The 71,420-nt window shown below is 36.8% G+C and overlaps 5 protein-coding genes across 7 annotated transcripts in view; 3 read left to right on the forward strand and 2 right to left on the reverse strand.

Moving 5' to 3' along the window:
* Positions 1-6,643: 6,643 nt before the first annotated feature.
* Positions 6,644-8,286, forward strand: LOC112127735. Its single transcript, XM_024229118.1, has 4 exons — positions 6,644-7,026; positions 7,081-7,149; positions 7,218-7,307; positions 7,368-8,286. The coding sequence occupies exons 1-4, from the start codon at positions 6,787-6,789 to the stop codon at positions 7,419-7,421; spliced, it is 453 nt and encodes a 150-aa protein (XP_024084886.1). The 5' UTR covers positions 6,644-6,786; the 3' UTR covers positions 7,422-8,286.
* Positions 8,287-8,915: 629 nt separating this feature from the next.
* On the reverse strand, positions 8,916-12,543 carry LOC106663492 (zinc finger protein 501-like). Its single transcript, XM_014388361.2, has 3 exons — positions 11,871-12,543; positions 10,337-10,690; positions 8,916-9,565 (listed from the first exon to the last, which is right to left on the reverse strand). Exons 1-3 carry the CDS (start codon positions 12,152-12,154, stop codon positions 8,929-8,931), a joined length of 1,275 nt encoding a protein of 424 aa, XP_014243847.1. The 5' UTR covers positions 12,155-12,543; the 3' UTR covers positions 8,916-8,928.
* A 6,483-nt stretch (positions 12,544-19,026) lies between these two features.
* On the forward strand, positions 19,027-26,703 carry LOC106663527 (DNA replication factor Cdt1). Its single transcript, XM_014388417.2, has 8 exons — positions 19,027-19,530; positions 22,739-23,334; positions 25,295-25,387; positions 25,457-25,587; positions 25,658-25,909; positions 25,985-26,145; positions 26,202-26,403; positions 26,475-26,703. Exons 1-8 carry the CDS (start codon positions 19,162-19,164, stop codon positions 26,639-26,641), a joined length of 1,971 nt encoding a protein of 656 aa, XP_014243903.1. The 5' UTR covers positions 19,027-19,161; the 3' UTR covers positions 26,642-26,703.
* Positions 26,704-29,592: 2,889 nt separating this feature from the next.
* LOC106663542 (protein FAM69A) lies at positions 29,593-42,957 on the reverse strand. 3 transcript variants are annotated; one of them, XM_014388440.2, is made up of 8 exons: positions 42,743-42,957; positions 33,762-33,947; positions 33,618-33,706; positions 32,713-32,965; positions 32,501-32,650; positions 30,965-31,129; positions 30,460-30,612; positions 29,593-30,402 (listed from the first exon to the last, which is right to left on the reverse strand). In XM_014388440.2, the coding sequence occupies exons 1-8, from the start codon at positions 42,890-42,892 to the stop codon at positions 30,325-30,327; spliced, it is 1,224 nt and encodes a 407-aa protein (XP_014243926.1). In that variant the 5' UTR covers positions 42,893-42,957; the 3' UTR covers positions 29,593-30,324. The 3 variants fall into 3 exon arrangements, with proteins under 3 accessions (XP_014243926.1, XP_024084885.1, XP_024084884.1); XM_024229117.1 differs by lacking the exons at positions 29,593-30,402; positions 30,460-30,612 and adding an exon at positions 30,625-30,846; XM_024229116.1 differs by lacking the exons at positions 29,593-30,402; positions 30,460-30,612 and adding an exon at positions 30,625-30,882.
* A 2,323-nt stretch (positions 42,958-45,280) lies between these two features.
* LOC106663523 (glycogen-binding subunit 76A) overlaps positions 45,281-71,420 on the forward strand; it is a 36,455-nt gene continuing 10,315 nt past the window's right edge. Inside the window, exon 1 of the mRNA XM_014388409.2 lies at positions 45,281-45,420. The gene's annotated coding sequence lies outside the window, so the exon portion shown is untranslated. The remainder of the gene's footprint in view (positions 45,421-71,420) is intronic.

Here is a 71,420-nt window from a genome sequence, read left to right on the forward strand (position 1 = left end):
TTTGTAAAATCATTCTCAAAGATCTTTTGATGAAAGAAAATCTTATGTAACAGACCCACATCACTACCCAGGAATCCAATACCATCTACATGTGACATAAAATACTTTTGGGTGTTGAGACTGGTGTACAACTGACTTCAATCTCTTAAGACCAAAACACAGTCAGTTCACGCATCAGGAAAGATAGGTGACAATCAAAACGGAAGCTATAGTGAAGATTCTCATTATCCAGAATTAATCTTTTTATGTAAGGTTTTGGTTGAAATGAAAAATCCAGTGTCACGAGCGGGATTCGAACCCACGACCTTCGGCTCAATACGCCTCTGCTCGAACCACTTGAGCTATCGCGACTTCGATCCACTCGGACAACATCTCCCCATCTCAACCTACAACCTTTCGAATTTTTCCTCCTTTTTGTCATTTTTCAGTCGTGGGTTCGAATCCCGCTCGTGACACTAGCTTTTTCATTTCAACGAAAACCTTACATAAAAAGATTAATTAATTGAAAGAAATAATCTAGCCAATAGAGCACTAAATATAATGGATTATTCAGACTGTTCAATTGCAAATTCAAAATATTAAGACAAAAAGTGATTTCAATTACGCGAATCTTGTCCTGCTGAAGATTACACATGATGATTTAGAATTGAGAAAGAAAACCACTGGCTTACCCTATCAAATAGGCTTGCTAGACTTTGGTTGTGCACCCTTGAAAAAGAAAACGATTAGTTATTGAACGAGGGTAGAAACCATGTTTTTCAAGTGTTATGAAAAGATTTAGTTATGGACCGATAGTTTTTAAAAAATCAAAGAATCAAAAAGTTTAGCTACTTACTAAGAGCCAGCAATTTGTAACGACACATCGATTCCCACACTTATGCAAAAGTATTATAATTAAGCTAACATTCAGCAGGGTCGGGAAAGCACCTAATGACATCATAGTAAAAGGTTTTACATCTTCAAAGCCTAGACATATTAAATTAGTTACTTGTTTTTTAACAAATTACTTACCGACCATATGTGTGGTGATTAGTGACCGTTAATCGATATTTATTTAGAAATCATGAGATGCGGTCACACATACGGGTGTGATGTAGGTTTCAGAAAAACATTTTCTTTATCGTGCCAACGTTTCGATCTTTATTGAGATCATCTTCAGGGCTCAAAGTGTTTATCTTCTGTGTAATTGTGCCATTCTTGAGTGCCCGCACGACACGCAAGAATGGCACAATTACACAGAAGAGAAACACTTTGAGCCCTGAAGATGATCTCAATAAAGATCGAAACGTTGGCACGATAAAGAAAATGTTTTTCTGAAACCTACATCACATCACACCGCATCTCACGATTTCTAAATAAATTATCGACCCTACTTACCCTATCCTTCCTATCCTTACTGCGAGGGTGACAACACATTTCAAAAATTTTGGACATAACTGGTGTTATTCTTATTAGGCGAAAACAACCTATGCCATTTCTATCCTTAGTTTATAAATATTGATATTATTCTGGATGCTTTTAAACTTTTTGGGAATCTGCCTGGGCAAAAAGCCCGATTATTTGGCTGGTTCAAAAATAATGCAGATTTTGAAAAGGAGTTCAAAAGTATTTTAATTTTTATAAAATAAAGAAAATTGATTCGAAAAATTTTCCATCACAATTTATACATCTTTGCCAACATTCAATAAGCGCTTTTATTCCGCTTGCATAAAAATCTTTATTTCGACAATAAAGTCTTGACAGGTGTTTTCGGCTTCATCACGTTCTCTAAAAGTATATCCCACAAGAAGTGATCGAAATGCCTAAAAAAAGTGGAAGTTTGTAGGTGAGAGGTCTGGTGAATTTGGAGGGTGCGTTAAAGTTTCATATCTTAAGTCCTTAAGTTTCTGCAGGGTTGGCTTTGCGATATGTGGCCTGGCTTATCGTGAAGAAGAATCGGCCCCTTACCGTTTACCAATGCTGGACAAAGACATTGCAGTTTCCCGTGCATTTTGTCAATTTCTTTGCAAATATTTTGTATGCTGTGATAGCTTCACCATAATTCACGAAATTATAATGAACAACCCCAGGAGTACACCATCAAACCTTTATTGGGTGTAGATTTGGTTTCGGGAAGCGTTTTGGCACCCCATGCTTGTCCAACCACTGATCTGTACGTGCTATCGTACAGAATCCATTTCTTATCGCACGTGATGATTCGAACAGACGAGCAAATTTCAAAACGTCGATTTCTCGAGACTAGGAAGATACAATAAGCCATAAGGCTGCAGTGCCTGGGGAGTGCAAACCCCGCTTCCTAGTATCCTTTTTCACCATACCATCCGTTAAATTTACATTTGGCATGGATCTTGAGTCGTGAAGGGAGTTAACAACCATTGTAGTTTTCCCAGCTAAACGCGAGGACTAATCCTCGTTAAGTAGGTCGCGAGACCATCACCTCTTCAGTCGTATGGTGGGATTATAGGGGTGGTTTCCATTGGATAAAGATTGGGCAGCTCGGTCGGGGTGAGAAGAGAGTTTAGTGAGAAAAAATGTTTTGTATTTTATTTTATTTATTTATTTTTTTATGGAGTGTTGTAAGGAGCATCGACTGATTCTGAGGACTTTGGCTTGGAAGGACTGTATTCTTTGGATTTTGAAAGGTTTGGCGGTGCCCCAAAAATTCTAGTCTATACGTTCAGATTGGTTTTAGTATTGTCTTGTAGATTGTCAGTTTGTTTTGCGTTGAAACAGATTTACGTGACAGTCTGTAGAATAGACCGAAACGTTGGTTACTGCCTGTCGTTTTAGTCGTGTGTGTAGGTTCCAGGTTAATATTGAGTCTAGGTGGAACCCAAGGTAGCGGACGCAGTCTGTTTTGGGGATGGGAGTATTGTATGAGGATGAATGATACATGTCTGCTTTTATACGCCAGCGTTTTCTCCATTCGGTTGTTTTTAAGACATGTACCTGGAGCTCCTACGATGCAGTTGTGGGATCGGGATGAGAGGATAGCGCAGATTGCCGTCAGCAAAGGATGCAAGGATGGTGGAGGGTGAAGTTGTGATATCTGCGGTGTAGAGGAGGTAAAGGATCGGTCCAAGTATACTGCCCTGGCGTACTCCCACTCACAGAGTTTATAAGTGTCAATGTGTTTATCTGACCAAGGCAACCTTTTAAGTGGAGTAGGGCTTTCATAATTGGGGGTATTGTCACAAAACATGGAAAACACTATAGGCTGATGATCTGAATATGTCTCCCCTAAAACCAAAAAATCCTCAAGGTGCATAAATGAACTGGTACACATACCAGGACACAGACCGAAGCTTCATTTCTAGATGTATATGTAAAGTGCCCTTCTGCATCACCAATAGAACGACCATTAAGAATCAACAAGCCATAGTCTGCACATAATTCTAGGAATTTTTTGGCACGTGAGTTGACGGTTAGATCTCTGGGTCGGCGATACAAACTAAAATTCCCAATACATTCCAGTTCGATCTCTTCTAAATTTTTTTCTTCCGCTATTCTCACATTAATTGTTAGATTTAGATCCCTATGTAAAAATTGTTAAGGTTGAAAATGATTTTGGGAGTGGAAATTTTGATTAATTCGAAACCATCAATTTGGATAAACTTTGCAAATTCTGATTCTTTCCAATGACCACACGTCCGAAGGTGGAGGTTTTTGCAGCATTTCAACGTAGGTTATGCTTGGTAAAAAAATTTGAAAATAAAGAGTCACCCTCAACCAAAGAGTTGACAAAATTAAAGAAAGAGCAACTATGTTTTTTATTTTATAAAGACCTTCTATTTAATAACACATAATTTTTAAAGGAGCACTCCGACAGACTTTCTTATGCAATTCAGTTGTGACAGACGAAGACGGATCGCCAGCAGTAATTCGCGAGCGATCTGAAGTATTCTCGGATGAACGAAGACCTTGTATAAGAGAAGAAAGTTCCACTCCACTTATATTGTCGACAGGTTTTCCAGAATCTTTCGAACAGAGTCCAGAAGTCTCATTCAAAAAATAGCTAGGAAGAACAGTTGGTCAGAGCGCAGGAGACATTTGACCCTTGGAATACGGCTTCATATTTCGCCTCGAACCTTTTCTGCCTGATCGATGCTGGAAAATTTTGAGCGATACTGTAACCCGTCCCACGAAGAATAGGTGAGCTCTTTATTATTTTCCACTTGTCCTGGGGACAGGATAGAGACACCAAGAGAGGCCGGCGGGTAGCACCTTCTTTACCCAGGACCTGCGCTGAGTTCATATGGATAGGTTCGGATATCTGGAGGACGCTACTGAAAAAAGTCTGGGCCATTTGGAGGGGTAATCTCCCTGCTTCACTTCTAGGCCAGGGACAATTGTTTTTTCTTAGGGCCATATCCAATGCATCCAAGCTTCGCCTGTTCTCCTGGTCATCTTTCTTCAATGTAAGAATCTCTTTGCGGAGCGCATTATTTTCTTCTTTAGGCATAGAAGTTTCTGGATTAGATCAGTCCTTATCAGCTATGTCTTTTTTCATCTTTATACTAAAGGATTCAAATTTTTCGTCCATTATTTTTGCGAATGACTGTAATAGCTCGTTAGAGTCCATGGTTATTTTCTTTTTCGTCGGGGTTTTCAAACTTACATGTGAACTTCTGGGTCTTTTGTTGGCTGCGTCTGCCCTTGGAGGCGCTGTGATATCTGCGGTGTAGAGGAGGTAAAGGATTGGTCCAACTATACTGCCCTGACGTACTCCCGCTCACAGAGGACAATAGTCGGAGTAGGCTGATCCTTGGCAGACCCTGATGTTCAGTTTGGTATGAATGAAGGATTAGGTAGAGGGTATTTGGTAGGATGAGGTTGTCATGCCAAACACGGTAGGCTTGCGACACATCAAGAAAAGCCCCTACGCAGTACTCTTTGCGCTCGAAGGATGAGAATTTGCGGTCCACAACGCGAAACATTTGCTGGGTTGTGGAGTGCTGGGGTCGAAAGCTTGATTAATAATTAGTTTAGGAACCTCCATCGAACCTTATCTACTAAAAAATAACATGAAAGGACTTCGTCTAATCTGCCAATGAACACTGGCCAGAAATAATCACGGGGTGAACGGAGTAATACAAACTTATGGAAAATTGGACTTTGCATTTGCATCGGGTAGCATCGCCTAGCGTTGCATCGGGTGTTCCCGGCTTAGGACTATTCCAGAATTGGTAGTGACACCTACCGGGTACCGTGAAAACTGTAGGTGGCAACCACACTACAAAATAGAACATTGAGGATCACTAGTCACAAGCAAAAAAGGGATCACTGCAATCCTTTTTCAACTGAGTGTAATGACGATGCTAGTACTGTTGAATATTGTACATTAAAATACGTTACGCAAAACATACAAAGTCTTCTGAAGGTTGCAGAGGTCAGAGGCAAAGATACAAGACATACCATTGACATACTAGTGACCTTACCCAAAAAAAGCATCACAGTCCTTCACTAGATGACTAAAAACAAAATAAATTTGACAAGGTGGTTAAAAACATACCTGAGAAAAAGTTCATATAAATTTAATGACCTTATTTAATAAACAACTTCTATAAACAATTGCTGAATAAATATGAAAAGACTGAGTTGTTGAGATCTCGAATTTCTGTGATTGTTTCCAGCATACAAATTTGATAATTGTATTGTACTGTTATTGTAAAGAGTTTTAGATAGTTGTATTGTTATATTTTAAGTATAGTTGTAAACACAAATTGTTAAAGGTGTTGAAGGTCATTAATTGAGGCTGCACAAGCACCTACTCAAAGCTTGATGAACAGAAGTCGCTATATCTGTAAAAAATGTAGTACTTACGTAAATATTATATAAAAAAAATTTAAAAAATGTTAAATTAGAAGACGATTACAGTCAAGCTTTCAGGGTTATAAAGCTGCAATCAGGATATCTCAAAAACCGACTCAGAGTGACTTCTTATCTTGGGGATATACATTTACAGCTGGAAAAAAGTTTCAATACAATAACTATTTGAGTTTTTTTATCCTTAAAATATTGACTTGGGACTTTGGGAAAATAATGTTTTAATGCACGACATTGATGGAGTTTATTTTAATAATAAACTCACTCATAAATCAAAAGTTGTATTGATTAACCATTAGAATGCTTACATTAAAAATGGAAAGGACAGTTTGTTTTGGTAAAAGTTCAAGTCGGAATGTAGTAATTAGACATTTGAGTCCGATTATAGCCATTGGCAAATTTTTCGGTGTTTATCCTTATAATTCTCACTGGAGGTTTTCCTTAATCGGCACTAGTCATACATTATGCTCCCTGTCTTTTGCAGTGTTCCTGTCGGTTTATCGCGTCCTATACTCTTCTTCACACGACGATACAAACAATAATAATCTAGAGGACCATCTCGGTAAGTTAAAAGCGATCATGGCGATAAGCACTGCAATTTTTATGGCTCTAAAGACATACAAGGAAAGGAAAAAATTTGACACGCTGTTATCATCCATGGGCAAAATTTTTAACGAATTTTCAAGAAAGGGATTAATATTTAGCTCATCTTCTACTCAACTATACATAATATATTTATCTTTCATGTATAACTTTTGCATGGCGGCTTTTGAAATATACTACTTTCAGCTTTACAAGCCTGATGGCTTGGCTGTAATCGTGTTCTATTATAATTTAACTGTAACGCAAGTATTTATTTCGGAGTTTATAATACTAGCGTACACACTTTCGCTGTTTTACCGAGCGTTAACAGACCGGGTGTTTAAACTTAAAACGCTCGACTCGAGGTTCATCGAAGACATGCTTTCATTCTACTACGAAGTCTTCAGACTCTGCAGGAAGGCGAACGATTTATACGCACAACGGTTACTATTCTTCTTGACCCACGTTTTCCTCGAGATGACCTTCAATACGTACTTTGTAATCAAGCATTTCAAAACCGGTAAACTCGATTCTTTTTTCGCAAGCGTCTTCTGGATCGGCTATAGGATCTTACAAGTTTGGCACGTCGTTTATGTCTGCACTGCCCCAAAAAGACACGTAAGTCGATTGGTAATACAAGTTTGATTTATGAATTATGAATTGATATTCCAGGCTGAAAATTTCAACACAAGCCTCCGTTTCATTTTTTCCTTCCTGGACATCAGGCAGAAACATATTACAGTCTGTATCCACTTATTTATTATCTGTGAAGAATATTTTTTTTTTTTTTTACATTTCAACGGTTTCAGAGACTCCTTAGTGTACATTTTATCATTAAGCCTGAGGTTGAATTCACTGCTAGAGGATTCTTCAGAATTGATTTTCCGCTGTTTCTTTCCGTAAGATTTTTAAATTTTAATAAAAAAATTTAGCTTGTACTAATTTTTACTTTGGCACAGATGGGCGCTGCTACAGCTAGTTATTTGACCTTCCTCGTCCAATCCGACAACTGATGTTTTACGTAATTTATAAGTGGATTATACAGGATTAATAAAAAAAATACTTAAATATAATCAACTTTATTGAAAATGAAAAAAAAAAATTCTCCACACCCTAAAGTTTCCAGTCAAAGGTAAAGTCTCAAAGGGATAGGGCATGAAAAGAACATAAATCTAGCTTCTCTCTTTGGCAGATCGAGGTAACAGGCAAGACTCGGCGGTTCATGACATCTCGGGGAAGACAAAACAAAACGAGATCGAGTGCTCTGAGATCAATTGTGCTTGCTGGTTTTGTGCTGTTTTGCCGCCTCCCTGACAAAAGGAGAAAAGAGTTCTTTGGCATATTATCTTATTAGTGAGCATTTACACGGCTTAAAAACTATAGTACAAAAAAATTAATAATAAGGAAGATACATTTTTAAAAACTGTAAAAATTTGGGTAATATAGTTTGCTTAGTTTAACATTCTTGCGAGTCTGTCACTAAAAACATTAAAACATCTATAAATATTTTTGACTTTGTCAATAAATAAAAAAGATCTTAGATACATTTTAGCAAAAAAAATTAATGCTATGTTATGTACAAAATATTTTATTGGGGGATTTCTTAGGTATATTTTGGTTCTTGGTCCGATTATTTTTTTCTTTTTTTATAAAGAAAAAAAGTTAAGCAATTTTATAAACAGCCTTTTGTGAAATCTCCCAATTTTTTTTCTGAAAAACTTATTGCACTGTAACTAAAAAAAGATAGAAATAAACAAGTATTCTGGCACCGAAATCTAGACTAGAATCAATTATGAGCCGAGTGGTTGAAGTGATGACCAAAAAATGCGAAAATGGGCAGTTTTCAGTTGTTTCATTGTCATTTACAAACACCAAAAATAAAAAATAAAAAAAATAATGGCACTTGGGAATCCAATAGCAGAAGAAAGGACAAAGAATACAATAAATAATAAAACCAATAAAAAACCCAATGACTAAAAATTGATCGCTGATGCTGAAAACAAATTGCAAAAAGACAAAACATTTTTGTAAAAATATTCAGTGTTCAAAAAACTCGCAATTCTGACTAAATCGAATCATAGTTTACAGCAAAATGACTTATATATTTTTTTCTCTTGATATTTTCAAATTAAAAAATAAAATATTAACAAATATATAAAATTAATTAAACAGTTAACAAAGTGATGTTAGAAAATGAAATAACAAATGTATTATGGCCTAAAAAAAATTGTTTATAAATAAAAAAAAAGATTAGGCTAAATGTTCAATAAATATTTCTTAAATGCTTAATTTTCCTAAATTTCTCCCGCTAAAAAAGAAATGATTTCTAAACTACATTTAAAAATTTGTACTTATGTAAAAAACTTCGGAATGGCATTTCAATTTGATGTCAAATTGAAGTTCTTTCTGTTTAGAAGAGCCCGTTAATGTTCAAATCTAAAACAAAAGACACCGGATTTTTCAAAAGTTGTTACACCATAGTGATAGCATGATAAAAAGGGCTAGAATTCGTTTTGTGCGTCATGTAGTAAATTCTTCTAGTAGCTCCTCCATCGAGCGTTTCTCCTGTTTGAACTTGTCCATGTACACTTTCGGAACAGTCCACTCGAGGAGGATCTCCACATTTTTCTTGAGGCGTTCCGACTCGGACAGGTCATTTTCTTTGCAAGGATCTCGTCCCGACTGTTCAATCGAATCTTTGAGTACGAGGTCTATCAGCCTTTTCCCATAGCCTAGGTTCTGTAACTTTTCCGGTGTCGAAATCCTTTGGAGGAGCACCGCTAAAAGGAGTCTCATTTTCTCTAGTGGCATCCCGCCCTCGAACTCGGGCTCCATTTTCTTCCTAGATACTCGTTCGCATGTCTCTTCGTGTTCGAGCAGTTGGTTCTTCGTCTTGAAGTACGACTGGCAGCCAGTGCAGATGTACGGCTTGTTCGTCTTGTGAATCGAAAGCATGTGTTTCTTCAGATGAGGCAGCTGGGAAAATGCCTTGTCTTTGCAGATGAGGCACTTGAATGGTTTTTCACCCGTGTGCCGCCGTACGTGCATCTTCAAAGCTGTCGAATGTGCAAATGCCATATGGCACACAGCACATCGATAAGGCTTAATGCCCGAATGTGTCCTTTCATGTACTGTCAACTGGGATCTTTGAACAAACCTAGTTAAAAAAAAAAAAATTATAATCTTGAAATTTCCTCCTGCTGCCTATAGGGTGATGAACCTATAATTTAATCATTACTGATCATTTTGTGGTATAATAAAGCTCGAAGATTGAGTATGAGTCAGGAGCTGGTATCTACAGAAATAAACAAGGACTAGAATGATAGTAAGACCGCTGAGTGGACCTGTAGACTCCAGAAGCAAAAATGAAGAAGCCATATTGTCTGTTGGTACGAAGGCCTATGCAGGCTGAGATTCAGACTCCTGGGAGAGAAAAAGCCAAGGCCTGAAGAATACTCATGAGAGGCCTTAACATTTTGAAATCTGATTTTTTTAAATTAAATTAAGATTAACGAAAAGCTCTAGTAATAACAGTGACTGCACAATCTTGGTGCTTAAGGTCACAAAGAGGCCGACTCTTTTAACCTTTACCTTGCATAATTTTTATTTTGAATGCTTATGATCATTATTATCTGCCTTCCTTGCTGTTTTGGCTTCACGCAATCTTCAGAGGTGGGTTTGTGTGATTCCTGTTTAGCCTAGTTCATCTTATAAGTTTGTGAAACAAAGACGAACATGACAGACCGCTTTAACCTTTTATGAATGTATAAATAGGCCTGATAGAAAGAAAAAATACTATAGACCCATTACTGAAGATGACGAGAAGTATAAAGATATCTGACAAGCCAAAACTGTGATGAAAATCAAAGTACAGGTTTATCACCCCAAAAGGCCACTACACATAAAGAAATAAAATAATTGAATAAACCTCATATTGCAATGTGAACAGGCATGCGGTTTCTCGGCCATATGGATGCGCATGTGCTGAAGCAGGTGACCCTTGTACTTCTTGTTGCATATCTTGCATTCAAACGCCTTATAGTTCGCATGGTACCACATGAGGTGCTTCTGGAGGCCGTCGCGCCTTATGAAACCCTTGCCGCACTTGTGACACGTGTAGTTGCGCTCGCCCTGATGCCGTTTTATGTGGTTCAACAGGTTCGTCTTGCATACAAAATTGGCACCGCATAGAGCGCAGATGTACGGCCTGTCTTTCGTATGCGTCCTCAGATGCTGCGAGAGCTGGCTACCCCTTGCAAACTTCTTCGGGCAGTGAGGGCAACTGCAATTTTTATTTTTTTATATTTTTTTATTACTTTTCTCAACGCAACAAAAAACACAAACAAAAACACAGGCAGACAAATAACAATATAAAGAAAAAACAACACAAAAAGCAATAAAATTTGATTTTTTTTTAATTTGTATGCTTGTTGAAAAAAAAAACAGTGCTTACAATTTTAATTTATACTCACCTTTCTCACTCAAATAGTGACTTTTAAATAATAAATTATTTTATTTTAATAATAACTTTGTATTAGAAAAGGAAATCCGTTGTAATTTAGATTTTTTACATAATTTAACATATCTATAGGTAATACCACTCGACTAGGGTATTCAATATTTCTAATAAATTTTAGAATATTTAAAAAAAATTATCTTCCCAAAATAAAGCTATATTTGATAAAAACAGCCTGTTTTTTACTTTTTTTTGTTTTTTAGTAAACTATATAAATCGTATACTTACGATTGAAATTAAAACGCCTTTTGTGCAGCTCTCGTCCAACACATCCACCCTAAATTCCTTTTTTGGGCTTTCAATTATGTTTATTTTTTATTTTTTTTTATTAGAACCCTACACCTTAACCATTAGCAAAGGTGAAAGATGGAAACGACTAAAAAAACCCTTTACCTGCATATAGCACACCATGAAGCCCATAGATTACGACCATAGTCAACCCAACACCCAAAATGCAAAGTTTTAAAAAACATGTCATTGAAAACAAGCTGAGCACAATCAGATAACAAAATTAATTAAATAATACAATTAAAAAGAATGTGTGGTGGTAAGAAATTGGTAAAAATGTTTGAAGAAAAAAAGCATGAATCATTGGGGTTTAATGACTTGATGATTTAAAGTTATAAATAAATTTCAACTTGGTTCATTAAAGTCTCTTTTAATAATAATTATTCAATGTATTCTTTAACTTTCTTTCGATTTAGAGAAATTTATTGTGTTAGGTATATTTGTGGTAAATCTGTTCTTATAACTTTGAACTTGGTTTTAGCTTTTATTTTATATTTTAAATAAATGAAGTTCTTGTACATTAAGTAAATACTACCAGCTTGATTGTTCATTAAAGTCTCCAGAGGTGATTTTGATTGAGGCAAAATCGGCTTTGGACGAGGAGTACCCGTTGCAATCTGAGTGTGCTCAGCGGTTGTAGAAGGCCGCCACCATTTACCTGTAAGGCTTCTCGCCAGTGTGTATGCGTAGGTGAAGCTTGAGCCTGTCTTTGATCGGAAACCCCTTTCCGCAGTAGTGACAGTTGAAGACCTGGTCCGATCTGTGTATGCTCATTATGTGGTTCTTGAGCCCGCCGCTCTGGCTGTACGACTGGCCGCACTCTTTGCACCGGTACGGCTTCTCGCCTGTGTGCGTACGCCTGTGCTTCTTCAGGTTGTACGCGAGGGTGAACTCCCTTCCGCAGTCTTCGCACCTGTGACCCAACTCCTTCTTTCCCTTCATCCCTCATGCAACTTTTACTTTACAAAATTATGTACAGGCTAAATTGGCGAGACGGCCCGGAGGTTCTTGGCTCTTGAAAGACTAGAAGGAATTACAGACCAATCACCATTGTTAACTTCTTCATCACCGTACATTAAAATTCAGTTGCTAATGTAAAGTATTTCTCTATGTAGACTATTGGGTTAAATTAGAAGTTTTTAATTAAAAAATTAATTCTGCTTTTAATATAAGAGGCTACTTATTTATTCCTGGATATCGGTAGGCTGGAAGGGGACGAGAAAAGCGAGGAGTGACCATAAAATTTTACTATCTCAAAACCCTAATCATATCATTGAGTAAACTCGCCATATTTGTTGTGTTTTGTTGATGGTTCCACTGCTGTTCATCACCATCACACCGCAGATTTTTACCGTTTTAATAAGAAAACCCATTCAATTTCAAATTGAACAGATAAAAATTCCCAAAATAAAAAATTAATTATTACATTTAATGAAAAAAAAGAAAAATACTAAAACACAGTTATCCTGTTCCCGCTGGAAGGTTTCATTTTTGAATCCAAGGCCGTAAACTGGCTAACAAAAATTCCCGACCGTAAAATGATCCCACAACGATTTATTATCGTTTTAAAACATTTGATTTAGCAAATATATTATTAAACTTAAAAGTACAATTAAATGTTTTTTTAACAAGTGATTGGACTGAAGTTTTAAGTTTTGCATTAATGAAATAAAAAATATACATTTCTTTCTCACTCTAACTCTCTAACTCTCCCTCGACTTCTTTCTGTAGTTTTCTTACTTTTTCAATCTCTCCTATTCTCTGTCTTTTTCTCTCCCTCTCTTCAAGTTCTGCGAATATGAATAAAATTGCATCCATTTATGGTCTTCCTTTCTTCCTTTTTTCTTTTCTTTTCTCTGTTCTTCTCTCCATCTTTATACATATCTCTCTCCCTCTATACATATTTCTCTATCTTATGCATCATTCTCTCTCTCTCTCTCTCTCTCTCTCTCTCTCTCTCTCTCTCTTTCTCTCTCATTCTCTCCTATTCTCTGTTGTTTTTTTTCTCTCCCTCTTTATATATCCCCCTTTATATATTTATATATCCACCTCTACATTTCTCTATCGTATCTATTATTCTTTATCCCTTCTCTCTCTCTCTCTCTCTCTCTCTCTCTCTCTCTCTCTCTCTCTCTCTCTCTCTCTCTCTCTCTCTNCAGTTAATTTGCGATGTTTGACTGTGCGGTCTAAGATGTACCTTGACGGTTTGTGCTTTAGTTAACTGGGTCAGTATACTGATTTGGTATATGTTTCAAAGTTACTAAAAAGATATATAAGAAAAAATAACACTGGCTCCTAAAATCAAAACAACCACCTCACGACCTCAAAAAAGACCTCACAGAAATCATAGCGGCCCAACGCTGAAGAAGGCTGATAAGCGTCTAACAGATAAACACAGCAAGTTTAGGCTCGAAAATTACAAAACACAATTCCTTAAATTCAGTATTTTTCGTGGTCCGCTTGACCAATTAATATCATTCAATTAATTAAAGGTTTTAGTTGAGATAAAATTGCAAAAAAAGGAGAGAAAATTCAAAAAGGTGGGGTTGAGATGGGAAGTTAGTGCCCGAATGGATCGAGGTCACGATAGCTCAAGTCGTAGAGTAGCGGCGTATCAAGCTGAAGATCGTGGGTTCGAATCCCGTTCGTGACACTGACTTTTTATCTCAACTAAAAACCTTTATTAATTGTTAGATTTAATTTCAAACATTGGGAATTGAACCAGATTGACTTGTTGATTTTTGAGCATGAAAGTCTTAATTTATAATAAATAATCCATTACTGCTTTGACTAACTAACCAACCTTCACGCTTTTATTCTTCTTTTATTAGTAATCAAGTCAATGTTAAAAATTTGACAAAATCGTTCTGACTCTTTTTCTCTCGTCTTGACACGAGGTTTAGCAAATTGTAACATTAAATTTGCACCATTTTAGAAAAATGTTTTCAATTGACCTCTGGATTAGGTAGCTAAGTGGCTGTGGAAATACCCGAAAGCACGAGAGCCTTTCTCTCCCTTTCTTTTTCAACGTAATTAACCAAATTCTCTTTTCCAAATTTTTTTCATTTTAGCGGAATTATTTACAAAATTGTATTTCTTGTTTTAGACAAATACCAACGATATTTCTTAAAGACCGTAGTTTTTAAAGAAATTAATAATGTAAGCTGAACACGTCCTACAAGTTTTTCACTGGTTTATTGTTTCCTTCTATCAAAATGAGTTATGTTTGTACGTAACAAATGAGGTTTTGAGAATGTACACTTTCAAAAAATAAATTAAATAAAAATAAAACAAAATAGTCGCAGAAGTTAATTTCTGAACGTTTAGCCCTAGGTTGTTTTTCAATTGTATTTCAACTCTGAAATGATCTATTATCTTTTCTTAGATAGTTTAGGAAGGGTTTTCGTAAAATATCCTAATGATATGCGAATGTTCTTTGTTCCTCCAGAAATCTTAAAAAGGCATCTAAGCATCTTTGTTGGTATCCTTGTACGAAGAATCACTGAAATAATTAGCCGTTCTTTTTTTTATATATAGTTCCATCAGAAAGAAGGACAATTTGACTGTATTTCACATCCACATTTACTTCCAAAGATCAACCATTCCTGCATTTCTCTCACCATCTATCTTTTCACACACTCTCACTCACTTCTCTCTCTCTCCCTTTCTCTTTATCTTTCTCTTTCTCTCTCACTTTCTCGTTCTCTATTGTCTGACTCTCTATAATCTGGCTGTGTTTAAAATGATCTGTTGATATGTCTCTTTATCATGCTGTGTTTCTCTCTTTTCTTTCTTCAGGACCTGAAACTTCTTACATTCCAACTGTTTGAAAAATATATTTGTTTTGAATTAAGGGAGGCAATTTTAGCCATCCAGAATAATCGTAATTAAGGCTAACTGTGAAAGCCTAATCTCGACTTGATTTAGAGCCTGTACTTTCTCATTTCCGTATCTGACCCCCAGGTACGTCCAGACAGGGCCTAATTCCATAACGACTAGTAACGATCTGATATCTGCCTTGACAAAAGGGCGTTATCAATTGTCAATATTTTTTTTAAGTATTTAAAAGATACTTAAAGATCAGAAATGAAACAAAGAAAAAACAATTTGAAAATTCACGTTATGACTTAAGAGCAAAGGACGTAAGCATTCATACTTAGATACTAGAAACGAATCAGATTATTTTTTACTTAATTAAGGTTTTTAGTTGAGATAAAAAAGTCAGTGTCACGAGCGGGATACCCAACTAAAAACCTTAATTAATTGAAAGATATTAATTGGTCAAGCGGACCACGAAACTAGTGAATTTAATAAGTTAAAATGATGTATACTTCACAAAAGCTCTTCGTGGCTATTTCATTTGTCGCCGAGAATCAAATTGATTACACGACATTTGAAAAATGGCAAAAAGGAGGAAAAATTCAAAGGTGGGGTTGAGATGGGAAGTTAGTGTCTGAGTGGGTCGAAGTCACAATAGCTCAAGTGGTAGAGCAGCGGCGTTTCTAGCCGAAGGTCGTGGGTTCGAATCCCGCTCATGACACTGACTTTTTTTATCTCAATTCAAAACCTTAATTAATTGAAAGATATGAAAGACCACGAAACTAGTGAATTATTTTTTACTTCAAAACAATTTCTTTTCCTTCTTACCAACATTTCCTTTACTTTCCCCAGAGACTTATGTTCTTCTGCGATAAAGTATCGTTTGAGTTTCATAACAAGAATAGTTTGATTTTAATTAAATCTTGGGGTTGTTTTTCTGTGTTGGCTCAGTCTTGTATTGTACTCCAGAGGATTTTTTATTATTTAATTTTTTTTTAAAGATTCTTAAAGGATTTTGTTCTGGCGCTCAAAGAACCTCAAAGCCCCAAAATTAAAATAGGACGAAAACCCGAGCTTAAAACAAAATTTTATTCCTCTGCTTCATTTTTTAATGTTTAAAGTTGTTAAGTAATTGATGCTTGCTACTTAGAATCCGAGAGATCAAAATTACGTTAAAACTTCGACACGACTGTTACTTCTGCCACTTTGATTATACTATTCTGGATTCAGGATAAAAGTATCATCTCTTTCCTTTGAAGTTCGGTTCTTCGGACTTTTATGGAACAAGTTCGAGTGTACGGGAGTAAGAAGAGTGCGACTAAATTAAGTTATTCGTATCTGACAGAAACACCTATGTTTCAGTTGAATCCAAATGTGATAATATCCAGACATTTAACTCAAATCTCCACATATTGACAAAAAGGTTTCTCAGGGATCAATTGTAAGCCCCATAGTTTGTAACTGTTATTGATGTTCGCGCTGTGATGTGTGCAGATGATGTGGTCTATACCCAACTGCAGCTAAAGGAAATTATGAACCCCGGCTCAAAGAATGACGTCTTGGTGGGACTTAAACAAACTTTGCATAAGTTAACAAAAGTAAATCTATGCAGCTTCATCTTTCTACACTTTATGGCTCTTTTCCAATCGCTCCAACTTTAAAGGGGCATATGGTCCAAGAGGTTGTCACAGTGTTGGAGGCTATCAGATGCAGGATCCCTACATCAAGGCACTCTCATCCAATGTTTTAGGTGTTAAGTATTTTATTAATAATGAAAATAGAACAAAAACCCCATCTAAAATTTTTACTCTTATTTTCCTTTTTTTCAATATTTAGAGTTGTTAAGTTATAGACTGACATTCGCTACTTAGAAATCGAAAGAAGAAAGGTAAAGCTTTGGTATCGACTAATTTGACCATGTTTTCGCAAAGAATAATGAAAGTAAGACTGCGCTTAAAAGAAAATTTTATTCTTCTGTTCGATTCTTTAATGCCTTGAGTTTTAAGTTATAGACTGACACTTGCTTCTTAAAATTCGTGAGATGGTGTATAATAACAGCCGTACGTGACATAGTTTACTACAGTATTTCCTATTTTGTTACAATTTTAAAAACAAAAGAAAACTCATAGGGTTTTTGATGGACTTTACATTGCTGCAAATAAATTTTCAGTAGGATTAGGATTTTGTGAGAAACAAGGGACTTTATGGTATAAAGTTGTAACAGGTTGAAGTAACTTGGAAAGTGAAATATCACGAATACAAATGAAAATCAGACTTTTGACAATAGTCAAGTTTTTTAGTTCAATTTGACATGTACGAGAACTTCCTGAAGTATTGCCCAGGGCCAGCAGTTCGAAATCTGTAAGAAGGATTCCTTGACCTATTGACTACCCATATTTTGGCATCGCAGGCTGTGTAAACATTCGATCGCCTGCCTTTGAAATCTAATTTACCTTCAGAATTAAGAATCCCATCTGGAACAACCGAAATCCATAAAATACAGACTTTTGCACTTTCCAAAACTCGTTAAAGCCCGATATATAACGATCCTGGTATTTCAGACATTAAAATCTCTCTTAATGATCTCAGTCTGACTTTTGAGACCTGCAGAATAAAATCGTTTACATCAAATTTTCAGATGAAGCCATAAACTTACAAGAAAACGAGATTTTATGCTTTGGCGGGTCCTAAAAAGTAAAAAGGCTGAATTTTGCGGATTTCGGTGGCCTCAGCTGGGCCCTTTGATCCTATGCCAATCAGCCAAAATGACACGACGTTTAAACTGTCTTCAATTTTCTGGGTCTCTTTCCAATTGTGGCTTTTAATGTTACTCAACCGCTGAAGAACACGCTAAGCTATAAAAAAAATTGTTTTCCGATAAATTTATGGCTGTGGGGAAAAGTCAGATGCTAAGGATTTTATTCACGAACTCTCTGATCGAGGTATGGTCTTGAAGAAAAAAGGAACTTCAGTTGTTACAGGGCGTACTTCGTACCCATTTTTCGACCGTTCGACCTATTTTGAAACCATCATCAGGGCAAATCAATCTTAAATATGTCTAAAGATTGACATATTTGTTTTTAACAGGATAACTCAAATTTTCTTGAAGACTGACTCACTCACAACTTTGCCAAAGACTAATCCAATTGGCAATGTGACTGAGTCGGTCTTCAAGATAATTTGAGATCGCCTGTAAAAAACTTAAATATGACAATCTGTATACATACTTAAGATTGGTTTGCCTTGATGATGAAATTAATATAGGTAGAAAGCTTGTCAGTAACTACTGAATTTACTTTATTCTTCAAAACCTTACCTTGATCCAGAGTGTTCATGGGTGAAAAAGTAGCCGATATTTTTAATACTGAAAACGAGGATTTTATTGCATAGGTTTCAGAAGTCAAGCTGACCCGTTATGAGAGAAGTTAATATCTCAAATACCAAGGACGAAATATTTTTGATTTTTTTCGGTGGCCCCAGCTGGGCCCTTTGAACCTATGCCAATCGGCCAAAATGACATGAAGTTTAAACTGTCTGCAACTTTCTGGGTATGTTTCCACTTTTGATGTTACTAGGTTTGATGTTAGGTCGAAAGTTTGGCAGTAACAACTGAATTTACTTTCTTCTTCAAAACCATACCTTGTTCCTGAGTGTTCTTGAGTGAAAAAGTGGTCGATATTTTTAATAATGAAAATAATGATTTTATTGTGTAGCTCTCAGAAGTCGACCCATTACGAGAAAAGTTAAGCCCCAAGGTTTCGGTTTTGACATGTTGATCCAAAGAATAATTAAAACATGGCAAAAATACATATTTATCCTGAGATAAAGATCCTTTTTCTTTATTTCGCCCGTGAGTGGTTTACTTTATCTTATCCTTTCGTTATTGTTGTTTTAATCTTTATGTCCAGGCTTAAATTGGTGAATTGGTGGGGAGGTGAAAGAGGACGGCAAACGGTGACGTCATCACCGGGTAGATAACGGTACGTCGAGGGACCTAGTTAAAAGGCGGCTTTCCCGCCTCGACCCACAAAGGAAATCCAGGAGCGTCCGAGTTCAGACGTCGCCTTGAAAACTTCATTTTAACTAGTTTATTTTATTTCCCCGGTTCGTATTTTATTTCTCACAGGACAATGGCTCTTCAGACGTCTATCGCGGAATATTTCAACAGCAAGAAACGTCCGGCGGCTGACGAGATAGTCAGAAGCCCGAAGGTGGTCGTGCTCGAGGGCGTCCCGCAAGAGACGGGGGACTTCGCGGAATGCTGCGCGTCGCCGAAGTCCGATGCGCTTTCCGCCTACCAGGACTCGCCGGCTGCAGAAAAGCTCGTCGTTTACAGGGAATCGCCGAAAAGCGCGGGCCCGAAGTCCGTCCAGGCGCCAAAGCTCCAACGCAAGACCCCGAGGACTGCGAAGAGAATAGCGAGAAAAGACTCTTCGGAGACTACGAATGGAGACATAAGAAGATCTTTACTTCCTTCGTTTCAAAATGCAGACAACGAGGTGAGTGGTTAATAATTAATTAATTAAAAAAAGTTTAAAAATTTGCTGAACAAGCAGTGGACATCCCTCAACCTACTGACGCTTAAGTAACCTACAGACCAAAGATCAACCGGTTAGGGATGGCCAACTAAGCAAAATAAAATCAAAGGCTTGATCTAGTTTTTTTTAGGATTTTTTAAAAATTATTTAAATTTATTTATTAAAACTGGTCTTATTAGACCTCTCCTGTGTAAGTTCGGAAACGGACATAGGAACAGGCAGCCTTAGACCCTTGAAGGTCTTATTAGACCAACCATTAATTTTACAATAATATTATACAATAAATAAATGTTTACATTCTTATAAACCCATTGGTACAATAAGATTTACATTTCACTATTCATTTTTAACTACACACTTTTTTAACTTCATATGGCTTTGTTCTTTTTAATCTTCTGACCATGTTTCGGTTATGTAAGAGTTTGGTCGCTTCCACATTCTCGTGCTGGCTGAGGCGAGCCTGGTGTTTGGCGGCAAATCTTTGTATTTCCGCCGTGACTTCAGGGATCTTAAGATCCCTGTGTAAGTCCTTATGTACCAAGGTGCATTGACTATGTTATGTAAGATTTTATTTTGGAGTGTTCGTATGATTTTGATATTGCTGTGTTTGGTACAAGCCCATAGTTGGATACCATATGTCCACATAGGCTTTATGACATGTTTCTATAATAATATTTTATTTTATATAGCAAGATTGGAGCCACGTCCTATCAACCAGTATAGTTGTCTATACCTTAAACCTATTTCTGTCCTTTTTTTCTTCACGTGTACTTTCCATCTCAGCTTGGCATCTAAGGTCACTCCCAGATATTTAGCTGTATTGCTGTATGGTATAGTAGTTCCATCGATTATGAGCGACGGAACATGACCCACCTTTTTGTTTGTAAAGATTAGATGAACTGATTTATGTTGATTTAGCTTGATTTTCCATTTTTTTGTCCATTTGTTTACCTTATTACATGCATTTTGGAGGAATTTGGTTAAGTGGGTGACAGTCGGTCCTAGTGATATCACCGCTGTGTCATCTGCAAACTTTGCAATTTTTAATCCATCTATTTTCGGAAAATCACTGGTGTATAACAAGAAAAGCAGTGGACCTAATATGCTACCTTGTGGCACTCCTGCATTTATTGTTTTTAATTTTCAATATTGATCTTCTTGTTTGACTCAAACAGTCTGTCAGTTAGGTAGGAACTGATAATATCGATATACTGCTTTGATAGCATACCTTTTAGTTTATTGATAAGTCCTTCTTGCCAGTCCTTGTCAAAAGCTTGTGAGACATCAAGAAAGATAGCAGAACAAATTTGTTTTTCTTCGAGAGATTTTTCTATTACATCCGTTACTCGGTGAATTTGGTCTATTGTTGAGTGTCTTGCTCGGAATCCAAATTGGTGGTCAGGAATGATTTTCTTTTTTTCAACGACGTGTTCTATTCGTTTTAATAATAACTTTTCGAACAGTTTAGACACTGTTGGTAGTAGCGATATTGGTCTGGCTCCTTTCTTAGTGATTTCAGCTTCTCTCTTAAATGGTGTCTTTAGCTGGATGATATGCATCCAAATTAATCTATTTGAATGTCAATAAAGAATATATTGTTTGGCTTTGTGTTGTTCTAGTCAAAAATGCAAAATTTACTTGTTAAGTAAGGCATACTTTCCCAAACTAAACATGTCAAAATTCATAATTTTATGTACTAGACTCGTAACACTGGCTTTATGCAAAATTATAATACACTGTTATTTCATTCATTAAATGCACACTTAAATCTTTCACAGCCCAGCATAATAAAACAAGTTTTTAAATTAACCTAAAATAGATTAATTCACTACTTTCGTGGTCCGCTTGATCAATTAATTAAGGTTTTTAGTTGAGATGAAAAAAAGTTAATGGCACGAGAGGGATTCGAGCCCACGACCTTCGGCTAGATTCGCCGCTGCTCTACCACTTGAGCTATCGTGACCTTGATCCACTCAGACATCAAAATGGCAAAAGGAGGGAAAACTCATAAGGTGGGGTAGAGATGGGGAGTTGATGTCCGAGTGGATCAAGGTCACGATAGCTCAGGTGGTAAAGCAGCGGCGTATCTAGCCGAAGGTCGTGGGTTCGAATCCCTCTCGTGCCATTCACTTTTTTTCATCTCAACTAAAAACCTTAATTAATTGTCACTAAAATAGATTTTTTAAAGACAACAATATACAGCTGTACTTGCTAAAGGAACACCGCTCTGTCACAAAAAATTCAACAATGCCTGAAAAACTGGAAACATCAAAAATTAGTCAACTCAAAGATTTAAAATAAAATCTCGTTGATGTTAGGATTCACTCCTGATTCATTGGATTCACTGGACAACATGAATTTGGCTTCTATTAAAAGTGCAGGATATGCCATACAAAATTAATTATTTTAATTAATTATTATTGTTATTCTACAGCTTAATCAATGTATGCAATAATTAACATAAAAAAATAAGCGAGAATGTAAGCAACTGGTGCAACATACCAACCACCTCAACATGTAAAACAGGCTTGCTTATTTTATTTAGAATAATAGCTCATGCTTGTGTAAACATTACTAACATCAATGTCATATTAAAATCTCTTCAATGGTAACTGGCAAATTTAGAAAAAAAAAAAATCAACTGAATCTTACCTAAATCTCAATGATTGACTACATCGATCTGGCATGTGCTTCTTTATACTTTATTGCAATGCTGATTTGTTCTTCATGTTGATCTTTCAAACAAATAGTAAATACTATATCTCACTAAACCTTGAAACTTTAAAAAATAAAAGAACACAAAATGATTTATAATTTGTTGGTGGCATGATATCTGTGTCATTAGCGAAATTATTTGTTAGCTTTTGTTCCAATGTAATAATTTTTTATAAGAAAGCATTAAGTTATTTGTAGAAGCTAAGAGCAAATTTGACTGACGGATGAGCTTTGACACAGTGATTTTATTCTGTAATATACAATTGTGTAACTTCCGAGATGACACACTTAGCGATTTCAATATTACGTAATTTAGGCTGCCCCAGAAACAAATGGCATAAAAACCATTGAGTTTTCATTGTGAAAGTCAAGGAGTTTATCATCTACTAGTGTTTTATTTAGATAATTTTAACTTGTAAATTTTTTGGTAAATGTGAATCAATGATTTCAACAGGTGGAGCCTGAGAAAGATGTCATAGTCCCGTTTCAAGTGAGGGGTCTGCCTTCCCCTAAAAAGAAAACTAAGGCGGCATCAATTTTCGCTAAGGAGGAGAATGATGTGAAAAAGAGTGAGCTTGTCAAGAACGGGAAAACGCAAGAGCTTAGGCTCTCCGAAGTCAAGGACAAGCTGTTGAAAAGTTCACGGCTTGAAAAATTGAAGCAGGCGCTTAAAAAAGTCAACGAGAGCCAAGGACAGCTCAGGGAGGTCGAGGCTAAGAAGGAAGCCCTGCAAAACTCACCGACTTTCAAGAAGTTCACGAAAATTGAGATTGAAGTACCGACGAGCGCTGGGAAGAATTTTATGGATGAGACCAGGGTGGCGTCTTCACCAAGCACGCTTAGGGCGGCGGTGTTCAAGTCGCCTTCGAAATACCCGCCGGGTAAAATGCCGTACATCTCGCCCAGGAAGCTTTTTGACAGCCCGCAGAAAAGCCCTCTCACTAGTCCGACTAAATCTCCAGCTTTCCAGACTTATTACAATCTCGCTTGTGCTGGAAAACCGACGCTTGTCCTTCCTTACAAATACAAATTCTTGGCAGAAATATTTAGGTAAGTTTTTTTTTACTAATTTATTAATACTTTTATTTGTATTATCCAATAGAAAAATCAACTTTAGAAAAAGTTCATTAAAATTAATGGAAACATGTGAACAGCTTTGTTCTTCCTGGCCTGTTCTTGCTGGTTTTTCACGGTTTAGGTCTATTCTACATAAATATATTTACACCAGCGATTCCCGAACACCAGCGGGGTGTCAAACCAATTAACAATAGTTTGTTCAGATTATTTGCAAATAAAATGCCTGGGTTCAGGCTTAGTCGACTGCCCTAATGACTGAGCCTACGGTTACTTGCTGGTTCTGCCTGTCAGATGCAGTTTCTGAGCTGGTAGATGCCACAATAGTCTTTTATACATGTTTGTGTTTATGGTATACCGTCTTAGTATTTTTGCTCTCTCTCTTGGCCAAGAAGGTCAGGATGAAGAGGACCAAGTTCATATCAGCCTCGGCTTAATAACCTTAAGGGTGGCCATACCCTTACAGGAAGGCGGAAGAACATGATGCTCAGGACGATCATCTTTCACCGAGACTATATCCATTATGTTTGGAATCCAAAACGCGCTAAAAATCTCCAAAGTTATAGATTTTAGATTTCTACTTGCGAAAACCACTGTTGGCCTTCCTTGCAATAGACAATAATATTTTGCCACATAGTCGCATTCAAAATACCCACAGGGTAAAATGCCATACATCTCGCCCAGGAAGCTTTTTGGCTTTCTATTTTTTATTTTTGTATGATTAGAGCACTCTCTTACTTTCTCTTCTTTGGAAAATGGGAGCTGTCAAATACAGCCTGATTTTCAATGCCCTGGAGGCACTTACATCAACAAGAAGTGCCGCTTCATTGGCAACATCTCCAGTCAAGGCTATATCCTTGCTGTCTACTGAGACTTCTTTTAGTAGTATAACAACAGCACAAGAACATGCCCTTCCACCCGCTACCCTGCTTCTGTGAAGTCGAGATCAGCGACATTGCTACTGGAAGCCCCTCTGCAAAATGTTCAGGTTCAACTGAAAGTCTGCTAACATATAAGGTTGTTCTACTTGCAGAAACCACTGAACTCGGTCACTACTATGGGGTCACTATCTTTGGAATTGTGGCCTTGGCAGATTTGTTCGCCCCCCAAAATCTCTCTCTCTCTCGTCTCTCTCTCTTTCTTTCTTTCTTTTTCTCTCTTTCTTGACCACTCTCTTCCTTTCTCTTCTTTGACAGAGGTGGTGAAGGATTGTTTTGGTTATCCATTTTTCTATTTTTTTATGTTGGTTTATCCTGGGACATTAGATGAACCTCAGTCACTCTACATATAAAATATTGTGGCATACCAAACTAACCATGAATTTGAAGACTTGCCGATATCTGTTTTGACAGGTTAATAATAAGTGAGAATATTCTTACGACGATGACGGTAGATGATTAGACTTCAGGTTCATCACTTTTTAGATTACAATTAATTAAGGTTTTTAGTTGAGATGAAAAAAAGTTAATGGCACGAGAGGGATTCGAACCCACGACCTTCGGCTAGATACGCCGCTGCTCTACCACCTGAGCTATCGTGACCTCGATCCACTCGGACATCAACTCCCCAACCCCACCTTATGAGTTTTCCTTATGAGTGGGGTTGAGATGGGGAGTTGATGTCCGAGCGGATCGAGGTCACGATAGCTCCGGTGGTAGAGCAGCGGCGTATCTAGCCGAAGGTCGTGGGTTCGAATCCCTCTTGTGCCATTAACTTTTTTCATCTCAACTAAAAAGCTTAATTAATTGTAATGATTTAATTGGTCAAGCGGGCCACGAAATTAGTGAATATAACTTTTTAGATTCTTCACATCTTACTTAAATTATCTAATTCCTTAAAATTGAACAAATTTGCACAGTTTTATTTTTATTTATTGCTTGAGTTTTTAGTACCATTAAATTTATTTAAATAAACAAATTGTTTATTTTATTTTCAGGTCAGTGGACACTGTTGTTTCTATAATGTTTAACAGAAAGGAGACAATATTTTTTGAAAAGCTCAAAGCATCAGTTCAGCAGATGTCGAAAAAGTAAGTCGTGCCATGCCAAATGTAATTTTTTTTTTATTGTTTAAAATTTTTAAATAAATTCTTTTTTAGAAATTTGACGGAGAATATTTTAGGCCAGATAAAGAGCGTCCTTCCTAATTCCTATACGTTCAGAAGGGAGAAGAGGCACACTTTTTCGAACCAGGGGGAAAAATACGAACTAGTTATCAGCCCGATTTTAGGTATTTTGAATTTTTTTATTCGCTCGGGCATTGCAAATTTTTACACTTGTATTCCTCTCCCTTTTCAAAGATGGCAAAGACCACCTCGGACCGTCGCTTTTGCTCGAAAGACAGCGCGAGTTCTTCAAATCGTTGCTGGAGTTGGTTAAAGACCACCACGAAGTCTACTTACAGTCTTTAATCCCACCGCTCACTGTTCCTAAGGACAAGTTGACCCGTTGGCATCCAGAGTTCAACATCGACAACTGCCCGGACGTTCCTTCCGCAACGATGCCGCAGTGTCTAGATAATGAGAAGATCTCTTCTGCAAAAGAAGTTTTAAGTAAGCTCTTAAAAAAAATCCAGAAAGATTATTTTTATGGTTTTTATTATTATTTTATTTTATTTTTAATTCTAGCAAGAGCTAGAGATCTGATAGGAATCAATACAAGAATGGACAAAGCATTGGAAAGGCTGTGCGAGAAGAAAGACAAAGAAAACGGCATCACGCCCGCCTCGCAAGCTTTACCCGGTTTGGCCAACGCCTTGAAAGGAATACCAAAGTCTCTTTTAGAAAAGGTAACAGGAGATTTTTAATAAATATAAAATGGAAAATACAACGTGCCAATTTGTAGGTGCGTGCGAGACAGGCGGCAAAAGCGGCCGAGTTCCTCACCAGATCTCCAGAGGAGACGAAGCGCAGGCTTGAGTTCACTCGTTTACCTGAGATGGCACGCATTATCAGGAATATGTTCGTCCTTGAGAGAAAGAACATCCTGTCTAAGTATACAGTTTTGGAAAAGATGCAGAACAGCTACAGAGAACACCTGACAAACAGTGCGTATATTGTAACTTAATATTATTTATTTTTTAATTAATCATTTATGTTTATTTTTCTCTGAAAACAGAAGAGTTAGAAAGACATTTAGACCTGCTCAAGGAGTCAGTACCGGGTTGGGTCATAGTGTACGATGTAGACGGCGAGTCGTACGTCAAATTAGCCAAAGACGCTGATATGTCCAGAGTTATGACACGCCTGGAAGAATTAATATCTGAGAACCGCCTTAATTTTTAAACCTAAAAAAGAACAAAAAAATCTCAACTTATATTTTAACTTACTTTTAATTCTTTTTATACACAGTCTTTAAAAAATAATTTACACTTTGACCTATTGTTTTATCAATAATTTTAGCATTTTATTAAATTTTAATTAAAGTATTAAAAAGATTTTTTTTGTTATTTTTTTTATTCCATTATATTCTTACTCTATAAATAATTTTTAGATGTATACCAAACAGAGTTTAAGACTAATTTTACCAGGCTGCTCTGGTATTAATTTATAAATAGTGTTGTATTAAAATAATATTCATTTTTCCTATTTTCTTCTTTGATTATTATTTATATTAAGTTTTTATCTTGTAATTACTTAAATAAAAAATATATGTGTGAATTGTGGAACATATCTTGTTATTAATTCCCAATAGCTTTGACCAAAATTTATTTTTTCATTTTAAAACAGGTCAAACTGGAAGCTGAGCGGAAAAAAGAATTCCTCGCATTTTTTTTTTTAAATCTGGGGTAGGCCGGTAGATATGGTAGCAAAAGGAAAGGTCGAAGAGCTGGATGCTGGGCTGAGGGATTATTTTCTCGCTTTCTTACTGCCCTAAATAAATTCGACATGTCTTATGGTGCACGGATGACGGATGAATATATCATCTCTCATCTGTAGACCTAGGTTGACCCTGACCTGGCAATCTAGTGTGAAGCCCTGTTTTCTGAAACGCCAAAGAACCCTTCGTATCGTAGAGTGATTTACCCTGTATCCAAGTGACCTTGCGCTGGTTGTTTCCTTCCACAATAACGTTAAAATCCTGACACTGTCAGACGCACTCAAATGCCTGACTGTAGCCATTGAAAAAGGATCAAGTCATAATATCAAATGAAATCAATAAAGGAAAAAGATTAACTGAAAACAATTTTATGTGTAGCATAATGCAACTTATTGTGCAAATGGGATTAATCAGTACAATAGTATAGAAAGTAAGTAAAAGCATTTCCTGTTTATTTATTACTCCAAATTACCTGTAATTAACATAGAAAGATAATGGATTAATACAATTAATTAAGGTTTTTAGTTGAAATGAAAAAAGTTAATGGCACGAGAGGGATTCGAACCCACGATCTTCGGCTAGATATGCCGCTGCTCTACCACTTGAGCTATCGTGACCTCGATCCACTCGGACATCAACTTCCTATCTCAACCACCTTATGAGTTTTCCCTCCAATTTGAATAATGGATTAATTTTAACGTAACTAAATTAAGTGGTATGTTAAATTTGTCCATAAGTGTATACAGGACAAAGCAGCAGAGTAAAAGAACACTTGCCTAAATTGAACACATTTACTGAATTTAATTTTCTCTAAATAAAACAAAACACAATTTAAATTCAACAGTGTTACACAGTTTTAACAAAGGGAGGGGACTAGATTGGTTGAGAAATTTTAACTAAAAAAATGTAAAATCAAACAGAGATAAATGCGTAATACAATAGATTTTGATTTACCCCCCCCCCCCTATTTTAAACATGTGCCTAAGTAATATTTGACGTAAAAATTAATTGTCAATTAAATTTTTTTACAGTATTTACTAAGAAGGGGAATTGGCGGGTTCACCCTTATAATTCATGTCGAGAAATGTGTTTGTTATTCCTTCAGACTGATGATGAGCGTTTAATGCTTGAAATCCGGATAGTTGAAAACAACAAATCTTTAAGTTCAGTCCAGCATGCACAAAAAGTGAATAGGGGAAACTAATGCTTTAAAATGCAGAAATATCGTTGATAAATATTTTTCAATTAATTAAGGTTTTTAGTTGAGATAAAAAAGTCAATGGCACGAGCAGGATTCGAACCCACAACCTTCGGCTTGATACGCCGTTACTCTACCACTTGAGCTATCGTGACTTCGACCCACTCGGACACCAAAGGAGGGAAAATTCAAAATTCGAATCCAGCTCATGACATTGACTTTTTTATCTCAACTAAATTAATTGAATGATATTAATTGGTCAAGCGGACCACGAAAACTAGTGAATTGAATAAGTTAAAATGAAATATATCTTCACTAAAGCTCTCCGTGGCCATTTCATTTGTCGCCGAGAGTCAAATAGATTACACGACATTTGAAAAAAGCAAAAAGGAGGGAAAATTCAAAGGTGGGGTTGAAATGGGAAGTTAGTGCTCAAGTGGATCGAAATCACAATAGCTCAAGTGGTAGAGTAGCGGCGTATCAAGCCGAAGGTCGTGGGTTCGAATCCTGCTTGTGTCACTGACTTTTTTATCTCAACTAAAAACTAGTGAGTTGATAAATAAATTGAAAAGAAATGGTCTCAAACAAGAGCCATGAAGTACACCTGACGTGGTAAGAAATTGGTGAGACAACGTAGCTTTTATACAACCATCTTTCTTGTTTATTTAAAAACAAAACCAAAATAACATTGAGGATAAGCGTTACACAGATAAAAGACTTGATAAGTCAAAGAGAAATACAGAGAACAAAAATTTTATATTATTTCACCACCTTTCAACATAAAATAATTAGATTAACAAATAATGAAAACATTTTTCTGTCTTGAAAATGAATAGCTGAATTGCTATTTTTGATTTTCATGAAAGATTTTCAAATCCAAAGTTGACTTTATTACTTTTTCACCTTGAGCTTTCCTTGCAAGAATTCTGCCATTATTTATCCAGAAAAATTCGATTTTTCCTTCTTTTTTCATATTTCTAGCATGTCTGTTGATTATTTTATTATAATGTTTTAGGTGCTGCGTGCTGAAATTCCTTTTTACTTTCTTTTGGCAACTGGCGAGTCTTTAGTTCTTGTAAATATAGCCAAAATAGAAGTGTGTCGGGAAAATTTAAACAAGTCTCATCAGGAAATAAGTCAACGCAATTATTATTATTATATAGAATAGAAAGCATTATTTTATTAACAATTCTACAATTTCCAAAAAATTATAGAAATATATATTACATAATAGTTGTACAAACAAAACACAAAAATACAAAATTAATATCACAGACTAGAAAAGACACGCTAAGAGATTTGGCAATTTAACATAAACATTTCAGTCTCTAAGAAAAAAGTGACTAATGATGAAACCATCGATTTAAAAAAAATCTATCATACAATAAGGCTTGCAAATGATGCTAACACTAAGCTGCATATGCTGTGATAAATTATTTGAATGGCTTGCTTCTTTATAGTAATTACAGTCTTGTGAAAAGCAGAAAATGGGTGTGAGTTTACATTTTTACTTGAAATTTCAACCTTCTAACTATACATAAATAATAATGTTAATCTAAATTTAATAATTTTCTTAAACAAATGTTAATTGTTTAACATTTAAAAATCTGTTTTGGATTTTTTTAATCAATAATTGAGCTAATAATTCTTCGTTTTAAAGCTTTAACAATTATTTTAAATTTTATGTAAAAATCTAATGATTTTTATTCTCCCTATTAATAATGATGTAATGTAACTATTAAAATGAGCTTTAAAGTTAATATCTCTCTCATTCATTTTAATTTTCTTTTTTAGAGAGAGTTTAATGATGAAAAAACCAAAATTTTGCCTTGTGGAGGGATGTTTAATACTGAAATTCTTCCACCTCTACTGTTAAACGCATTTGTTCAACATGAGAAAACACTTTTTTTTTGGTCCATTTTAAATCTCAACATGCTTTAAATCTTGCAGCTAACTGCGGAATCCTTCCAAGGAGTTGTCAAGCTCAGTGAGCGTGTCTGTCAACCGTTGCGCTACGTGCTTTGCGACCTGAAAACATTTACGCATAGACATTGCAATTTTTCTAAGATCTGTTTTGAATCATACCTCTCGCTCTTCGGGATGTTGGCCGTGAATGACTTGCGCGCACTGCCTCAGCAATGATACAAGGCTTTGCGGCGTCTGAGAAGTCATGAGCAGCCCTGGGAGGATAAGCCTGCCTGGGAGGGCCCAACCGAGTAATATCTTCTCACATACCATCTATAAATTTAATTAATTTATACCGCCTAAATAAAATAGTCTTCAGACTTCTTAAATCATGAGAAAGAACAGATTGGAAACTGTAGGAGAATAAAGCTTTGGATTTTTTAATATCATTAAGATCTTTCTAAAATAATTCCACTAAGAATTCTAAATTCTTTGAAGATCTTGAAGATTCCTGGCTGGAAATCCACTGGCTATTGACCATATTGGCCATGGTGATGAACTAAAGACCTTAAAGATGATAACCATGGTTGAATATAAGTTAAGCTAACCCAAAAACAATACTTAAAAACAAAATTGCTTAGCGACACAAAAGTCATGAATAGTTTTCACTTTAAATAATTCTCACCTGGAGGTTAGTGTTTGTAATGGGAGATTCGCATACTTTACTGTCCTTGCTGCAAACTGACTTGCAGTCATGGAAATAACAGTCGCTGTCTTCAGCACATGGCTTTCCATTGGAGGTCATCGCATCTGCTATCGTTTTAGGCAAGGCGACACTCAGGTCTAAAAACTAAAGGGCAACGGTATTTTCTTGTTTCTTTTTAAGTCATGAACACACTGAGAAGCAAAAAATGCTGATACCCTTAATATTTTTAATTAACTCTTAGATAATCATACGTTGATTATCTTACAACAATATTTGGTCCGTTTTAAAGGATTTGAGGTAAATAAAACACAGATAAAATCTCCCTCTTGTGTTACAATTGGATTTTGAAAATAAATCTTAAATAGTCAAACTCTTCTTTCTTGGTTTTTCTGTACAGCTTTTTCTAATGTGTGTTTCTTAGTGACCTATTGTTTCATAATTTTTTGAAGTCGTGAGGAGTGGTCAAGGATGAGATAGTTTAGAAAAACACGTTTTTAATTTTTTTTTGCAAACGTTTCAACCTTTATTCGGGTCATCTTCAGGGCATAAAGTGTGGTGCTATTCTTGTGGTGTCATATTGGTTTTGTGAGAAAGTGTGACATAAAAATCCAATATGACACCGCTAGAATATCACTACACTTTATGCCCTGAAGATGAGCTGAATAAAGGTTGAAACGGCTACAAAAAAAAATTAAAAAGGTGTTTTTCTAAACTACCTCATTCTTGACCGCTCCTCAAGACTTCAACTTCTTTCTAATGTTCTGGTGGTATTGATAAATATTCAGCTAGAATCTTAGCATTGTTGGAAGATGGAAGAAGTCAAGCATAAAGCATATGTGGCCACGGTGCTTAACATTTCGAGAAAAACTGTCCAAAGGGTTTTTCATCGCTACCAACATACTAGAGGTTACTCAAGAAAGCATGGATCAGGTAGCCATCCGGTCACATCCCAGAGAAATGATTGTTTTATTGTTTCCAATGTACTCCGTTATCGATCTTCTAATGCTGTTGAGATCAAGCAATGACTTCAACAAGTTAGAAATGGTTGCGTCAGTTTACGCCCTGTAAGGTGAAGGCTTTCAGAAGCTGGATTAAGTGCAAGAAGGCCTGGCAATGGTCCAGAACTTCTGACAATGCTCATCAGAACAACTCGGTTAAGTTTTGCAAGAAATTCCATCGAGTGCCGAGCAAGATTGAACTAAAATATTTTTGGATGAGTCAAAGCTTTGCTTGAGGTTTTCTGATGGCCAAGAGAGGGTTTGGAGGAGAGTGATGTATCACCGCAACCTCTATGAATAAAAAACAAGGCTGACCAATTTTTTTTTGCGTCTCAGTGTACATTAAAAATATTTTGATTATTTGAAGAGGCAGTGTAATGATAGCCTTTTAGGGTATTTCTTGTGTTTTGAAGCATAAACAAGTAATTGTTAATTGTTTGTGTTCTTTACTTTAAGATGACATGCCAACACATCAATAAAAAAGGCTTTTGTTTCTTTTATATAACTTACGTCTTACTTTGAGCTTTCCGTTTGAATTGATGCCAAAGTGCGTTAGTTTCATGTCGCAGAGGATAATGTTCTCAAGGTCCATCTGTTCAATCAGCTCAATAATGCTCACTGCCAGGTGGACACGGCTTGCCCAGGACTCAAATTTGGAAGAATCGCCCTTTAGAGTAAAAAGAAAAAAAAATGTATTTTTTTTAACCCCCCCATGCAAGTGAGACTTACAGATACGACGGTTGTGCCCAATGCAGGGCTAAGGTATTCCGTGGCAAAATACTGTCCACAAGAGCCGACAAGTTCAGGGAAAAACTCTTTTTCTGCGTGTACCATGGACATGAGGTACCCTTGGTGTTGCAAGAGCGCCCAGACCTCGCGCATTTCCATGTACCGTAGTTCAGAGTCGTGATTAGATGTGGTTTGACCACCAGGAAAATGTGCCAGCCTTTTGGCATCTTCTTTGTCAATGGAGATATTTAACCTGAGAAATTATAAAATGAATAAGAAAAAGAAAAATCATGTTACCTCTGTAAAGCAATAAGGCTTATTATTTTGTTTCATTTGATTTGAGAATTGATTCTATTATTCAAAGAATGCATTTGCGTTATTGTCTCATAAATTTATGAATCATTCTAGAGGCATATTATTGTTTCGGTTAATGTTAATTTTTTAAAAATATTAATTGGTCAATCAGACCACGAACTGTAATGGATTTAATAATTAAACTGAAGTATATCTTCATGAAAGCTCTGTCATTTCATTTGTCGCCGAGAATCAAATAGATTACACGACATTTGAAAAATGGCAAAAAGGAGGGAAAATTCAAAAGGTGGGGTTGAGATGGGAAGTTAGTGTCCGAGTGGATCGAGGTCACGATAGCTCAAGTGGTAGAGCAACGGCGTATCAAGCCGAAGGTCGTGGGTTCGAATCCCGCTCGTGACACTGACTTTTTTTAATCTCAACTCATAACTTTCATAAATATTGTGTCAAATTGTCAACTAGTCAGAGAAAATCCGTGGTAATATCCTGGATTATAGGAGACAATCAGGCTACATGCCTACGGCAGACATCATCATTTACAAAATTATTAGAACATTATTTTAAAAGAGATTAACTAATCTAACATTACTTACCTTAATCTCACAGCATCGGACACCATCATTGTAAATTGCTCTTCGGACGGGTAGTGTTCCTTGCCTTCAGAATCAACCCAATGGAAGACCTGAAAGTTTGAAAGATGATTATATAAAGTATTTTGCAGAAAATCATGTACTCACTTCTGCAGGTTCACCTCCTCGATTTGAAGACTTGACAAACACTTTATTGCCACCTCGTAGAGTTGCTGAAAAGACAATCTCTTTTCCAGCATGGAATGGGTGGCATGAAAGTGATTCGATTCCCTTCTCTGCGCAGAGGGCGTGGCATAGGTCGCCAAAAGACTCCCTCTTTCTGAAATCCTCACACTGAAACAGTAATTAATCAAAGTGATCGAGGTTTGAACCAGGCAATAAAATCTGGAAAAAGTTGTCATATATGTATCCAATGTGAGACTCAAAACAGTAAACAAACTTGCACCATTCAGCAGTCACGACCATCATACCAAAATAGCAATCAAGCGTGCTAAATCTTAGGACTAACATCTAGGAACTAAGAACAAACAAAAGTGGAGTCTTAATGGGGCTTGTAGTGGTGGGTTGAGGTCAAAACATCAAATCTCTTCGAAGGCATATCATTTATTTTCCAAACTGAAGATATCCAATACACCCCACCCCTCACAACTTTATAAAAGAGACTTGAATTCACAGAAATTGCACAGACCCAATCATGAATACGGTGAAATGCTGAAACGCGCTGACTGAACAACTCAGATAGACCAAAATGATCAGTAAAATACAATCTCATAAAACCAATCAACAACTAGATGTTAACCATTCAACAACTTCATCCACTTTGTTTTTTACGTACTTTCCTACTAAAACAGAATCTAATAAACAACAATATGTCTGATTAGTTCTCAGTGATCCAGAGAACTAACTAAACCTGCAGGTACCCCAAACTTTAGAAACCTAACAAAAATGGAAAAAAAATTCTATATGAATATTTAATAACTATATAAATGGTTGGTACAAATATATATGATTGAATTTGTTTCAGTATTGTTCAAATTCTGTTTATCTATAGCAATTATTATCAGTTAAAAGATATTACGATTTAATTTACAAAAGTAATTGCAATTGGATTGTAGCGTGTTGCAAGGGAAGATAATAAGATAAGTTGAATAATTTTAATTGGATTTAAAAAAAATAAAATGTCTAATTAATGTGGCATTTAATAACAAGTAGCTTTTATGACCTTTGCATTCTCCCAGTAACCCCCTTAATGATTGCAGGTACTGCGCTTACAATCATTGTTTGTTGACAATAATGATTAATATTATTAATTAAATTGCATCTATATGTTGATCTAATTTCTGCTATTAATACGTTGCTTATTGTAATTGGTGTCTCTTTACAGCTTTTCAAAGTCAATTTTATTTTCGCTTCTATTACTATTTTCTATACCTTGCAATGTGACCATGCTATCCTTCCATATTGTCGCTGCTTTCTTTTTCATTTTTTGTCTGATTAAAGGGTAAGTGGTTCTGTTGGTTGTTTGAGCACCAAGTGATAAACTTGAATCTTTTCTTAGAGGATTTTTCATGTGTTCTCTCACATAGGCTACAAATGGACAGCCAACGTTGCCTTCGGTTTTGCTTCCATGTGAATATATTTACGAGCATCAGCCTGTAATTGGGGGATGTAAGAAGGATATTGCCAACTGTATGGTAGTTCTTGCAGATCTTTTGGGTATTCTGACCCTCTTCCACTTTTCCCTTCCATAGTAAAGTACTGTAACTCTTTCTTTTCATGGAGCGGGATATCCATGGTTCAGCGATCTTCAAACAAAATCGTCCTGAATTGATTGTCAGCTAGAAATTTGTTTTTATAGCAGTAGTGCATTATTCCATCCAATAACTTTTCAATAATCCTGGCTAATAGGGTGATACTTGGGTGGTGGTGGTGGTGAGAATACTAGGTTACGGGGTTTGTGCTCCCCGGGCACTGCAGCTTTCTGGCTTTTGCACCTTCCTCGAGTCTTAGTTCAGTGCAATAGACTCAATCCTTCTACTCAGAAGTATCAGGTCATTGACTGTCGCTGCTACGATTTCATTCCATAGGTTTTTTTTTGTATGCTAGATTAAATCCTCTTTTCCCTCAAATTCTCATTATGTACTTTAGTTTGAAATTTTGTCCTCATTTTCATAATTTGTTCCACCAAGGTACCGTTTTCTTTAAGTACTTGTGCGGATTCCTAAGATACTTGGGACTAATTTTCTCGCAGGGCGAATCTTACGAGAGTTTTATTTAGATCAGGGTATTTTTTATGTTTATTGCATAGACCAGATCCAGATTTTGTGTTTTTGACTTTTTCTATTTTTTAATTACTTTTGCTTAAGTGATTCAATATTTTTGTGGATAAATTTTTTTTAATATGTCCCAGTTGGCTTTCTATGCTTTATAGTTAGGGATGCTTTATATTTTATGTGGTAATTGATAGCTATCATATTTTATTTCACTTTGGACTTCGTAAGTAAGTAGTGCATGTTGTTTTTTAATATTTATTGATTTTTACATGTGTAAAACAATTACAACAGTAAAAGTGCTGTAAGAATAAAATTGACATGAAAAACATGTTAGGAGAAATCGCCCAGTTGTTGTCAGTCTCCTTTACAAGAAATAAATAATGACCACTTTTTCAAGTGTCTTCATCAGGGGGGCATCACGTGACCATCGGCGTCCCCAGTCGACGCGGAGGATTGTCTGGGATGGTACTGGAACTGAGCTGACACACCAGGGCATTGGGATGTGTGGAAAGGGATCGATAAAAGTTTTTGTAATAGGGCTTCGCTACTTCTGGGAAAAAGGGAATATTAAGGGCTTGGTGTAGGTCTTGATACATAATAAGGAGGTTCAATCTTCATGGAGGTCATTAGACAGGTGAAGAAAGGAAAAGACTAATTGCTGGGTGCACCAAGCTTTCGGCAACTTACAGTGCCATCATCAGTGCTTTCCCAAGAGTGCAGAAATCGATTAACATGGTAAAACTATTGTAAAAAGTCTTGGGATTAAGGTTATGAAGCACATGGCCAGCCAGTCATAACCTTAAACCCAAGACGTTTTTACAATAGTTTTACCATGTTAATCGTTTTCTGCACTTTTTGGGAAAGCCCTGATGATGGGACCATAAGGGGTGAACCCAACAATTAGTCTTTTCCTTTCTTCACCTGTCTAATGACCTCCATGAAGATTGAAACTCCACATAGATTATCTGCAGGTCGATCAACAAACATCATAATAAGGACGGTTAATTCTTCTTAGGACTTTTGATTGGAATCTTTGGAAGCGTTAGAATCGGAATGCTTGGTTGACCGCCAGAGTTCGATACCGTAAGTCCACATAGGTTTGAGAACCATGGTGTATATTAAATTTTGTAAGTAAGTGGAAGTTTGGATCGTCTGTCGAATAATGGTGATAACAGTAAGTATGTAATGTCGGTTTAGTTCGTTTCGTTCTAGTCTTGTGTGCGGATTCCAAGGAAGTCGTTTTCCAGGTGAAGTCCCAAGTAATGTACGTGTTCGATGGAGGTAGCGAAATCCCGTTAAAGTAAACAGGTGGTTGTGTTATTCGTCGCAGTGAGAAGTTAATTTATTGACTCTTCCTTGCATTTATTCTCCACGTTTTGGGCAAAACGTCGGGCAAATGGTTTTGAAGAATGCGAGGACAATATTGCTATATCGTCAGCAAAAGGGAGAGTATTGTTTCTGGAAGGATAGGAATATCAGAGTATATATCTTGTAAAGGGAGAGCCAAGAATGTTCCCTTGTGGGACGCCAGCTTGGATATCGCTAAGCCCTGACTAAATGTGAAGTAATGGTCAGACAGGTACGATTTTAGAATAAGGTACTACTGTACTGGGTTGTACGGCCTTCAGCTTCCAACGAAGGCCCGGGTGCAAAACACTGTCAAAGGCTTGAGCAATATCAAGAAAGACACCCGTACAACACTGCTCTACTCAAGAAAGAATGAAATGACGTCCACAAGACGATGACAACAATGATGGTTGCTTGTTGTGAGGTGTATATTTCTGCGTTGTTTTTTCTAGTTTTTATGTTGTTTCTTTGTTAAAATATTATTATTGTCTTTCTTTGTACTAAATTTAGGTAAACTTCATTCATGACAAACAGCCATTTTTCACAGACCTCCAGACTTATTACTCTTTCGTCAGTTATGTTCGAACCACTCATCAGTGAGAATTGGCATCCATCCTATGATAATTATTTTTAAGTCACAATGGTCAAGAACCGTGGTGATTTTTTATCGAAATCCTGTACCATCATTTTTTCAGTCTCTGTTATGACTAGTGCACTTTTATTCCTTTCGCCTTCATTATTTTATTCTTTGAGGTAGGATCCAATTCAATAATAAATTGTTTTGCATTTTTATTCTTTGGTTTGATTAGGGCTTTGACTTCTAAATAATACTCGCATGAAAAAATATCCAAATTTTGTTTGACAATAATACTTTGACTGCGGCAGTCGGGTGAAGTCAGCTGCCTCAGGAGTACGGCGTTGTACGTACCTCTTTATAGGGCGATAATCTGATTTTCTATTTTTTTAAACAACCCCGTAAGATCAAGAATAAGTTTTAATATCTTCACTGAATTCCGTTTTTAGGTTTTACTGCTTTTCACTACTTTTTCTAACTTTTTCAAAGAGCGTTTTAGAACTATGCTTCCTCTGCTGCCATGTTCAGCCAACAGGCTTTTATGACTTACTACTACCCTTTTGGCAGGGGGTTTTTGAAGAAAATCTTTGGGCATGTTGTCACACTCATCCAATACAGACAGCTCAAGTATTTCAAAAGTTGTAGCCAGTAGTGGGTTGATCACGTGAAAGAACCTTACTTTTGTGTTTGTCCCAAATGGTCCGGATTTCTTGGCCACAAGGGCTTAGATAGGTGGTCTGATGCCCAGATTATTGCCTTATTGTCAAGCATTATCATGAATACGCCTTAGGACATAAAAGACACTACATAATCTCGTAGGAACATCTTCACAAATCTACCTTGTTTCTCAAGAATCAATTGAACTATTGTGTCTCAATTGCCCGAAGGTCTGTATTGTTACAAGTGGAAAAATAAAACTTTTATTCGAATCCTCCACAGTGTCTTCGATGGATAGAAACAACACTAGCAGAAATCAACCCAACTCCACCCGGACGTGCGACACCTGCGGTCTTCAAGGCACTATTGGATGGATCAGTGCCTGTACAGAATATGATAGACCTTCAAAAATCACTTCCATGTGCAGCATTGACTGTATCGTTCTCCAGGTCTTCTCCAGACTCTGGTCTCGTCTTATCAGTTTGTCCATATAGTTCGTGTTGGTTTCCCTCGCAAATCTCGCAAAAGACTTTCTAAGTTTTCTAACAGTTCACTTCAAGACTGACATGTCTTAAATAACATCGATCATGTTTTAAATACCGGAAGCTGTTAAATTGCATTTTAATAAAATGGGATTGGTGGTTCTGGGATGTCCTGGTCGCCTCGAGCGATTCACAGTCCTCTTTACCTTTTTATGACCCTTGGAGCTGAAGAACCGAAACGTTGAAATAAACCATGAACAACTTTGACCCCTCTTTTACTGGTAAACAGTAATTAATAACGATATAATTAGTCCCAAGTGTCTCTCATCTGACAAATATTACTATAAACATAAACAAAACGTGGGTTAAGGTCAAACACTAAAAATATCGTAATTTACAGGAGATATTTTTATAGGGGAGTGTGTTTATTATTGAGATGGGTAATTTAATTTTTTTTTTGGTATCTATTTATTTGCTTGTACCAACTCGAGTTCCGATGTGTATGCTTATTTGTTTCTTTGTATTTGGTAAGTGTATGTGCTTGTTCGTGTGTTCGTGAGACTGTCTGTGTTTGTTTTTTGATTCGATTGTGTTTTTATTTCGATTGAACAACTGAATAAAACAAAATAATTAAAAATCAAACAAATAAGTGAATGTAAAATACATAGTGAAATGTTGAAAGTTTGGATATTTTAATATTTCTTTTGAAGTTTGTACCTCTTTGCGATGGAACCTCATTATATGTTATTGTAAATACATACACGGATATTTTTGTAGAATTTTAGCTTGAGTTCATTTGAGCAATTATAATCGTTTAAACATATTTTTACTTTCTTCGTACGTCGTAAGATTTATTGATATTAAATTATAATGACAATACACTTAACATTAAGTCGGTTCAATTCTCCTTGACGTTTAGGACTTAGCTGCTATTATTTATACCAGAGTCGTTAACCTCGTCATGTTCAGAGTTAACGGGTTTTCGAGGTAACCTTATTAAAGATTTGCATATTATTTTAGCCTGGAAAGATAAATTCAACCACGATCTCTCGAGATCATTACCATCGTTAAGGCCGTTTCAAAAGAGTCAAAAAGAGCAAAAATTTTGCCTATCATTCTTTCGGTTTGTTCGTCTTTCTCTCTTCGCGCTCTCTCTCTCTCTCTCTCTCTCTCTCTCTCTCTCTCTTTCTCAGACCGAAAAGCTATTTTGGTTCTTTCTTTCTATCGTTATAAAGTACAAAAAACCAAAAGAGTATTTTGTCTAAAAGTACTTATAATGTGTGGTGGTTAGTGACCGTTAGTCGATGATTATTCGAAAATCGCGGGATGCGGTCTCGTGTGACGTATGTTTCAGAAAAACATTTTCTTTTTCGTGCCAACGTTTCGATCTTTATTGAGATCATCTTCAGGGCTCCAGGCACTCTCAACACGTCACGCAACAATGGCACACTTACGCAGAGAAGAAACACTTTGAGCACTGAAGATGATCTCAATAAAGATCGAAACGTTGGCACGATAAAGAAAACGTTTTTCTGAAACCTACATCACCCCAGACCGCATCTCACGATTTCTGAATAATCATCGACTAACGGTCACTAATCACCACACACTTTTTAGTACATTTCCAAATATGAACATGGTCTGGTGTGACGTAGATTTCAGAAAAACATTTTCTTTATCTTGCTACGTTTCGACTTTATCGAGATCATCTTCAGGGCCTAGGATTTACAAACATTGTTTAAATTAAATTCACTAATTTCGTGGTCCGTTTGACCAATTAATATATTACAATTAATTAAGGTTTTTAGTTGAGATAAAGAAGTCAATGGCACGAGCGGGATTCGAACCCACGATCTAGATACGCCGCTGCTCTACCACTTGAGCTATCGTGATCTCGATCCACTCGGACACTAACTTCCCATCTCAACCCCACCTTTTGAATTTTCCCTCCTTTTTGCCTTTCAGTGGAACTTAGTGTCCGATTGGATCGAGGTCACGATAGCTCAAGTGGTAGAGCAGCGGCGTGTCTAGCCGAAGATCGTGGGTTCGAATCCCGCTCGTGCCATTGACTTTTTTATCTCAACTAAAAACCTTAATTAATTGTTTACAATTATACAATGCAAATTCACTTTTTTCCACATCCTACATGTATTTGTTAAATGTAAACAGTGTTTGTAAATCTCAGGCCCTGAAGATGACCTCGATAAAGGTCGAAACGTAGCACGATAAAGAAAATGTTTTTCAGAAACGTACATCACACCAGACCGCATCTCACGATTTCCAAATAGTACTTATAATGATCAAACTTTTTGAAATTTGATAATGACCAAGGTGAAGAAAGCTCACAAGTTAGGAAATTTGTTTAAAATGCAGAAAAAGGGAAAAATCTATTAGTCAGTACGAGAAATAAACTATCAACTTTGATACTGGCACATCTAGTTCGTCAGTTACAGCTGACAGCACCGTCTAAGAACAAACAAGTATGCATATTGGCATAATTTTCTTTCAAGTTATGAAATGTTGTTATGTATTGTATGAAATGAAAAGTTTGGTCGTACTCAATTCATGGTCGAACCTATTTTCCCTGGTTTTGCAAGTCAGACCGTTTAAATCATTAGCTGTTTTTAGTGGTTAGTCTGTGCGCTGTTTGGTTGCCTTGTCCTTTTGTAAGTTTGCATTGAGAAATGAGAAAGAGAGAGAGTGAGTGAGAGAGAGAGAGAGAGAAGAACAAATAGAAAGAAAAAATTAGAGTGCAGAAAGAGGGAGAGAGAGAAACAGACAGACAGACAGACAAAGAAACAGAAAGACAAACTGGCAGACCAATACACAATAGGTCATAATTTTAAACACGAAAAGAGTGAGATAGAGGGGAGAGAGAGAGGGAGAGAGAGAGAGAAACAGACACATCCTATATGTTTTTGTTAAATTTAAACCATGTTTGTAAATCCCAGGCCCTGAAGATGATCTCAATAAAGATCGAAACGTTGGCACGATAAAGAAAATGTTTTTCTGAAACCACCATCACACCAGACCGCATCTCACGATTTCTGAGAATCATCGACTAACGGTCACTAATCAACACACGTATTGAAAAAAAGTAAAAAAGAAAGAAAAAGAAAAAAAAAAGAGAGAGAGAGAGAGAGAGTGAGAGAGAGAGCCGGACTAGTATAAAAGAAGGAATGAGGAGAACGTAGATCGAGAGAAAGGGTGAGAGAGAGGATGGAGAAAGAGAGTGAGAGAGAGAGGGAGAGAGAGAGAGAGAGAGAGAGAGAGAGAGTTTCAGTTTGATAGATTTATTCATTCACGTGAAGTTAGGTCTCTTGGACTTTTCTTACACCTGAGAGATTGAGTGTGAGAGTGAGAGCGTGAGGAGAGAAAGACGAACAAATAGAAAGAAAGAAGGAGAGAGTGTAGAAAGAGGGGGAGAGAGAGAGAGAGAGAGAGAGTGAGAAAAGGAGGGAGACAGACTGACAGATTCAGAGTGACTGTGATTGGGGGAGATTTTGCAAAATCAGAACTGACCTACCAACCGACACAAAAAGTGGTTACAATGTTTAGAAGCGATTATATTTTATCCTTATAATTTTGGAATCAAAAATAAATAAATAAACATGGAAAAAAGTTTGAAGCACTGACTGCGAAATATTTTTCTTTTATAATATGTTCACTGACTTTCAGATGCTACAATTTAAATTCCCCACCCCCTCATAAATTGGATAAAATTGAAAAATGTCAATTGTATCAGAATATTTGATCAGATCTCTGTGAAAATCCACGTTTTGAAGGCTGACTCACCATTTGGTTGATGTGCGCCCATGGTTCCAAGTTGGTGCAGATGACGCCCCAGGACAGAAGAGAGTAGAGGACCAGTGCCAGGAGGAATATGAAAGAAAGGGAGACAAACTTGTACTTGCAGACGAGACCCGGAAGCCGACGGAGGATCATTTCCGGGCCAGTTTCTCGGAGGAAAGCTTGAAAAGCTCGCCCTGTTGTGTCTGTTGATGTCGGGTTTCGAGGGAGGTTTTGACCTCGGGAGGCGACGGGAGGGTTGATTATTGATTTGTCCTAACGGGGTCCGTCTTCGCAATGGTTTCAGCCACTTGTACAAAAGTTGCGCACGATCGTGGTGAAACTTTTAAAAAACTACGACCTCTCGACACGGCTGTATAATATTTCATACCTTCATAGTACTTTTTGAAACATTTACTCCATAATTTTTTAATAAATGGGCTCATTGTGAACCTTTTTGGATCCTCCACAAAAGGATTGCCTGAGTGTGAAAATGAGACAGACAAACGGTGAAAAGATAGTCATAATCAGAAAATAAATATTAAAAAGAACGAAAAAAAGTGTGAGAAAAGAGAACAGGTCAGACAGAGACAGGGAGTAGTAGAGAGAGTCAAAGATAAATAATAGAAAGAATATATATAAGAGAGAAACAAAAATTGAGAAAAGAAAGATTGACAGATCCATTAGTAAGTGCGGGACAACAAGTATGCAGGAGTAACAAAAAGAAAGACATAAATGCAGTGTATAACAGAGATATGAATAAAGTTAGAGAGAGAGAGAGAGAGAGAGAGAGAGAGAGAGAGAGAGAGAGAGAGAGAGGACGAGTAAGTGAGTGGGAAAGAGAAAAAGAGAGAGAGAGAAAAAAGAGAAAGAGAGAGAAATATAAATAGAGAAAGATAGATAGATAAATAGATAGATAGATAAATAGATAGATAGATAGAGAGAGAGAAAAAAATAGAAATAGAGATAGATAGATAGATAAATAAATAGATAGATAGATAGATAGGTAGAGAGNGAGAGAGAGAGAGAAAAAGAGAAATAGAGAGAAATAGAAATAGAGAAAGATAAATAGATAAATAAATAGATAGATCGGTAGATAGGTAGAGAGACAGATAGATAGATAGATAGAGAGAGAGAGAGAGAGATAGGTAGATAGATAGATAGAGAGACGAAGTATCGACGAAGACAGATTACAAGTAAACGTGGGAGAGAAGAGAAAGACAAATACAAAAAGCGAAGGTGTGACAGACAAAGACAAAAATAAATAATAAAAACAGCAATTGGAACATAGAAACGAAGAGTGAGAAAAGAGAAACTTCTAGATGCATATAGTAACATCGTGCTATAGGTCAATTAGATTTGAATTCCAAAGGCTAAAACAGTAAGAAAAAGAGCATCTATTTACCGGATATCCATGTTTGATGGAACTGTTCTCTTGCTGGAAAATGATAACTTTCCGAAGCCATAAAAGTCAAAATCCTGAGAATTCGAAGCTACCAGATAACCGAAAAAGTCAAAATTCTGGATATCCAAAGTTAAATTAGTTCTCCATGGAACATATGGTATTCCAAAGGATAAAAGAGTTTGAAAAAAAGGATTTTATTTACCCGAAGCCTATATGTCCACGGCTAAAATAGTCCTTGGTGGTAAATATTAACTTTTCTAGACTGTAAAAGTCAAATTTCTGGGTATCCAAAGCTAACTTAGTTCTCCATGAAATATATGGTATTCCAAAGGATAAAAGAGTTTGAAATAAAGGATTTTATTTACCCGAAGCCTGTATGTCCACGGCTAAAATAGTCCTTGGTGGTAAATATTCCAAAGCTAACTTAGTTCTCCATGGACAATATAAATTTTAAAGACGACAGCAGTTAGAAAAAGTATATTTTACTAATTTGAATCCCGGATGTTTTTCGCTAAAAATGGCTTTCTGTAAAATATACTAGCTTTCCTAGGCTATAAAAATCAAAATCCTTCGTATTTACGGTAAATTTAAAGCTAAGTTAGAACTCCATGGAATATACTGGATTCTAAAGATGACATTAGTTTGAAAATAAAGGATTCCACCAGAATCATAGTTATCTCAGCAAAAAAGGTCTTTGATGGAAAATATTTTCTTATAAAAATCAAAAACTTGGGTATTCAAAAGTAATCTAGTCTTCTATTGAACACTTTGGATTGAGAAGAGTTAACTTAAGTTGATTTTATCTACCAGAAGCTTTTAGTATTCTTAGCTAAAACTGCCCTTTCTGGAAAACAGTAGCTTTCCTAGGCTATAAAAGATAAAATCCTGGGTAGTTAAAACTAAATTAGTCTTCTATAGAACAAATTGGTTTCAAAAATCTAAAACAGTTAGAATAAGAGGAATTTATTTACCCGAAGGAAGGATATTTTTTAATCAAAAATTGTCCTATCTGGAAAATATTAGCTTTTCTAAGCTGTAAAAGTTCTAATCCAGGGTATTCAAAGATAAATTAGAATGATTGGGCAAATCAAATTTCATCCGATCGCACGGAAAGGTAAAAATAGATATTTCTAAACAACCCGGCTTGTTGGCTAGGGGGACAACAGACAGTTGAGCAGTTCGGGACCAGACATGCTCGACAGCTCGGTGTGCTTCTCAATTCTCTTCTAAAAGTCCGCCGGCTGTACTGTCGCAGAGGCCATGAAGACATTAAATACTGGTAAGCCGTACAATTTAAAAAAAAATTACAAAAACAAAAACCGACCTCCAAACTATGTGGATTTTGTGTACATTTTTTTATATAAGTTGTATATCCATACCTTTTAAAAATAAAATGACCTCAAAATTTAAGTACTTTTTATTAATCAGACTTGGTTAGTTTTTATAAGACAAAATGTCAAAGAGTATGGATTTTTAAAGTATAAATCAATAAGTTAATTCGAATTTAAATATAATTTTCGTTAACAAAAGTTAGCTGGGTTGTAATAATCCACCTGGGTTAACGATTTTTGAAAGTCTACTCAATTTTTGACATTTGGATTGTTAAAAAACTCGTTTTGTTTTTACTACTATTTCGGCTTGCATAAAAGCCAACGACTACCCAGACGCGGTTTTGAACGAGACCAAAGAGGAATAAATAAATTAAATAAGGACTTAAGGAAACCCATTCCTGTTTTTCCTGTTTTCTCACAAGAAGCGAGACGAAAATAAACTCGTCTGTGCGAACCCAACCGCTTTCTATTCCAGACAGACTTTACTGACTTCGACTTTTCGAGACTTGTAACAAGCGTTTGTTTTTATGGTTTCTTTGTGTATTTAAAATCATACAAAACCGGCTTCTTATCTAAAGAAGTTCAAGCCTCAAGCCTTATTAACAAAATATAACGAACACAAAAAAAATGTTTTAAAATTGAACAATAATAGTTCAATTTGTAAACAAATAGATCAGAGGGTAAAGGGACAAAAGTATTCAGAAAGGATTGACATAACAAACAATAATATTATTGAACTCAACTCAATAAATCCATTACAGTTCGTGGTCCGATTGACCAATTAACTTTTTTCAATTAATTAATATTTATGAAAGGTATTGGTTGAAAAATGGCAATAAGGAGGGAAAATTCGAGAGGTGAGGTCACGATAATCAAGTGGTAGAGCAGGGGCGTATCTAGCCGAAGATCGTGGGTTCGAATCCCGCTCGTGACACTGACTTTTTTATAAAAAGACTTTTTATACCTTTCATAAATATCAATTCAATAAAATGATCCCCTGTTCCAATTTTTGGACGAAACGGACTGTTTATGGTATATTGTACTTCATACTTTAATTTTGTGATCCTTTTTGTGTAGAGTGAACGTGTTTGACCCACAGTTAGATTCGTTATATATTATGTGTAAACGTCGGGACGATTTTTATCTCGATTTCCCGCCCTTTGAAGATAGCTTGTTTGCACATTGGCCAGGAAGTTCACATCCTTTTTCGCACTTAATTGCACCTTTCCTGCCATGACCCAATAACGTCAGCAGGAAGGGCCGGCAAGGACGACTTCTTATGCAAATACAGGACACCCGGTGGCGCCGGTTTTTGTACGAGACCGGCCAGGCCGTTTTCACCCGGTCTGGACATTTATACTTTTTATTTTTATAATCCAGAAAGGCCTTGAATCGGTTTTGAAAGAATCGAAAATATATAATTTCTTCTTGATCAATTTCAAAATCCGGGCGTTGGGCTGACAGAGAGTCAATTCCCCCAATTACTTCACTTTGTTAAGAGAACAAAAATTACCGTCATTCGAATAACAAACTTCCTGTACATAGTTATGGAAACCAAGGAGAGAGAGAGAGAGAGAGTGAGAGAGAGAGAGAACTGAACTGAACTTTTATTTTTTATGAGTACAAATTTAGGACAATATTGGCTTCTCTTACAATCGCGCACGCAACATTAGGTACGAATGTTTTCTCATAGGCTTCATTGTAATTATTATTTGTTTTTAATTTATGTTATAACATTTCTTTTTTATTTACTTCAATAGTAAGAAATAATATACAATAAAAATATCTTATAAATTAAAGATCTATATTATCTTATAAATTAAATGCATTCAATTTTATTTAATAAACATGATCGCTATCATTTTATAAGTAATAAAATTTTTTTTGAAGGTTATAACTGTATTTTCTTTCTGTAAATAAAGTTCTTTTTTATTTATTTTTTATTATATATAGTAAACTAAGTTCAATAGTTTTTTTAGTTTTTATGAATTTTTATTACTATTAATGGAAACATTTATTTTTAAGTTAATTGATTTTTTTTAAAAAAAGTTTGTAAACAAACTAATATTTTTATTTTCTTATCAAAATGATTCTTTTTATTTGTAAACTTCATTCACTTTTTTGATTTAAGCTTTTATTGATAATATGTGCTCTCTGACCTAAACACAAACATTACCATTCTTTAATTAACAACATTCCTTTGTTAAATAAAATTCAATCTTTTTAGATATTATAATTACATCAGTATTATAATTGCTATTAATATAAATATTTTTGTTTTTAATGGTTATAACAATTTTTTAAAATATTTTTGAAGACGAGGTTTTTTAAAAATATTTGTAATTAAAAACAACGTATATATAAACATATTTTTCGATATGAATTAATTTTTTCTTTTTAAACATTTATTAATTACAACTATAACCTTTACTTTTAGAACTAATTCAATCATTTTTAGTTAATATAAATAACTTATCTCGTGCAACGCTAAATGATTAATTTTTAAATAAGTTAATTTTTTTTTATTTTATTATTTTTTATACCATTTATTTCTTAAACCAACGATATATTATTAATATTATATTGATTACCATTCGAATAATAATCTTCCTGTTGAGGTATATAATAGTGCAAATGAGGGAGGAGTGAGTGAGAGAGCGAGAGATTGAGAGAGAGGAGGAGAGAGAGAGAGAGAGAGAGAGAGAAAGAACGAGGGAGAGAGTGAGGGGATGAGAGAGGGAGTGTCAGAGAGATAGAGATAGAGATGGATAGATAGATAGATAGATAGATAGATAGATAGATAGATAGATAGAGAGAGAGAGAGAGAGAGAGAGAGAGAGAGAGAGAGAGAGAGAGTGAGAGAGAAAGGGAGAAATAGAGACAGACAAGCAGACAGACAGAAAGAGAGAAATAGAGACAGACAAGCAGACAGATAGAAAAGAGAAAGAGGGAGTGAGAGAGAGGGAGTGGGAGGGAGAGACAGACAGACAGACATAGAGAAATAGAAACAGACAAGCAGACAGATAGAAAAGAGAAAGGGAGGGATTGAGAGAGAGAGTGAGAGAGATAAGAAAATATATGGAAAAAAGAAAAATGGGATTGCGAATGAAATTTAACAAAACGTGCTTTTAGATTTTTAGAAAAATAGTTCTAGCTTACAAACATTAACTTTTCCAGGCTTTTCACCCAAAGCCTACCACCTTGGATGTCAAAAAAGGTTTTTGGTGAAAATCATACGTCGAAATGACAGAATATCGGTCCAAATGTGGATATTTGTAACTTTTATTTATTTTAACTTATCAAGTTTTCTTTTAAAAAAATATTTCCCTGTAAGTGACAAAACCTACATTTTATCGACGCGGACTAGTTAACGCGTGATCAACATATTGGGCGATTTGTAAGTGATCGGATCGCGTAATTGATTTCAGCAATGCCAAATTTTATCACAACGAATAAAAAAAAGTTTTCAGCCGGCCTTAACTATTATCTATCAAAATTGTTGTTAGTGTGGGGGGGTTTCTATCATCTTTTTGCAACGTTTCCAATCCGCTCACTCAAGGATTTGGATTGCACCCGACAGTACTGACACAAACACAACGTTACAGTCAGATAAATTTGTAGCAATCTGTGTGATCTGACAAGATCTGATTTGTAAAAGAAGGAAAACCGATAACACAGAATGAACCGTACACATGAAGGCTTTTTTCGTTAAAATTATTAGTTATACAAGCAACGACAATATAATACGATAAAACGAACAATTTAGCATATATAACATAATTTTTTTTTGCTTCCTATTCATGAATAGACATAAAATTGTACACTTATACCAAGTAATTATATAAATAACTTGTTATTTTATTAAACGAAACATAATTGTTAGTTTTTCTGATATATACATATAATCACAAAAGTGATCGCAACGGTACAATGAATTAAGATAAAACCAACTCTCTAGATTGATTTCTTAACAATATTTATTCCTGTCAAATAAGGAAATAAAGGGCCACGTGCCACTGTTTTCCTTAATTGCCAATATACAACAAATATAAATGAAAGATATGCTATAACGCTTCTCCATAAGAAAATCTGTATGTTGCATTACAGATTTTTTTAAATTATTTTATTCATTACCGCAATAACTGTTCTTTCTAGCAAATACAGGATGTTGCACAACTGTTACACAAGAATCGGTAGTGCTGTGTGGACAAATTTGAACGAGGAGCGATTTTTGGGCCGACCTCGCTGAACGGGACATGAAAACACCCGTTTTTTAACTGTCTAAAAATGATTTTCCTTTATAAACACCCTTCTTGTGCCTAAGTACCAAAATGGAGAAAGCACGGGGAAAGTAGTACGGACAGTTTTAAAATATCGTAGGATTTAGGTCACCAACCCTGTCATGAAGGGCTGTCGTACTAGTCAGTCATTTGCCGATCACGAGATTATTTGTTAAGGAAGACACCGAAAAAGACAAGTCGATATGGGGAATAGGTAAATAAATATAATATATAATAATAAACATATAATTTTCACCCGATTAAGAATAGGCCATGTGAGGTTGCCATACAGACCTAACGTTTAAGCAAAAGCCCGCCTATCTGACATATCGAGCATTCTTAAGATTGCCCACACTATACACATTGAAGTGTGTCATTCCTCGGTTCCGTACAAGGGGGAGTACGAATGCCACCCGATTTGAGAACTGTCTTGATCAAGGCAGCGATTCCCCTCTTCTGATTATTAAAGGAAAATATTTGATTGAATATACGACTAGATAAATATCTAATTTTGTGCTCTTTTGTTGAATATTGAGAGTGAATGTATTTATTAGAGTGAATCTGTAGTGTGAGAGGGCCTATGACGGAATATTAGTGCTCCAAGGACTTTCAATTAAAATATGAAATTTGCGGTAACGGGAGCCGATCGTGGACAAAAGGTATTTTTAGGTCAGTATGGGTATATATATATTATGCAGGGTGAGCGACCAAGACCCGAGGGGTTAAATGCCTGGGTAGACTCGTACCCCATCCCTAAAAGGTCCGGGACTTGGTCGACTCACGTGTCCTGCATAAACCTCTTGGACTTGTTCACAAACCCCAAGAGTTTGGACCATTTTATCTCGGGGAGTGATTTGGTGATGTCCTCTCCTTCAAAGATTTCAAATCTAGACCTAGCATACCTATCACATTCTGCGAGGTAGTTCTTCTTTTATTTCGCAGAAGCGGCAAAAGGGATCTGGCAGGATACCCATTACGAAGAGGTGTCTTATGAGTGGGCAGTGGCCCGTCATTATACCTATCAGCCTCCTAATTCCCTTACTTGAGATAGAGAATAGCCATTTCGATTCAGCTGGTTTGATCGCCTTAACAAACTCTTTCGATTGCCTGTGTCCGGGGGATAAATTCCACGCCCTAAGGAATTGTTTCATGCCCCAGTTATTGATACTCTCTTTCGCTGTGCTCATAGAGTGAGGTAATACCGGTTGTGGCCCGACAAACGCAGTATTAGACCCTTCTTTGGCTAGGCCATCCGCCTTTTCATTGCCATGGTGTCCTTTATGTGCTGGTATCCAAATAAGGGTTACCCTGTTCTCAAACCTGAAAGAGATCCTATTGATAGGATCTATAGTTTCCTCCAACAGTCGTGAGGTTGACAAATCTTTTTGTAATGCCCTAAGTCTAGCCTGACTGTCAGAAAAGATTTTAATATCTTTCCCCATAATTTTATTTTCCATAAGTGTTCTACAACACACATTGATGGCCCAGAATTCCGCCTGAAAAACGGAGGTGTTATTGCCAAGAGGGGAGGAGATGCTGATTCCTAATTTTGGTATATAGATTCCTGCACCACTCCCTCTACCTTTGATAAGTGAACCATCTGTGTAGCAGTCTATGTTGCGATGGTCATCATCCAGACTATAATCATAATCACAAGGGGTGACTACCTGAAAGTGCTTTTTCTCCGAAGGGGTTTTAATCTTTTTATCACTAACGCTTAATAATTGACCGTTAACCTTACTCAATAGTTGAGAGATTTTTTAGTGACCTATGTCACTTATGATTCCAGCTGCCCTCGCTAATTAATCTGTAGCAGCTGATTAGTGCTCTGACCTTAACCTCAATGTGAAGCGGTGTGGTATTGGTTATGATTTCAAGTGCTGGGGTGGGTGTAGTTGAAAATGCTCCTGTCATCATCAAACAACCTAGTCTTTGAAATGACCTTAATTTATTACTATTCCCTTTATTTTCTAGAACTGTCCACCACACTAAAGCTGCGAAAAAGAATCTAGGTAGAATAATTACAGTATATAGCCATTTGGCTACCAATGGTTTGATGACCATGGGTAGTTCGTTAGCTTTAAGCATTTTTCATAGGAATGCACCGGGCAGTTTGAATGCAGCGGATGTTGGCATGTTTGGCACCACACTTCCAGTTCGTAAGTTCATACCGCATAACTATGGTTGTGAAGTCACCAAGACTCCAGTAGTGTGAGATGTTGAAGGTTTCGAGAGGAAACGACAGGGTCAGAGTTATTTGAGAAGATGGCTGATCGTCTACAAAGGTTTGAGTTTAGGATAGTATCTCAGCTATGTACAGATGGTAAAGTGTGAGGGTCAGAACGGATAGGGGGATGCAGAGAGGGCATTGCTTTCAATGACTCCGAAATACCGGTCAATGAGGTGACTTTGAAGTATGAGATAGGAGTAGGTGGAGGCGAAGGTCCTAGAGCAGGACTACCCCCAATTCGAACAAATGGCCAAAAGTACTAGGTATAAGACAAGCTAAGTATTTTATAAAGAGAAGGTGTCTCTTTCAGCTGGCAATATTTGAGGAAAATTAGACGCCTCTTTATCGGCCACTGCTCTCTTAACTCAAATTAAATAGTGGTTGAGATTTCTGAGTGTACCTGGTTTTTGCTCAATCCAGGGATACGACGTGTTGGATGTGGATGGCCTGATATGCAAGTCTGCCGTCCACCATCATTTTGCTTAATTTCACTAATTTCGTAGTCCGCTTGACCAGTTAATGTATTACAATTAATTAAGGTTTTTACTTGAGATAAAAAAGTCAATGGCACGAGCGGGATTCGAACCCACGATCTTCGGCTTGATACGCCGCTGCTCTACCACTGGAGCTATCGTGACCTCGATCCACTCGGACACCAACTTCCCATCTCAACCGCACCTTTTGAATTTTCCCTCCTTTTTGCCATTTTTTAAATGTCGTGCAATCGGATTGGATTTTTATCTCAACTAAAAACCTTAATTAATTGTAATACATTAATTGGTCAAGCGGACCACGAAATTAGTGAATTTAATGATTTGAAATGAAGTATACTTCACTAAAGCTCTCCGTGGCCATTTCATTTGTCGTCGAGAATCCAATCCGATTACACGACATTTGAAAAATGGCAAAAAGGAGGGAAAATTCAAAAGGTGGGGTCGAGATGGGAAGTTAGTGTCCGAGTGGATCGAGATCACGATAGCTCAAGTGGTAGAGCAGCGGCGTATCAAGCCGAAGATCGTGGGTTCGAATCCCGCTCGTGCCATTGACTTTTTATCTCAACTAAAAACCTTAATTATTTTGCTTAATATCTAAATTGCTTACGCAGTGCAGTGGAATGCCTGACTGTGCCCCATTGGCCGTCATTACGATTCAGTTCAAGGCTTTGATACCTTTAATGTTCAATAGAAACGGATTCTGCAATAATTGGATGACAATTAATTGTAATATAAAAAATTTATTTCTCTCATTAGGTTCTATATTTGCAATTACCGTCGTCTAAGGTTATCGCATTTTGTCATTAGTCAGATAAACATGTTTTTAAAAGTTCGCAATTCACATCACTTAACAACGTGACATGGGGGGGGGTTAAAATTTAAATAGAACCTTTAATTACTCTTTATCCTATCTCAATAAGAGGACCAATGAATTGGAAATCGTTTGACAACTGTCGACCAAGAGGGGACGGTTCACCCGATTGGCAAATGGCTTGATTTTAAAGAAATCTGTAAAGGACTGTTATTCTAATCTGGGCGCCGAGCCAGGAAAAAAAAACTAGTAAGACTAGAGATCCTGCAAGACGACGAGAACTAGAATCTTGTTTCGTCGCCAGCCTTCCACGTTGGCAAGTCAATCAAGCCATTCGACTCAACAATAAATATGCTGGGTTTATTTTTTATTTGTTTTTCGTTATTGACAAGTTGTGCTTCGTAAACCATCACTTAACATCAACAAAAGTTCGTTTTAACAACGCTTTGTGCCATGAACCAGACGGAAATTTCAATATTGTGAACTGCCAAAACGTTTTTGGTAGACAAGAAAAAAACGCTGAAAATATATATTATAGAACCAGTTCACCCTTCATGGCTGCATTTTTGGGAAGATGACAAATTGACGAAACCATTGAAAGACAACCGGCGAACAATTATAAAAAAACTAACTTCACCAATTTCTACTAAGGCTTTTAAATTTTCTGTTGTTTGGAGCGTGATGGAGATAACTCTGACCCGGTCGTTTCCTCTCGAAACCTTCAACATCTCACGCACTGGTTGGTACTTCACAACACCACAGTTAAGGGTATAGACTTGTGAATTGGAAGTGTGGTGCCAAACAAGCCAACATCCGCTGCATTCAATCTGCCCAGTCCATTTCTATGAAAAATGCTTAAAGCTAACGAACTACCCATACAGACCTAAAAGTACCTTTTGTCCACGATCGGCTCCCGTTACCGTAAATTTCATATTCTAATTGAAGGTCCTTGGAGCACTGCCGTACCTTAGGGAGACCCCATACCAGCGGACCTCGCCCTCTAATCTAGTTTTGCTTCTAGTTTTGGGTCCTGGGGTACTTCAAGCCTTCCTTCGGTCTCGTCCTGTGAGGGGAGGAGGCCCAAGGAAGGTAAGGGTAAAAGTGAATTTTTGTATTTCTCGGTGATTATATGTTCCTATTCTAAAAGGTCTCCCCTCGCTGGTTACTCCTTTGATAATTAAATATTTACATATTGCTTATACTACATATAATTTATTAAAGCCTTAATGAATAAGGAGTAAACAGCCCAAATTTTAAAAATCTAAAAAACACTTTTAACCTACCTTACTAATTAATATACTACGTAATCAAACTATTTTCTACCATGTTATCACTATAAATAAATAGGTGCTTAGGTTACAATAGCTTGGCTTACTGCCTTTAGCGTTTCGAAAGCGCGCTTTTCTTTTATTAGGTCATTTAATGTTGGCGGCCATCCTTCATGAAACAACAATTTCACCGGTTCTAAGAGGACACAGTCAAAAATCCTATGTTGGACACTGTCTTCCACTCCGCACTCGGGACAAATGGGGCTGGATAGTTCTGAATTTGTATGGTATGCTCGAAAATTTCCGTGTCCTGTTACCACTTGAGTTAACCAGAAATCCGGTTTAACCCATTTAGCATTTGCCCCTAGGGTAATACTCGAAAGTCAATCTTCCTTTAGTGCTGCTTTCCCACCTGTTCTGCCTTACTTTGTCCATCCACTTTTTTTATAAAAAACCATACGCACTCGTGGTGCTCTATGCCTTCCAGATCCGGATCGTGACCCTCTTTTATCTGGCTGGCAGCAATCCTACCTCGGAGGGCGATGTCGATCGGCTGGGCCGCTATAACCTGGAGCGCGTGTGTCGTGGTCGTCCAGTACGCTTTAGTTGTTCTCAGGAGGGCAATCCTTTGGCTTTGCTCGAGGATATTTTTGTTTTTGCTTTAGAGCTTTGGCGCCCAAGCTGCGCCTCCATATGTAGCAATTGGCAAATAGACGCTCTTGTAAACTGTTGCTAGGGCTTTTGAACTTGTAGTGGGCACTTTGTAGTTACCACGTTCTCGCCCTCCACTCTGCAGGCAATCAGAGTAGAACCCTTCCAAATATAAACAGGCGCACTGCCCCACTGAAACCAGACTCATCGACACGACGAGGTCTCACTTGTACCTCAAGACTCGACGACACGGAGGCCATTGCTCAGGAACAAAGCGAAGACAAGTGCATAGATTCACTCATGAAAAATAATCCTTTAAATCTTAAATGGATAAGATTGTCAAACCTTTCGAGACCACTGTTGGTTGGTATGACCAGCCAGCAGCCCGACCTTATATTCCTGAATCACTCCGTAGAAACGTATTCGAGTTAGTACATGTATTAAGTCATCCCGGAGTAGAGGCACACGTAAACTCATAGCACAAAGGTACTTCTGGCCAAGTATGAATTGTGACATAGTCAAATAGAGTAGAGGTTGTATGACTTGTCAACGCGCAAAAAGTACAGCGCCACATTCATGCACCCCTTAATACTTTCCACACAGTGAATAGGTTCTAGCACATCCATATTGACCTCGTTGGTCCGTTGCCCCCTTCCGAGGGAATGCGATATTGCCTCACGATAATGGATCGTTTCACAAGATGGCCAGAGGCGTGCCCATTACCTGACATCACAGCAGAAACAGTTGCCAAGGCTTTACTTTCTGCTTGGATTGCGAGATGTAGTGTACCAGCGAAAATTACTACCGATCAAGGAAGGCAATTTGAGTCCGAGCTATTTGAGCATTTTGCACAGATCCTTGGATTCAAACGGTGCCCACCACAGATTACCATCCCCAGGCAAACGGAGCAGTTGAACGCTGGCATCGTACTTTAAAGGCAGCACTTAAGGCTCACCTATCGTCATCATCTCGTTGGCATCAGCAATTACCTATAGTTCTGCTAGGTTTGAGAGCTGCCATCAGGGCTGATACAAACAGTAGTGCAGCAGTCATGGTGTACGGACAGCCATTACGATTACCAAGAGAGATGTTTTCCCAGCAACATTTCCAGAAAAATTTGTGGCAAACATCAGGTAAAAGATGTCTGAACTACGTCCGGCTCCTTACCGTGCCAGTTCAGCATCCACTTTTGTTTCTAAAGAGTTAAAAACCTGCTCGCAAGTCTTTATACGGGATGACGTTGTTAAAAAACCATTAGTTCCTCCTTATTCAGGTCCATTCTCTGTTGTAAGAAGGAGCGCAGGCCTTAAAACTATTGATGTCATACTAGCATCGGGGATAAGTACAGTAACTGTAGACAGATTGAAACCAGCTTGCATTCTATCTGAAAAGAGCAGACTTCTACAACCCACCTTTCAACAGCAACGCAGCGTCTCTGCAGAACCTTCGCCAACGCAAACTACCGTTCTGGTCGCAGAGTGCATCTTCCTGTTCGGTTCCGCGACGACGTTATGGGGGGGGGGCTATATAGCGGTCCGGTGGAAACACCGACGATAAGCGCTCCTCGCAGGAAGTGTGTAAAAGGAAAAATAAAAAAGACCATCCCTAAGAAAAGGTTGGTCACTTCAGTGTAGTACAGTTGTTTGTCCTGTTTGGTTGAGTTGGTCTCAACCAACCTCACAGTTGGTCCATCCTTTGGAAACTGTTTTATCTCTACCGGTGTGTTTTGTCGCTATTTCCGCCTTTCTGTTTTCAAATTAACTGGCCACATCGTTAAAGAGATTTCGAGGGCAACCTTTTTTTTAGTTTGTTTAAGAGAAAAGCCCATTCTATCGAGTTGAAAGCTTGAATGTCGAAAAAAATTGCTAGTACATATTTTTTCCGTTTACCTCTGCGACTTTGAAGACTTTACACACTGCATCCTCGGTCGATAGTCCTCTCCTTGCTCCATACTGCCTGTCGGAGATCTTGGTGTCTACAATTGGGTAGAGCCTTGCAAGGATGAGTTTTTCAAATACCTTACTTAAGACTAGCAAACAGTAGATTGGCCTGTACGAGCTTGGTTCGTGTTTAGGTTTGTTTCCAGGTTTAAGCAACATCTTTACCCGTGCTCTTTTCCAGAGGTTTGGGAAATATCCGAGTTTCAGGCATCCGTTGAACCTCAGTTAGGAACGGGATTATTGGTGCTACCCGGGAGCTTTTTTATGTTTTAGGTTATCGATCACACTCTTTACTTCTTCAACCCACCACGGGATGCAGTTTTCGTTTGGAGGAGGGGTTTTCGAGACGTTAATTTCCCTGATATCTTTTACTAACGATTCTTTAAAACAAGTTTTCAACAGCGCTGCAGATGTTTCTTCGATAGTTAGCATTTGGGATCCATCAATTTCGATTGACTGAAGTGCGTTTTCTATTTTGACTTGATCCATTAAGATTTTGTAGGTTATTCCCCATGGATTGTCCTTTCCATCGTTAGCTACATACTCCTTCCAGCCTTTGAATTTGCTTTGACTGCGTCGGAGTATTTCTTTTTTTTTTTCATTATAAAATTCGCGCTTTTTATTTTCTCTCGCATGTGGATTGCTTTCTCTCTGATATACTCGCTTCTTTCTATTGGTCCTTCTTTAGAGTAGGGATAGTTCCTCGTTCCACCATGGCTTCTCTGCTGTTTGCCATTTTTTCTTTTTGGGAATAGTTTTTTCACAGGCCTTGAGTATTATGTCCGTGATGGCTTTTGCTGCTTGCTCTATCTCAGTCTGGTGTCCTCTCCTGGATGGTCGTCTTCAATGATCTGACTTTCTTTCATCATTCGGTAGCTTACCCAGTCGGCTTTTTTGATAGCGAAACCTCTTGCTTCTGGTGATGGCCATTCCTTCCTATTTCTATCATTATGACTCTGTGGTCATTGCTCGTCCAGTTTTCCTTAACTTACCACCTTGTGGTTTCGTTTAGTATTGGTCCGGTTGCAAGTGTTAGGTCAATGTGCGATTCGCCGTTTAGCGTCTTGAAAGTTGGTGGAGATAAAGGGATATTTATGTAGAAAATGTTGTGTTCTTCCATGAATTCGAGAATTTTTTGACCTTTCGCATCAGGTTTTTGTCCCCCCAAACGGTGGAATGGGCGTTTGAACTTTTTTCCTTGCAATCCATGCATGATGGATAAGTGACTCAAAGGCGTTTCTATGTCGTGTTAAAATTGGAAATAGGCATTTATTAGGTAGAAATCCGATTGTCGGTTCTTGATCTGCGAGCATATGAGGTGGGTCAATTGCCATTTACTTAGGTTGAGAATGTCGAGCTGGTCACCAGTGATCACGGTTGCTGCTACAGTTGTCACATTGATTGGATCAGTTGTTGTCCGACAATTTTGGCTGAAACCTGTTTGCTTACCTTTAAATGTCCAGGGCTCTTGGATAGTACATATATCTATGCTCTGCTCGCAGACATTTTGGGCCAGCTCATTCATTACTAATTTTTCGTGGTGTGCGTTGTGCTGGATGATTCTCAGAGTTTCTTTACTTCTTCCCTTAATCCGTACGACTAATTACTATTTCGGCTTTTTTGTACACCGGGCACTCTTTATCTATGACGCTGTGTTTTACACGAGTTTGGCTCTTAAAAAGTTTGCGCACTTTGGCAAGTCTTTGTCTTTTGGCGGACATCCTTTGAAATCGTATTTTCGGTGCAGTGTGAGCATGTGCTATCCTTGGATTCGCAGTTTGCCGAGATATGTCCATAGACCTGGCACGTGTAGGATCTGGCAACGTGTACATAATCACGGACCTTAGAAGATGTTAGGTCATATTTACTTCCCTCGCTTAGGAGAATTTTTCGGACGTTCGGAGTAACTTCGACTACCCAGTGGGTTGAGTTTTTGTCTCTTGTGCCTATCTTGAAAAGAGGGATAAAATGTTCACTATGCTTGTTCAAGTTTTCGCAGTTGTGATGCAAAACGTTTTCTGTAGGTTTTCTCTGTCCATGTCGTTTTGCACATAAAAATAATTATTCTTGCCCATCTTCTTTTTGGTAACGACATTTTCCAACCTGCTTTTTTCAGCGGTACAGTATTTATTAGCTTATCCCACCTCTTTTATGCATGCGGTTTGAATGGCTTATCCATTATTCCTGATTTTCCTGACGTGTGTAATTTTTACGGGTTTTTCCATATTACCAACGATTTTTGATATTTGACATTTTGATTTTTCAAAGGATTCTTCAATTTCCGATCATTTGGTGTAATAGGAAGACGTTTCCTGATGGTTTTATGTGGTGTACTGACTCGGCATTTGGCTTAACTATTTCAGAGTAGTTGATTTTATTGTCATTTTGGATAGATGGGTTATTTCCGTTTTTATTCTTTTCTAGGAAATATGTAAGGCTTTTCACTTCTTCTTTCAGTTGAGCATTTTCCACAGTGGACAAAGGTGGCTTGATGTACGTGGGTGAAAGTTGATTCGCTGATCGCATACTTAATTTTGAGCTCGGGGATTAAGGCGATTAGGGTGTGCTGGGGGCCAGGGTGACTATGATTTCCTTTATTTTCCATTAATCTTAGTCTATGAGACACGGGATTTCGTCCATTCCTTTATCACTATGTTCTTCCGATTCTCTTTGCTTTCTTTTTTTTCGTTCCGGATGGGCTTCCTTCAGTTTTTTGCGTCTGCTGTATACTATTTCGCTTTGGTGCGGTTTTCATTCCTTTAGGTGGTGATGGTATTCTAATCATGCTATGATGGTGCGTGGACAGATGCTTAAAATTTGAGGTATTTAACCGAGCTCCTTAAACCAATATGTCTTATTGCTAAAAATGTGTTAACTAAACTTAACATAACATGCACTAATTATACAAAGAGTAGAATTCTCGTTAAAATAGGTTTAAAATTATAACAGGGAATTTGTATAAAGTTAGCTAATTAATTAAATTAATTAGTAATTTCGCAAGAGTCACGGAACGAACGATGTTTATACCTTCGTAACCTTCCTCTTTCCTACCATTTTGATCTATCAATCTTTGCTGCTGACCAATGCGTTTGGGATGGTTAGGGAGTAGGTGCGTTATCTCTCATCTTGAGAATCAAAACGTCCGATAAAGCCTAAGGGCTAGGTGCGGTCGTTAAAAATCCTCATGCCCATTTAAGTGCTAACGAGTATATACGGGAACCAATATGTCCGACTCGTTTCGGCATTTATTTAAGTTTTACTTATATAGTCGTGGGGATTTGGTCAACTGTGACTACTCTTGTTCAAGCGAGAGAGTGAGAGATAAGACAAAGACAGAGAGAGAGAGAGAGAGAGAGAGAGAGAGAGAGAGAGAGACATAGATAGATAGATAGATAGATAGATAGATAGATAGATAGAGAGAGAGATAGAGAGAGAGAGAGAGCGTAATGGAGACGTGTGTTAAATATCGACGAAGACAGACTACAAGTAAAATTGGGAGAGAAGAGAAAGACATAAATACAACAAGCGAAGGTTTGACAGACAAAGACAAAAATAAATAATAAAAACAGCAATTGAAACATAGAAACGAAGAGTGAGGAAAGAGAAACTTCTAGATGCATACAGTAACATCGTGCTATAGGTCAATTTGATTTGAATACCAATGGCCAAGTAAGAAAAAGAGCATCTAATTACCGGAAACATGGATATCCATGTTTGATGGAACTGTTTTCTTGCTGGAAAATGATATCTTTCCGAAGCCATAAAAGTCAAAATCCTGAGGATTCAAAGCTACCAGATAACCGAAAAAAAAGGGTTTAATAATTGTCACAACTAAACTTAGTTTAGTAATATTTGATTGGAGGAAATAGTCTCCATTAGTATCTATAAACTTCTCCCGAGTTACTAGCCCAGTTTTACTAGTCCTCTTGTTCAATTTGGGTCCCGGGATCTGAAAAATTCAGCTCATTTGCCAGGTATTGGGCGATTATCGAACTCCCGATTGCGCATGTGATTGACCATTGCTAAGCATAGGTGAATGTCAGATGGGGCTGAGAGAGACACAAACTGAGAGACGAGCAGACCAACAGTATCTCACAATTTTTGATAATTTGTTGGATTCGTGCAGAGCGGAGAACGAGGTAGTTTAGGAAAACACCTTTTTCATTTTTTTTTTCGATGTTTCAAACTTTATTCAAGTCATCTTCAAGGCCTGGGTGAATTACAAAACATATGTCGATTAAATTATCATTCATTGAATTGATCATCTGAAATAAAGGCCTTTTCGCTGTTATAAAGTTAATAAAATTATAAGGATGAAATGAAAAAGGGGAATCATTATTCGCTGGTGATAAGAGAAGACCGTCTTTTTTACAAAAAGCATATTATAAGATGCAATTTATAATTAAGTTTTCAAATTCATATTTACTTTTGCAAGGGGCTTAACCGGTCGTGAATGGTTAAAATAGTGACTCTCATGTCCGTTTGGATTTCATACAGATAAAAATCAAGTAATATTTGTTTACAGAGGTCTAAAAAAAAAATAATTTTAACCGAAGCGCCCTTATCTATCAGATGTTTCGATGTTATTTAAAAACAACCTTATCGCTCCCATCTGAATCATTCATTTAGGGCTTCAACGGACATTGGTATTAGTTTATTATTTTCTTGTTAGTTAAGGTTGATTATTATTGTACAGTTTTTTTGGTTGGGGGAATGTTTATCTTGACAGAGTGAGAAGGTGGAACAGGAAGATTTATTGATTAATAAGAGATTGATTTATCCACGGAGAATTAGTGAAAAAATTAATAGTAAATTAATCTTGGACTTCTCAGAGAGACAGAAAGAGAGAGAGAGAGAGAGAGAGAGAGAGAGAGAGAGAGAGAGAGAGAGAGAGACTGACCGACCAACACACATTAGCTCACGATTTTGAACACAAAAATAGTGTGAAAGAGTGAGGGAGGGAGAAGGGAGAGAGAGAGAGAAAATGAGAGAGAGAGAGAGAGAGTTAGAGAGAGAGAAGGGAGAGAGAGAGAGAGAGAGAGAGAGAGAGAGAGAGAGGGAGGGAAGGAGAGTGAGAAATAAGAGATAAGAGAAAGCAAGATATAAAAAGGATAACAAAAAGATAGATTTATGTGTTTTTATGGTCGCAATGGTTGTTATGGTTAACTTTGATCACTCCTATATAAAACGTTAGCTTGAAAGAGTAGAAAAATATAGGGATGGAAGGGCTCGTTTTGTCAGTCTTCTGTTGTGTATGTATCCGTTGAAGTTAAAGTTTTAGTTTCTGCCGTCGTCAATAGTTGTGCATATTCGCTTCACAGTTTTTGTTTATTGTATGACGTACTATGTCTATCAATTCGATATAGGTATGCTATTTCAATACTAGTTCTTTTTCTTCACTGGTGACCGAAGTCTCTCTTTCCTCCCACCTTAAAAATCTATTGTTGATTGAGACCTTATTTATTGCCAAACCGGAAAATGTGCAATACCCTTTAGGTAGTTCAGCAATTTCGGTGTTCAACTTCGCTTATTTCTTTAGGCGTTAATATCACCTTCCCGATGTATATGTACCGTTTGCAGTCAAACAGAACAGGTTAAGATGTCTCTGCATGGATCCCACCTAGGAAGACTGATTGTGTGATGTTGTTGTACATTATACAACACATATTACAATAATATTAGTGGTAGTTGTAATTTCTACGTCCCTTTTTTTTTTTAAATTGTAGTTGTTTATTTTCAGGTGGGCTTTTGGGTTATAACTGGTCTTAATCGGGGCGTCGGTGGCCGCAACTGTTTAGGCGTTGACACGGCGCTCATCACTGTTAGGTAAAGGTCCCGGGTTCGAATCCAGCGGCTTGCATTCGAACCCGACATACTTACAAATGGGGTTTTTCAAAAACAACGGCACCCCGAGGGTTGGTATAACATCTGCTGTTGCAAACCCTCGTAAAACAAGAAAAAAACTTGTCTTTTTGTACGTCTCTTCAGGGATGAGGTCGTTGATGTGTTTTCCTTTTTGACCGGTTTTTGTTGGTCTTTATGCAGTTAACGGTTTGTTTTTTAAATTTAATTTTGTATGGTGGCGTCCCTTTTGTCTGCTCTTGTGATGAGTAAATCATTTGTCCCTAGTTAGTGTTTTAATTTTTTAACTTTGTTCGTTTTCAGTGTGATTTTTTTGGTTATTTATGCTATGATGTGCTTTCTATGCCCAGTTTAGTTTTCTTATATTGGTGATGATTGAACAACGAAAAGGCAATATGAAATCAATATCATTTTGTTTTTATATTTATTTCCACTCGTAAAGTTGATCTAGCAAGATTGAAACGAGTTTCTAAAATTAAACCAAGCCCGGCTATTTCAAACCGAAGTCCAGGTGCGTCCGTTTTCCAGCGTTGAACAAGTAACAACAATTTCGGCATTTAATAACCACTAGGACTAAACAAACACACGGCTACAACAAAAAACTCACACATTCAACCGATTAGGAATCATTTATTCCACTCGTGTTCGAGACCTGGTGGGGCACCCAAAGAGGGGAGGGACCGGAGAAGAATATCTTTCAGTAGAATGTGAGTCGTCCAGAGATCTTAGCCGGAGGAAGTCGGTTAATCGTATAAAACATAGACAGTTTTTATCTAAGCCAAACATGCTTGGAACAGCCTAGTTTTTGAATACGGGGAAAATAGTTCGGAAAATTTTTTAATCTTATCACTTTCTGTAACTGTTTTGCTTTCGAAGAATTAAGGAAAGACAGATAAAAATAAAGTAAGTTTTCCTCTAATATCCTAACTGCAATTATTATTACAATTTAATTTCAAAATCCATATACCTTACGATGTTTTAACATAATCTAGAATAATAATGAAAATGATAAGCAGTTCTCTTTTTTATTTTATTTTTTATGTTTTATCTAACTCCAAAATTAAAACTTGTTCATTAAAAATAAATATATAAATAAATATCATTATTTCTATGACAGTTTTGATCATTTTCTTTTGATTTTGTTATAAAATAGAAGAGAGAACTATTAAAATGGGTAGATTTTTTAAAAGGTTTATTTATTCGATTCAACTGGAAATGTTTCACAAAATTCACTTTAATCAAAGTGTCAAAATCACTTTAAAGACTGTGTTTGTGTTTTTTGTTTAAGGACTGTTGTGACTGTTTTTCAGACGAACAGCAGGTTTTTCATTATTTTTTGTTTAACTCATGTTTTACTACGTGGATTTTAGTATTGACAATTATTTCATTTTAAAAAGACCGTTTTTCCCACGAACAGTTGGTATTTTCTCTATTTCTTTTGTTTATTTCAAGTTTTACTACATGGATTTTAATTTTGGCAGTCAATTTCATTTTCAAAAGACGGTTTTTCGGACCAACAGCTGGTATTTTCTCTATTTATTTTGTTTAACTCAAGTTTTACTGCATGGATTTTAATTTTGACAGTTATTTCATTTTCAAAAGAACGTTTTTAACAGGAACAACGGGTTTTTTCCTTATTTTTTGTTTAGCTCATGTTTTGCTACATGGATTTTTATTTTGACAGTTATTTCATTTTCAAAAGATCGTTTTCCATACGAACAGCTGGTTTTTCCTTATTATTTCTTTAACTCACGTTTTACTACATGGATTTTAATTTTGACAGTCATTTCATTTTCAAAAGACCGTTTTTTGGGCGAACAGCTGGTTTTTTCTTTATTTCTTTTGTTTAGCTCAAGTTTTCCTATATGGATTTTAATTCTGACAGTCATTTCATTTTCAAAAGAACGTTTTTAACAGGAAAAACGTGTTTTTTCGTTATTCTTTGTTTAGCTCAAGTTTTTCTAGCTGTATTTTTATTTTGACATTTTCAAAATTCTATACTTTCAGATTAAGCATCAAAATCATCAAATTTTACTCTCTTCCAATCATATTTCAATGTAGTTTAGTTGTTCCAACGGGTTGCCAAAAAATTGCCAGGTCGCTACCCTCTTACATTGATAATAATGAACTGTTTTTCTTGAAAAACACAAAATTTTATGAAATATTTATTCTGTACACAAAATAACTTTTTATATTTATTAAGGTCGTGTTAGACCTAATGTTAACTTTGACACACTCGATTTTTAAATACAGTCTTTCTTATATTCAATCCATTTAATATCTTACGTACGCATTCACGCTTCTAAATACATTCTCAAGGAAGTTAACTCAAACAAATCACCTCTTTTTATGTACAATAATAAGATGAACGTATGACCGTTAAGTAATGATTATTTAGAGATCGTGAGATGCAGTCTCTAAATAATCATTAATAAGATTAACCCCCTGTGTTGTAGGGAAATTCTCATACTGGGAGACATTCCTACACGCTCTCTACAAGGAGCCAAGAATAGCATCAGTTATTCGGTGACACTGACTTTTTCTGCAGGCCATATGCTGGCTTTGGACCAAATTTAAGTGTCAACCGGTTTATTCGGTTTATGATCCTTCTGCAATTTAGTCTCTCTAGCCACTTATTTAATATACTTTTTGGATCGTTTAGCACCCTCTCCGGATTGCACGACTCTAAGGGCGTGCCAGATCGAATGCGGCTTTGTAGATATAATGATGACGATGATTGGAGGATATACTTTTCCTAGTTCCTTAATTAAGTTCAGTTGACGCGTTCATCTTTTAAGAGTTCTTGACACTCTTCTTCATCCAACTTTTGCATTGCATAAAAATGGGGTGATCACTGAATATACACATATTGTGAAGGTGTTTTCTTAGATGCCAGTGATCCTGTATGAGTCCTAACACTCCCCTCAGTTTTACCTCGTCTAAGTCAAGAAATGTCTTGCCAGTTTTGTTGAGGGTTCCTTAATCATGAGTTTACTCTGTCTGGCACATATAGAGTTTGTTTTTTGCAAACCCATTCTAAGATGGACGAGTCTGTTCTGGCCATATATGGTGTGAAAATTGTGTCACATACAAATGCAACGTGGGCTCTAAAACAAATCCAATACCTTGGGATTTACAAGGATTACTGATGACCTTTTTAAAAAAATCTCAGAATCACAATTGAGGCCCGCATGAACTTGAAATATTCATTAATAGAAATGACCTTCATCCAATACGCACTTGATCAACATGAACTAGAAGAAGATCTTTACACAGAATAACTAAGTTAAAAAACTTTTTTTTCTAAGCAGAAATTAATGTTAATCCATCTTTAAATTCAGATTGTACATAGATAGTAGTAAATATTTGAGAATGACTTAGGCTGGACTTAGGAGGTGATAACATCTTAAGGCTTTTGGACTTTCGAAATAACTGTCCAATTCGACTAAATCAACATTGATTCGGAATCTATATTTTTAAAGGTACTGCTCGACAGATAGATTTATTATTTTGTATGCTTTAATCATATTTACTCCTGAGGTCGACAAATACGAACATTTCTGGGATATACACAGTTTAGACCTGCCTTAGGTTCTATTAGCTATGCGATATCTAATAAATTTATCTTGAGTTTTTTTTCTTGGTCCGCCTATTCTCGCCAGGTTTGTCTGTTAGATATGCTAGCAAAATTGTAAACATACAATTTACCATCTGGAGGTCTTTTTGATTTTTCAAAATAATTTATTTCCCGGATTGTCGAAAGATTTTTAAGTCTGGTGGGTGACATTAGCCACAATAATGAGGTTACCGGTGAGTGTGGTTTTTGGCAGTAAAATTATGGTAAAACTAACTATACCTAACCATATTTAACCCAAATTCACCATGACAACATACAGACCATTTATGAAGGTTGGGCTTCAGTATAAGCATTAAATATTTTAAGCTTTTATTACATGTTATTTGGCGTAGTGTCAAAATATGTTCAATCGGATGGCTGCCTACTCTTTATAAGTACAAAGTCTTTCTATTATCATTCTGACCTGTGTTTATAAAAGACGACAACAAAAGGTACATGGATACTAAAAATACACACAGCTGAGGTCGCGTTGGAAAACAATAACACGCAGATCATCTATGAAAGAGTGAATTTACAAAAAATAAAGTCATTTAGGAACGTTGGTTCAAACTTTTGTTGCAGTTTTAGAAAGAGTACTTTCATATTTTTACTCGTTTAAGGAATAACATTGAATCATGGCTATGCAGCTTATCCCGTACCTAACCTTAACCTAACCTAACCTAACCTAACCAACTTAACCTAAACTAGCCTAAGTATAATATTTAAGATATATCGATTTGTCTATGCGTTAGACTGTTAGCTTCCGTTTAAACGATATTTTTAGATTGGTGATAATTGGCGTTTGAAAAATAAGTACATGTCTTCTTTCCATTGGCGAAATCAAACGTACGGAAGGATTATTATTTACGAGACGGACTTATGGAAGTTGCGAAATGTTGTAGTAACCTAAAAAGTGAAATATCTTGAATACCACTGGGAATCAGACTTGGGAAAATAGGGACGTTTTGGTCCATTTTGACATGTAGGATAACCTTCTGAAGTATTGATTTCTGTTCACGGGACACCGACCCAATACACTGACATCTTATTACCACTTTGGCTTCGGTTCATGATCAATCCCATTCAAACAACTAGGCATGATGATGGTTTACGATCAAACTTCCTAATACCGTACGATGTCAATGCTGCATTTCCATATCAATATACAAACAAATCTAAACCCTTAACAACGTCTTTCATAGTTTTCATTTATCTAAACAAGTTTTACGACACGATAGATTATCTAGTCAAATTATCTCGTTAGCGCAAAAATTCTGTCCCAAAAGTGGGCGTTGAGCGGGCGTTAATAAAACAATAAAACCGCGAGTTTTTTGTATTGCCAGGAAATGTCTGGGTTATCGGGTTTGACCTTTTGTGATTTGTTTGGGTCGGAGATTGTTGTCTTGAAAAATATTTGAGTCTTTTGCCTCATTTGAAACAACGAAAATACGGACTTATTAAAGATCTAAGTTGTCTGTTGACGGATAATCCCAAATCTGTTGAACCTTTCAACAGGCTTTTTGACTAGCCTATCATTTTTAAACGTTCCAATGTCATCCGTCCTATCAATTTGAGTTTACGCGATACTCCACAACTCGACGGTGCCCCATCATTGCATCCGCCCTTGAGCAGAAGGAATGCTGCTCGGGTGCTTCACTAGACGTTAAGGAAGCTTCGATGGAGTGTCGCACCCGGGCTTGCTCTAGAAACTTCCATTCACTTATTGCCTCATCTGCCCGATAGGTACTTACAAGTACGAATCTCAACATCCTTCAAGAGTTCCGCAAAGTAGCATCTTTGGTTCCATTCTTTATTCAGTACACTGTTTTCTATGGATCCCAATACAGTAGTGAAGCCAGACCCAGTGTTAAGAAAACCTCCGGGTCCATCTGTGTTTGTATGTATGGCCCTAGGATGAGTCTTAACGAAACCAAATCCCAGTAAATAACATTCGCCTCATCACCTCTCCTCCAAACTACTACCACTCCTCTCCAACAACGATTTTCATCAATTTGGAATTTTACAACAGCAAAGCACTTTCTTGGAACTCCATGTTCGACTCACAATAATAGAACTGAACTGCCTCTGGACGGAATTGAACTGAGGGGTTCAATGGACCGTTCCAAATTTCAAAGAATCCAGTCAAAAATCTTCCAAACTTCCCTGCTTCGTATCCAGCCTATCATTTTATCCCCAGCCATTCATCCTTAAAACGTCAATCTTATGTAGGCTATATAACCCTGGATTCTCATCCCAAACGCTTAGTCCAACACTTTTCATTCATTCAATACCTTTGAAAAGTACCTGACAATACTCTAAGCTACCTACAGCGTCAATGGGACTCCTGGTGTCCCGTGAGCATTACTCACGAGGATATCAGCCCTTTAATTATACTAAAAAGTTCATAATGTTCAAGTCTTAGTCTCAATAGTAATCGAGTTATTTCATTTTTCAGGTTAATCAACCTCCTACAACGTTTTTCTATAAATTAAATTCACTATTTTTCGTGGTCCGCTTGATCAATTAATATCATTCAATTAATTAAGGTTATTAGTTGAGATAAAAAAGTCAGTGTCACGAGCGGGATTCGAACCCGAGACCTTCGGCATGATACGCCGCTAAGTTTTTTAGTTGAGATAAAAAATTCAGTGTCACGAACGGGATTCGAACCCAAGACCTTTGGCTTGATACGCCGCTAAGGTTTTTAGTTGAGATAAAAAGTCAGTGTCACGAGCGGGATTCGAACCCAAGACCTTCGTCATGATACGCCGATAAGGTTTTTTGTTGAGATAGAAAAGTCAGTGTCACGAGAGAGATTCGAACCCAAGACCTTCGGCATGATACGCCGCTAAGGTTTTTAGTTGAGATAAAAAAGTCAGTGTCACGAGCGGGATTCGAACCCGAGACCTTCGGCATGATACGCCGCTAAGTTTTTTAGTTGAGATAAAAAGTAAATTTTATTACGTTTATGGGAAGAGCATTGAAAAATCTGTGGAATTTTAGTTACAGTTTAGTTTCCCAAGTTGTAGTCTCAAATTTTCTTGGTTTTTTAATTACGGACAAATATGGTGCTTACAGAAAAGTTGCCCCTATACACCTATAAAGAAAAATCAAATCTTTCACCACTTTCAATATTTTTATCGGCGTTTCAATCAAAATGCTTTTATCCTCGTAAAGTTTATAGTGACTGTTAAGAAAAGGCAGGGGCATATGTGGGAAGGCAGACAGGTAATAGGCTTTAAAATTCCATAATTTACATTAGGGCGACGCCCTAGGGTAGGCCCAGGTCAGAAAATCCAGTCCTACCACCTTTAAAAAGGTTCACATTTATCCTGGCCCATTAAATTATAGATAATTAACACCTTTTGTCATATTTCATGGTCACAATCGAGAAAACTGTCCCAAAGTTAATCCAGCTTAAATTAGTAATAACAAAAAAAAGTCTGGTGCTGCACTATTGTAATAGTTGGAGAAACGAAACTTAACATTTTTAATTAACCTATTGACTGTCATTATTATCATGACAAAACACACTTGCTAAAAATGAGTATTCAAAAATATTCTTAAACATTTTTGTTTATGTTTCTGTTTTTGTCAGCGTCGGTTGACTAACGCACTAAAATATCTGCAAAATCGTAGTATACACTGATGAATTTAACGCACCACTCAATTTATTTATTTTAAAATTAAATCCATCATCTTTCTTCATAGGTTGGTACTGGTTATTAGGAGCTATTGTAGTCAAAATAAACAATAAATAGTTCTTTGTACTTTAACAACTATTATTCAGAAATCGTGAGATGCGCTCTAGTCACGATTTCTGGATAATCTTCGACTAACGGTCACTAATCACCACACTTAACCACTTTGTACTTTTGTACTGATTAATCCCATTTGTCCAAATAGTGGTAATATTCTGCAACGCCTAAAGATCGCTTTTCTTTCGTTATCTCTAACCAAGACCATAGATAACAAGAATTAATTGAAATTTATTCGGAAACGTGTTTGAATGGTTGAAGACAGGCATTTGAATGAGTATGACAGTGTCAGGGTCATAACATAATTAGAAGAAGGATACCGCGAGCACGAAGTCATCAGGAGACTTAGTATAAATCACTATATAATAGGATTGGTTCTTCGGCGCTCCAGAGAAACAGGACTTCTCACTAAATACCAGGACAGGGTCGACCTAGGTTTATAGACGAGAGAGATATATTCATCCGTCATCAGGCTGTACGAAACCGCAGGATTACGGGAAATGAAATAAGACATGTTCGAAATGTTTCGATTTCCTCCGTGAATATAAGAAGAAAGCTTGGTGAAAATAACATCAGGGCCTCACAGCTCGTAGACCTCTTCTTACCAAGCTCAGAAAATGTCCAGGCTTCAATTCGCATGAGAACATGTGAATTGGACAATTGGAAAACTGGGGAAAAGTTCTCTTTACTGGTGAGGTGAGAGTTGGCCTCAAATCTTCAGATGGGCATAATTCCATTTGGAGACGCTCAGGAGAAAAGTACCGCTCATGCTGTAAGGTTCCACAGGTGGCATTCATTGGTCTTTGATGCTTTCTGCTTTTACAATTATCGTATTTACTATATTGATTCATTTCTAGTTTTATTTTTATCCTACTGATTTATCAAATAAACGCACTAAAACAATAAAGGAAGGGTTTTCATTAGAAAAGTAGTAATCTATAAAAAATTTTACTATCTTAAACAAGCTTTTATGCAATATCTATAAATTATTATATGCTTCCTTTAATTCTTGTTATCATCTAGAATGTTCTTGAACAT

Source organism: Cimex lectularius, unplaced genomic scaffold (assembly GCF_000648675.2).
Source record: "Cimex lectularius strain Harlan isolate CLEC.00 unplaced genomic scaffold, Clec_2.1 scaffold334, whole genome shotgun sequence".
Classification (NCBI taxonomy): Eukaryota; Metazoa; Arthropoda; class Insecta; order Hemiptera; family Cimicidae; genus Cimex; species Cimex lectularius.

What these genes read in the sequence shown, in the direction of transcription:
- LOC112127735 (XM_024229118.1), top strand. Translation starts at nt 6,787, where the DNA reads ATGCTTTCATTCTACTACGAAGTCTTCAGACTCTGCAGGAAGGCGAAC. An exon ending in GCACTGCCCCAAAAAGACAC is followed by an intron (nt 7,027 to 7,080) that starts GTAAGTCGATTG and finishes TTGATATTCCAG; the next exon opens with GCTGAAAATTTCAACACAAG. An exon ending in TCAGGCAGAAACATATTACA is followed by an intron (nt 7,150 to 7,217) that starts GTCTGTATCCAC and finishes CAACGGTTTCAG; the next exon opens with AGACTCCTTAGTGTACATTT.
- LOC106663492 (XM_014388361.2), bottom strand. Translation starts at nt 12,154, where the DNA reads ATGAAGGGAAAGAAGGAGTTGGGTCACAGGTGCGAAGACTGCGGAAGG. An exon ending in ACTGGCGAGAAGCCTTACAG is followed by an intron (nt 10,691 to 11,870) that starts GTAAATGGTGGC and finishes TAAAAATTGCAG; the next exon opens with TTGCCCTCACTGCCCGAAGA. An exon ending in TGTTCACATTGCAATATGAG is followed by an intron (nt 9,566 to 10,336) that starts GTTTATTCAATT and finishes TTTTTTAACTAG; the next exon opens with GTTTGTTCAAAGATCCCAGT.
- LOC106663527 (XM_014388417.2), top strand. Translation starts at nt 19,162, where the DNA reads ATGGCTCTTCAGACGTCTATCGCGGAATATTTCAACAGCAAGAAACGT. An exon ending in CAAAGTCTCTTTTAGAAAAG is followed by an intron (nt 26,146 to 26,201) that starts GTAACAGGAGAT and finishes GCCAATTTGTAG; the next exon opens with GTGCGTGCGAGACAGGCGGC. An exon ending in CAGAGAACACCTGACAAACA is followed by an intron (nt 26,404 to 26,474) that starts GTGCGTATATTG and finishes CTCTGAAAACAG; the next exon opens with AAGAGTTAGAAAGACATTTA.
- LOC106663542 (XM_014388440.2), bottom strand. Translation starts at nt 42,892, where the DNA reads ATGATCCTCCGTCGGCTTCCGGGTCTCGTCTGCAAGTACAAGTTTGTC. An exon ending in GGGCGCACATCAACCAAATG is followed by an intron (nt 33,948 to 42,742) that starts GTGAGTCAGCCT and finishes TTACTGTTTCAG; the next exon opens with TGTGAGGATTTCAGAAAGAG. An exon ending in ATTCAAACGGAAAGCTCAAA is followed by an intron (nt 31,130 to 32,500) that starts GTAAGACGTAAG and finishes GTTGCCCTTTAG; the next exon opens with TTTTTAGACCTGAGTGTCGC.